The following is a 72089-nucleotide window of genomic DNA, read 5'->3' on the forward strand; positions in this document are numbered from 1 at the left end:
TGGTCACCACGGTTGTCTGCGGACATACTAGGACTGGGCGCACTACTGGATATTTTAGTTTAGTATGATGTTGGTTTTGAGTCATTAGAAGAGCATTGGGTGAAGAGGGTATGTATTGAAGAGTTTGTACGTTGGTTGTAATTATTTTTTAGAATGTTAATTAAAGTGCATAGTTTTGGTGGATGTATTATGTTTTTGGGTTGTGGTCATTTGGTAGGTGTTTGTTTCTATGGGCCTGTTATGCTGCAGTGGTTGTGGCCAGGGCCTAGAGTCTTGGGTGATGGCCGAAGGCCATAGGCCGTAGGCCAGGCACCCAAGACTCTAGGCCCTGGCCACAACCACCGCAGCATAACTCTACAATGCTATCAAACATTATGATTGTGGTATGTGGGCTGCTTAGGGGAAATGTGAGTACTGATTGGTAGTAGGTGTAATAGTGTTTATAGCATAGTGAGATGATGTGTGGATTGGTGACGGGAAGCACTTTCTTTTTTGGATGGAAAGAGTAGGTTTCTTCTGAGTTCTCGTTCGTACTTCAGACGCTGTTAATGTAGACATGGATTTCTTTATTTTTGCAGTAGTAGTGCTTTCTGATAACTGTGCATAGCATGTACATGCACTTTCCTTTGCCTACATGCATTCTGTATATTATTTTTAGAATCTGTTAGTTGAATGTGCTTTAGAAATTAGAAATGAGTACAATAGTAAGCGCAAAGAGCACACTTGGCTTTGTAAGGCGGTGTTATTGGATGTTAGTAGATAGAAGAAATAATCTTATGCTTTGTTTGCTATTTTTACAGGGTAAATGGCAAGAACTGTATGGACAAGTATGCAATGTATGTATTTGTGAAGGTGTGGGAAATAAATCAGAAGGATTTGATAGGGTCAGCAGCTTATTACTCAGTAGGTGATTACTAAAGCACTGGGTGATTCTGTGGTGCTTGGAGATGGGAGAGTCTGAAATAAAGTAAGGGTTGCAAGGAAGGAACTGGTGCTTGTTTTGGAAACTGAAGGGAAGGGGGGGGTGTTGTATGTCTTGCTTTACAACACTGTACATATTTGTAGATGATGTGATAGATATGACTGCACCTGTGCATAGTTGAATGCTGTTGTGAAATCCAGCACGGAATGGGCAACCAGCCGGAATGAGAGAGCTGTCTAGATTGGGAGAACAGGAGTAGAGGCAGTGGTGGTGTTTCAGCTGGGAACCTTTCAAATGATATTGGCTATCTGTGTGCATAAATAAAGATGCATGTACTCATCCTGGCTGTGTGTCATTTTATAACACACTAGAAAGCCTTTTTCCCTAATTATACTGTTATTTCTCCCATCTTTTAACATGAAATGGCACTTTGTTAGATAGCTTTGTGTGTTGTGTCTAATTACTAATATAGTCATTTGTAAAGGAAGATGAAATGATTGAATGTATGTGAAATATGCAGAATGTATAGAAAGGAAATTGTATATACATCTTATGTACAATAATGCATTAAATGCTATCATGGTTGAAATATGGTTAAATATGTGGCAGTGGTTACAGAAATGATAGAATGAATGAGCATGAAATGGGAGTTTATTGTGAGGATTAGCCAATCAGGTGTTCAGGTTCTGCTTTGTATTGAGAGAGGCTGTGTGTAGTGAAGATGGCAGAGGTGGAGAAAGTCAGGATGGTGGTGCTTGGAGATATGTTTGTGAATGGTTTGGACCAGTATACAAAATGTGGGAATGTGGGAAAGAATTTTGATGTAAAAGGAGGGGGGTGGTGTGGAGCACTGTGCCTGGTTTTAATTTGCAGGCAATGGTAGAAGTTTGCCAAGATGTGGCTAGGGTTAACAGTCCACATGTGTTTGTCCTGCACTGTGGTGCTTTGCATTTGGGTTATGCCAGTGCCCCTACTTTGTTAAAACAGCTAGAAAACATGGTTCAGGCAGTAATGAAACTACTTCCAAATGCCAAGGTAATGTTTTCTGGTTACCTAGGGCAATATGGGACAATAGTTCTGTTTTTTGTCCTCAGCAAAATATTGCTAGGTGTTTCATCAACCGAGGCATGTTTGCTTTTATGCTTATAGCTGGCATGTTCTTTTGCAACAATGACAACATTGACACTGGTAATGTTGATTATTTTAAAGAAGATGGCATGTCTTTATCTTTTGTGGGAAATGCCATGCTGTTTTGGAACATAAGGGTTGCTTTGGAGAAGCTAATGTGAATATTTTTGGAGGAAAAAAGGAAAAAAACACAAACAAATACAAAATAAAAGGTGTTTCTGAAGCATCTGCAAAAAAACCAACCTCAAAGGGGAAATGGAGCACAGTATTTACATTTTAATTCCCCACACTCAGATTGAACGATTTGTCCACGCACATTGCGGTTGTGCGCGGACAGCGCTTATTACATACAGGATGTTTGAGGTTGAGGGGGATGCAAATGAGACGTACCACAGCAAGGGATTGGTCAATAGGGTTTACTGGGTGTGATGTGTGAGCAGAGAGTTTGTCAGAAAGTCTTTTTCCTGAGAGGAGATAGCTATGGCTGTGTGTTTCAGAAAGCAGGTTGTCTAGATTTTGGGAGATTCATGGATAAATTGGTTGGAGGTGCATGCAGATCTCTGCGGAGTGGCTGTACATCTTGGATTCCCTCATGTGGAAGTGCACTGGCATGGAGTGCGTGGAATGAAGTGGCTGGATTTGGTACCTCTTTGTGCTACTTTGGTGACAGTGTCATCCAGACATTATCATTATTCATTGTGGAGGGAGCAGTTTAGGATATGTTTCTGGAATCTCTTTGCAATTTGCAATGAAAGAAGGACTTGAGAAAGTCATGGACATGTATCCAAAATCCTGAGTAATTTTTTCCCGTATTGTGCAGAGACAAATGTGGCTGTGTTTTTCTTCATTTGGTCCACAAATGGAGAAATCAAGGCGCAATGTTAACAAGGCTGTCTGTGCCTTTTTGAGAGATGTTGGTATGTCCTCCTTTCACAATGAAAACATTAGGTTTCGTAGTACACACATTTTTCGCGGAGATGGAGTACATCTTACTTATGCCGGCAATCAGATTTTTATGCGAAATATACAAAATGCATTGCAACCTTTTTTGGAATTACAGCTATCCATTTTGCAGTAGGTGTTGACCATTTGAAGTTTTTGAAACACAAAAAAACCCATAAAAAGGCTCTTTTCAGAGCCACCACTTCCTCCCAGAGAAAAGTGCAATGGTCATGACAGGGCAACACTGCAAAGATTTTAGAGGTCCGCAGACATTCTGCGGACTTGTAAAGATGCACAGGGCCTTTTGCATTTCATTGACACTTCTCTTTTTGAACTGTGAAAGGCGGCTCTGAAAAGAGCCCTTTTTTTGTTGTTGTTTTTTTATATTATTTTTGGTTTTTTACACACAACACACAAGGAAAGGAAGGGAAAGGAGGGCAAGGAAGGGACACCAACCACGGGGATAGGAAAGGGCAGGTGGAGAGAGGAATGTGTAGGGTGGGCCTTATTCAGGTAGGTAGCAGTTCTTCTCATGCTCCACAGTCTCGAAAGCACTTATATATTTCAGTGAAAAAAAATTCTTAAAGGGACGTTATGGTTAAGCTACACTAATAAAAACCTAGGAAATTCAGTGAAAAAACATTGTTAAAGGGACGTTATGGTTACAAGTAAAACAAAAAAAAATAGAAATTCGCCAGTTATGGTAAGCTAAACAACCATAACTGGCATCACCACTGTGCACTGCTAAGACTAACACCCAGGACATCAAAGAATGATTACATCACTGATGACATCACATATCTGTGCCACTTGTTTTTGTTCACTCACATATCTAAGCCAGGCAGTTTTGCTCACTGACAGTCACAAGATGAAAATTGAAAATGTGCTAAATATCTTGAGTTAACCTGCTTGTATGTTCTTAAAGTACTTTCCTTAGGGTTTGGTCTCAGCTCATGGTGGACATATATGGGGCAATAAGCAGGCCTCAAGCAGACAATTAATTTGTATACATGATGATGAACCTTAATGTACTTGACATTTTCTGGTGATATTTTTCTTTCTTTCTTACTTTAGTTTCCCTGCATGGGCCTCTGATTTGTATGCATTGTGGGTCTTCATATGTATTGTTTGTACTAACACAAGTATGTAGTAAGTCTTGAATTATTAGCTATTTATTCCATGTTCAACATTTCTCAAAATTCTGATAAGGTAGCATTAATTATTTTACTATCCAAAATTACCAGATTACAAATATTGTACTTCTATGGAGCATGCTGCAGCCATTGCCTATGAGTATGCATGATTAGGTTCCTTTATTAACAACACTGCAATACAATGTTTTGTTTAGATGAGTACAACTTTAATACATTAAGTAGTTCATGATAGGTCTTCTGATCTCCCCTGACATATTGTTACCAACATTATAAACACAACCCCTTGTAGGGACTTCTAATCAAAATGAATGTCATATGTGATGTCATCAATGACATTTGTGATGTCATCTTTGATGTCCTGGGTCTTAGCCTTAGCAGTGCCGGATGGTGGCGTGAGTTATGGTTGCTTAGCTTAGTCAAAACTTGCAAATTTCTGTTTTTGTTTAGTTTTACTTGTAACTATAACGTCCCTTTAACAATGTTTTTCACTGAATTTCATAGGTTTTTATGAGTGAAAATGTTTCATGATATTACATCACTGTATATAAGTTCTTAATAATTCCTCTTTTAACAAATATAAAAGAACTGTAAACCTCCCTTAAAAACTTTTTTTTGCAATGCATACTGATGTGTGTCGTTATCAGCACTGCATGCTGGGGATGCAAGTTATGTTTGAATTGTCTTGAGCATGTGGCACGACCATGACCCCAGCCCCACCAAACCACCCCCGTTATCCACTGCACCTACCCTGCATCCTAGTTCAGTGTTCACTATACCCTCATAATGTTATCAGTGGCCAGTACTCATGGCTTGCAGCCATGACCAGTTTCCACAATCCATTTCCCAATCGGCAAATCAGAGTAGACATTTGTCCTTGTCGAGGCCCAGACCCACTGCCCAGGCAGCAAAGTTATATCACTATTTTTTGTACTTACTTTTTGACACTTTCAAAAAAGTAAAACACAGGACAGATGTTCCTCGTGCAAGTTGCTGCAATCTCGTCCAGCACTTCGGGCTGCAGCCGCAAGCAGACATTGTTTGCCCATTGAAACCTAGGGCTTCGGCCATGCTGCATGCCCCAATAAGCAAATCAGAGTTCACATTTGTCCTTGCTCAGGGCCAGTCCCATTGCCCAGGCACCAAAGTCATATCACAATTGTTTGTACTTACATTTTGACCCTTTAGAAAAAATAAAACACAGGACAGATTTGCAAAACCATGCCTTGAGGTCCTTGCTGATGATCATCACGAACGTTTGCCGCAATTCTGTCAAGCACTTCGGGCTGTAACGACGAGCAGAATATTTTTTCCCATTCAAAACTATACCGATTTAAAAAAAAGCTTTACCACATAGATGGTCCCTGCTGGCCATGCCCACTTTAACCCCATTGCCGGTCCTGTGTGGTCCCTTGTGGGCATGGCCATTAGCCAGATTGTCCGGGTCATGGCCTTTGGCCACTGCCCATGGCCACAGTCTATACCTCAGTCACCAAAGGAATATCATTATTTTTTTGTACCTACATTATGCCACTTTTCAAAAAATAAAATACAGACACTTTTGCAAAACCATGCTTTCAGGTCCTTGCCAATGCTCCTTACACGAGTTTGCTGCAAATCCGTCCATGTTATATTTTTTGAAAATTGTCAAAATGTACATGCATAAAATAGTCATATAACTTAGCCCCCACTTCACAAAATACATTCAAGGTTCGGTCTATAATCTTTCTGCAAACTTGTGTGCACATTCATCAAATGGCAACAAAGATATAAGCCATCAAAAATTGTTGAGAACCCTCCTCTAATTTTGCCCCTCTTTACAAAATCCCACCAACCTTTACAACTCCATTCAATAATAATAAGCCTTTCAAATATTTTGGGAACCCCCCTCTTCTTTTGCTCCCTCTTGACAAATCAGCACCTACGTTGCATAACCATTCAGGGTCCGGTCTGGAATGATATTTCAAAATTTCATGCAGTTTCATTGAGTGGCGCCAAAGTTATAAGCCATCCAAACACTGCTTTTCACCAACCCTGTAATTCCGAAATAGGCATGGATTTTCCTGAACATCTGAGATGTTCCTGAACATCATAGGACTGCACCCGAACATCCAGACTGTTCACAGACTCCGAGGATGAAAAAACATCCTTTTTTTTGGCCATATCCCATCCCATCCTCATCAACCCTCACCTCCCCAGAAATTGTTTCATTAGTTTGACAAGTGCAATGTTGTGTTTTTTAATATTTTTTTACTGCAGTGTTCGCAGACAATGGACGATCTCCTCGAATCCAGCATGGCAAGCGTTTCTAAAAAATATGACGCACATCAAGCTTTTCACCATCCAATCAGCGGATGTGTCCAATCGGAGGCCCGTCCGCAGACAGAATAGGGAAGTGAGTCCGCGGACCGGACCGAGATATCACAAATAGTTTTTTACCTATTTTTTGGGCCGCTTTATAAATAAACTACTGGACGGATTTACACCAAATTTACAAAAGCATGCTTCCGGGACCAAGCCACATCTCCTGTCGCAAATTTGGTGAAAATCCGTCCAGCTGTTTGGGCTGTAGGCGTGAAAAAAATTTGTTTTCCATTTTGTCTGTGGGAAAAACCACAACTTTTGGGACCCCGCCTATAACTTTGCCCAACCCCCAGACGAAACCTCACCAAACTTCACAGAATCAATCTGACGGGGCCACATACTTTTTTTGCAAAGTTTCGTGAGGATTCGTCCAATAGAGGGGGGGGCAAGTAATAACCCGCCCAAAAAGTGCTCTACCTATGGGTTGAGCAACTTAACCATAACTACACGGCCGCTATCGCAGGCCATGTGTGTATATATACAAACAAGTACGCCACAAGAAAGCAGGCGGTAGCGCCCCTGCGACTGAAAAAAATGTGCGCCAAAATGTGCGCTAACAAAAAGCACCCATATACAGCCATGATGAATGGGCCATACAGTGGCCCACTAGGACAAATGAGGTGTAAAGGGGCACCGACAAACACGGACACCTGCTGTGTGAAAAATAGCATGTGCGTGTGTTCCTGGGTGCGCGGGAAGTTCCCACACGCGATTGGCCTGGGTACGTGTACTTCGGGGTGCGCGGGAAGTTCCACACGCGATTGGCCTGGGTACGTGTATTCCGAGGTGCGCGGGAAGATTCACACGCAATTTCAGCAGGGTACGTGTATTTCGGTGGTGCCGGGGAATGCTACACGTGATTTGGCAATGTGGGTCCTCCCAGGTGTTCCCTCTACACCCTCCATGGCCCCTGCAGGCAGCCCACACCACAGGGTACTACCCTGCACCCCTGCTCATGTCCCACAGGCAACCCATCCACCATGGCCATGCCCACCAGCCAAACCACATGTCACCTTGCACTACTGATCACCAACACATGTCTCCCATCACCCCCACCCCCCAGCCACAAGGGGCAGCCTCCAACAGGCCCCCACTCATGTCTCCCACCACCCCAGCCCCCCAGAAGTGCAGGGGCAGCCTCCACCAGGCTCCCACACATGTCCCCCTGCACCCCCACTCCCCAGCCACCAGGGGCAGCCTCCACCAGGCCCCCACTCATGTCTCCCATCACCCCCACCCCCCAGCAGTGCAGGGGCAGCCTCCACCAGGCCCCCACTCATGTCTCCCATCACCCCCAACCCCCCAGCAGTGTAGGGGCAGCCTCCACCAGGCTCCCACACATGTCCCCCTGCACCCCACCCCCCAGCCACCAGGGGCAGCCTCCACCAGGCCCCCACCCATGTCTACCACCACCCCCACCACCCCCACCCCCCAGCAGTGCAGGGGCAGCCTCCACCAGGCCCCCACTCATGTCTCCCACCACCCCCAGCCACCAAGGGCAGCCTCCACCAGGCCCCCACTCATGTCCAACTCATGTCTCCCTGCACCCCCACCCCCCAGCCACCAGGGGCAGCCTCCACCAGGCCCACACCCATGTCTACAACCACTCCCACACCCCAGCAGTGCAGGGGCAGCCTCCACCAGGCCCCCACTCATGTCTCCCACCATCCCCACCCCCCAGCAGTGCAGGGGCAGCCTCCACCAGGCCCCCACTCATGTCTCCCATCACCCCCACCCCCCAGCCACCAGGAGCAGCCTCAACCAGGCTCCCACACATGTCCCCCTGCACCCCCACCCCCCAGCAGTGCAGGGGCAGCCTCCACCAGGCCCCCACTCATGACTCCCCCCCCACCCCCCAGCAGTGCAGGGGCAGTCTCCACCAGGCTCCCACACATGTCCCCCTGCACCCCCACCCCCCAGCCACCAGGGGCAGCCTCCACCAGGCCCCCACCCATGTCTACCACCACCCCCACCCCCCAGCAGTGCAGGGGCAGCCTCCACCAGGCCCCCACCCATGTCTCCCACCCCCCAGCAGTGCAGGGGCAGCCTCCACCAGGCCCCCACTCATGTCTCCCACCACCCCCACCCTCCAGCAGTGCAGGGGCAGCCTCCACCAGGCCCCCACTCATGTCTCCCTGCACCCCCACCCCCCAGCCACCAGGGGCAGCCTCCACCAGGCCCCCACCCATGTCTCCCACCACCCCACCCCCCAGCAGTGCAGGGGCAGCCTCCACCAGGCCCCCACCCATGTCTACCACCACCCCCACCCCCCAGCCACCAGGGGCAGCCTCCACCAGGCCCCCACTCATGTCTCCCATCACCCCCAGCCACCAGGGGCAGCCTCCACCAGGCTCCCACACATGTCCCCCTAGACCCCCACCCCTCAGCAGTGCAGGGGTAGCCTCCACCAGGCCCCCACCCATGTCTACCACCACCCCCACCCCCCAGCCACCAGGGGCAGCCTCCACCAGGCCCCCACCCATGTCTACCACCACCCCCAGCAGTGCAGGGGCAGCCTCCACCAGGCCCCCACTCATGTCCCCCTGCACCCACACCCCCCAGCCACCAGGGACAGCTTCCACCAGGCCCCCACCCATGTCTACCACCACCCCCACCCACCAGCAGTGCAGGGGCAGCCTCCACCAGGCCCCCACTCATGTCTCCCACCACCCCCACCCACCAGCAGTGCAGGGGCAGCCTCCACCAGGCCCCCACTCATGTCCAACTCATGTCTCCCTGCACCCCCACCCCCCAGCCACCAGGGGCAGCCTCCACCAGGCCCCCACCCATGTCTACCACCACCCCCACCCCCAGCAGTGCAGGGGCAGCCTCCACCAGGCCCCCACTCATGTCTCCCACCACCCCCACCCCCCAGCAGTGCAGGGGCAGCCTCCACCAGGCTCCCACACATGTCCCCCTGCACCCCCACCCCCCAGCAGTGCAGGGGCAGCCTCCACCAGGCCCCCACTCATGTCTCCCACCACCCCACCCCCCAGCAGTGCAGGGGCAGCCTCCACCAGGCCCCCACTCATGTCTCCCACCACACCCACCCCCCAGCCACCAGGGGCAGCCCCCACCAGACCCCCACTCATGTCCAACTCATGTCTCCCTGCACCCGCATCCCCCAGCCACCAGGGGCAGCCTCCACCAGGCCCCCACCACCCCCACCCCCCAGCAGTGCAGGGGCAGCCTCCACCAGGCCCCCACCCATGTCTACCACCACCCCCACCCCCCAGCCACCAGGGGCAGCCTCCACCAGGCCCCCACTCATGTCTCCCATCACCCCCACCCCCCAGCCACCAGGGGCAGCCTCCACCAGGCTCCCACACATGTCCCCCTACACCCCCACCCCCCAGCAGTGCAGGGGCAGCCTCCACCAGGCCCCCACCCATGTCTACCACCACCCCCACCCCCCAGCCACCAGGGGCAGCCTCCACCAGGCCCCCACCCATGTCTACCACCACCCCCAGCAGTGCAGGGGCAGCCTCCACCAGGCCCCCACCCATGTCTACCACCACCCCCACCTACCAGCAGTGCAGGGGCAGCCTCCACCAGGCCCCCACTCATGTCTCCCACCACCCCCACCCACCAGCAGTGCAGGGGCAGCCTCCACCAGGCCCCCACTCATGTCCAACTCATGTCTCCCTGCACCCCCACCCCCCAGCCACCAGGGGCAGCCTCCACCAGGCCCCCACCCATGTCTACCACCACCCCCACCCCCCAGCAGTGCAGGGGCAGCCTCCACCAGGCCCCCACTCGTCTCCCACCACCCCCACCCCCCAGCAGTGCAGGGGCAGCCTCCGCCAGGCTCCCACACATGTCCCCCTGCACCCCCACCCCCCAGCAGTGCAGGGGCAGCCTCCACCAGGCCCCCACTCATGTCTCCCACCACCCCCACCCCCCAGCAGTGCAGGGGCAGCCTCCACCAGGCCCCCACTCATGTCTCCCTGCACCCCCACCCCCCAGCCACCAGGGGCAGCCTCCACCAGGCCCCCACCCATGTCTACCACCACCCCCACACCCCAGCAGTGCAGGGGCAGCCTCCACCAGGCCCCCACTCATGTCTTCCACCACCCCCACCCCCACCCACCAGGGGCAGCCTCCACCAGGCCCCCACTCATGTCCAACTCATGTCTCCCTGCACCCCCACCCCCCAGGGGCAGCCTCCACCAGGCCCCCACCCATGTCTACACCACCCCCACCCCCAGCAGTGCAGGGGCAGCCTCCACCAGGCCCCCACTCATGTCTCCCACCACCCCCACCCCCCAGCAGTGCAGGGGCAGCCTCCACCAGGCCCCCACTCATGTCTCCCATCACCCCCACCCCCCAGCCACCAGGGGCAGCCTCCACCAGGCTCCCACACATGTCCCCCTGCACCCCCACCCCCCAGCAGTGCAGGGGCAGCCTCCACCAGGCCCCCACCCATGTCTACCACCACCCCCCAGCCACCAGGGGCAGCCTCCACCAGGCCCCCAATCATGTGCCCCTGCACCCCCACCCCCCAGCCACCAGGGGCAGCCTCCACCAGGCCCCCACCCATGTCTACCACCACCCCCACCCCCCAGCAGTGCAGGGGCAACCTCCACCAGGCCCCCACTCATGTCTCCCACCCCCCCACCCCCCAGCAGTGCAGGGGCAGCCTCCACCAGGCCCCCACTCATGTCCAACCCATGTCTCCCTGCACCCCCACCCCCCAGCCACCAGGGGCAGACTCCACCAGGCCCCCACCCATGTCTACCACCACCCCCACCCCCCAGCAATGCAGGGGCAGCCTCCACCAGGCCCCCACTCATGTCTCCCACCACCCCCACCCCCCAGCAGTGCAGGGGCAGCCTCCACCAGGCCCCCACCCATGTCTACCACCACCCCCACGCACCAGCCACCAGGGGCAGCCTCCACCAGGCCCCCACTCATGTCTCCCATCACCCCCACCCCCCAGCCACCAGGGGCAGCCTCCACCAGGCTCCCACACATGTCCCCCTGCACCCTCACCCCCCAGCAGTGCAGGGGCAGCCTCCACCAGGCCCCCAACCATGTCTACCACCACCCCCACCCACCAGCCACCAGGGGCAGCCTCCACCAGGCCCCCAATCATGTCCCCCTGCACCCCAACCCCCCAGCCACCAGGGGCAGGCTCCACCAGGCCCCCACCCATGTGTACCACCACCCCCCAGCAGTGCAGGGGCAACCTCCACCAGGCCCCCACTCATGTTTCCCACCCCCCTCTCACCCCCCAGCAGTGCAGGGGCAGCCTCCACCAGGCCCCCACTCATGTCCAACTATGTCCCCCTGCACCCCCACCCCCCAGCAGTGCAGGGGCAGCCTCCACCAGGCCCCACTCATGTCTCCCACCACCCCCACCCCTCAGCAGTGCAGGGGCAACCTCCACCAGGCTCCCACACATGCCCCCCTGCACCCCCACCCCCAGCAGTGCAGGGGCAGCCTCCACCAGGCCCCCACCCATGTCTACCACCACCCCCACCCCCAGCCACCAGGGGCAGCCTCCACCAGGCTCCCACACATGTCTCCCATCACCCCCATCCCTCAGCAGTGGAGGGGCAGCCTCCACCAGGCCCCCACTCATGTCTCCCATCACCCCCACCCCCCAGCAGTGCAGGGGCAGCCTCCACCAGGCTCCCACACATCTCCCCCTGCACCCCCACCCCCCAGCAGTGCAGGGGCAGCCTCCACCAGGCCCCCACCCATGTCTACCACCACCCCCACCCCCCAGCCACCAGGGGCAGCCTCCACCAGGCCCCCACTCATGTCTCCCACCACCCCCACCCCCAGCCACCAGGGGCAGCCTCCACCAGGCCCCCACCCATGTCTACCACCACCCCCACCCCCCAGCCACCAGGGGCAGCCTCCACCAGGCCCCCACTCATGTCTCCCATCACCCCCACCCCCCAGCAGTGCAGGGGCAGCCTCCACCAGGCCCCCACTCATGTCTCCCACCACCCCCACCCTCCAGCAGTGCAGGGGCAGCCTCCACCAGGCTCCCACACATGTCCCCCTGCACCCCCACCCCCAGCAGTGCAGGGGCATCCTCCACCAGGCCCCCACCCAAGTCTACCACAACCCCCACCCCCCAGCAGTGTAGGGGCAGCCTCCACCAGGCCCCCACCCATGTCTCCCACCACCCCCACCCCCTAGCAGTGCAGAGGCAGCCTCCACCAGGCCCCCACTCATGTCTCCCACCACTCCCACCCCCCAGCAGTGCAGGGGCAGCCTCCACCAGGCCCCCACTCATGTCCAACTCATGTCTCCCTGCACCCCCACCCCCCAGCCACCAGGGGCAGCCTCCACCAGGCCCCTACCCATGTCTACCACCACCCCCACCCCCCAGCAGTGCAGGGACAGCCTCCACCAGGCCCCCACTCATGTCTCCCACCACCCCCACCCCCAGCCACCAGGGGCAGCCTCCACCAGGCCCCCACTCATGTCTCCCATCACCCCCACCCCCCAGCAGTGCAGGGGCAGCCTCCACCAGGCCCCCACTCATGTCTCCCAACACCCCCACCCTCCAGCAGTGCAGGGGCAGCCTCCACCAGGCTCCCACACATGTCCCCCTGCACCCCCACCCCCAGCAGTGCAGGGGCATCCTCCACCAGGCCCCCACCCAAGTCTACCACAACCCCCACCCCCCAGCAGTGTAGGGGCAGCCTCCACCAGGCCCCCACCCATGTCTCCCACCACCCCCACCCCCCAGCAGTGCAGAGGCAGCCTCCACCAGGCCCCCACTCATGTCTCCCACCACTCCCACCCCCCAGCAGTGCAGGGGCAGCCTCCACCAGGCCCCCACTCATGTCTCCCTGCACCCCCACCCCCCAGCCACCAGGGGCAGCCTCCACCAGGCCCCCACCCATGTCTACCACCACCCCCACCCCCCAGCAGTGCCGGGGCAGCCTCCACCAGGCCCCCACTCATGTCTCCCACCACCCCCACCCCCCAGCCACCAGGGGCAGCCTCCACCAGGCCCCCACTCATGTCCAACTCATGTCTCCCTGCACCCCCACCCCCCAGCCACCAGGGGCAGCCTCCACCAGGCCCCCACCCATGTCTACCACCACCCCCACCCCCCAGCAGTGCAGGGACAGCCTCCACCAGGCCCCCACTCGTGTCTCCCACCACCCCCACCCCCCAGCAGTGCAGGGGCAGCCTCCACCAGGCCCACACCCATGTCCACCACCACCCCCACGGCCCAGCCACCAGAGGCAGCCTCCACCAGGCCCCCACTCATGTCTCCCATCATCCCCACCCCCCAGCCACCAGGGGCAGCCTCCACCAGGCTCCCACACATGCCCCCCTGACCCCCACCCCCCAGCAGTGCAGGGGCAGCCTCCACCAAGCCCCCACCCATGTCTACCACCACCCCCAGCCACCAGGGGCAGCCTCCACCAGGCCCCCAATCATGTCCCCCTGCACCCCCACCCCCCAGCCACCAGGGGCAGCCTCCACCAGGCCCCCACCCATGTCTACCACCACCCCCACCCCCCAGTAGTGCAGAGGCAGCCTCCACCAGGCCCCCACTCATGTCCAACTCATGTCTCCCTGCACCCCCACCCCCCAGCCACCAGGGGCAGACTCCACCAGGCCCCCACCCATGTCTACCACCACCCCCACCCCCCAGCCACCAGGGGCAGCCTCCACCAGGCCCCCACTCATGTCTCCCATCACCCCCACCCCCCAGCAGTGCAGGGGGGTGGGCCCCAGCAGTGCAGGGGGCAGCCTCCACCAGGTTCCCACACATGTCCCCCTGCACCCCCACCCCCCAGCAGTGCAGGGGCAGCCTCCACCAGGCCCCCACCCATGTCTACCACCACCCCCACCCCCAGCCACCAGGGGCAGCCTCCACCAGGCCCCCACTCATGTCTCCCATCACCCCCACCCCCCAGCCACCAGGGGCAGCCTCCACCAGGCTCCCACACATGTCTCCCATCACCCCCACCCCCCAGCAGTGCAGGGGCAGCCTCCACCAGGCCCCCACTCATGTCTCCCATCACCCCCACCCCCAGCAGTGCAGGGGCAGCTTCCACCAGGCTCCCACACATGTCCCCCTGCACCCCCACCCCCCAGCAGTGCAGGGGCAGCCTCCACCACCCCCACCCCCCAGCCACCAGGGACAGCCTCCACTAGGCCCCCACTCATGTCTCCCACCACCCCCAGCCCCCAGCCACCAGGGGCAGCCTCCACCAGGCCCCCACCCATGTCTCCCACCACCCCCACCCCCCAGCAGTGCAGGGGCAGCCTCCACCAGGCCCCCACTCATGTCTCCCATCACCCCCACCCCCCAGCCATGCGATTTGCCTGGGTACGTGTACTTCGGGGTGCGCGGGAAGTTCCACACGCGATTGGCCTGGGTATGTGTACTACGGGGTGCGCGGGAAGTTCCACACCCGATTGGCCTGGGTACGTGTACTTCGGGGTGCGCGGGAAGTTCCACACGCGATTGGCCTGGGTATGTGTACTACGGGGTGCGCGGGAAGTTCCACACGCGATTGGCCTGGGTACGTGTACTTCGGGGTGCGCTGGAAGTTCCACACGCGATTGGCCTGGGTACGTGTACTAGGGGGTGCGCGGGAGGTTCCACCGTGATTGGCCTGGGTACGTGTACTACGGGGTGCGTGGGAGGTTCCACACGCGATTGGCCTGGGTACGTGTACTTCGGGGTGCGCGGGAAGTACCACACGCGATTGGCCTGGGTACGTGTACTTCGGGGTGCGCAGGAAGTTCCACACGCGATTGGCCTGGGTACATGTACTTCGGGGTGCGCGTGAACTTCCACACACGACTTGGCCTGTGAGAGTGGGGTACGTGTATTCCAGGGGTGGGTGGGAATATTTACTCGCGACTGGGCCTGGGAGAGCGTACTACGTGTATTCCTGGGGTGGGCGGGAAGATTCACACGTTCGCCTACGACGTGCCAAAAAATAAATGGTCCAATCCTGAAACACGTACGCCAGCATGAAGCAGGCGTACGTCGACCCGCGCAGCATAAAAGTGCGCGCAAACAACAAACAAGCTCATACGCCAGGATGAATATACCGTTCCTAGCAGCAGTGGCCGTGGGTTACCAAAGGAGGAGGAGGAGGATGGCGAGAGCCAGAATTTTCATTCCCAGAACCAGCCTTTTTGGGATGCCTGATGACCAGGTGTATGGGAGGTACAGGTTTCCACCACACATAATACTGGACCTGGTCAGTGAGTGGGAGGATGACCTCACATCACCCACCCTGTGCTCCCAAGCACTCAGCCCCCTGGAGAAGGTCCTCAATGTACTGCACTTCTTGGCCACAGGATCATTTCAGCGGACAAGTGCCATAGTGGGTGGGGTGTCACAGGCCACGCAGTCACGCTGCCTACACCAGGTCTTGAACATCATCCCTGCACGCCCATCAGTCCGTAGGTACATATACCTGCCCAGGACACCTGCAGAAAGGCAGGCTGCCACCCTCGATTTCTACGGTGTGGCACAATTCCCAAAAGTGCTAGGTGCCATTGACTGCACCCATGTGGCACTACGTCCCCCCAGGGCATCTGAGCACATCTATAGGAACCGCAAGCACTGGCATTCCATCAACGTGCAGGTAGTATGTAATGCTAAGGGAATCATCACCTCAGTATATGCCAACTATCCAGGGTCCACCCACGACAGCTTCATTTACGGAATGTCTACCCTAAGCCGGGACCTAAAAGCTGGGTGGCATGGCAATGCATGGCTGCTTGGTGACTATGAATGCCACTGCACATGCATGCATGTCAGATGCAGAGTTATGTCACTACCCCACTAATGATACCCATCACCTCCTCACCAGGGGACAGTGCCTTCCCTCTGAGCACCCACATGATGACGCCAATTCGGAACCCCATCACGCCTCCAGAGGTAAGGTACAACACAGCCCATATTGCAACCCGGTGCATAGTGGAACGCACATTCGGAGTGCTCAAGTCACGCTTTCGCTTCGTTGACCGTTCTGGCGGGCAGCTGTTATATGCGCCCCCAGTAGTGTGCAGGATCATAGTGGCAGCATGTGTCCTGCACAATGTTGCAACACGCCGGGGCCTGGCTGTGGACATGGTGGTGCCCCCACATCCCCAACCACATGCACGCCCGCTGCGCATGGGAGGGGAGAGGGCACGGGGTGAGGCAGCCCGTACGCAGCTGGTGGCTAATTACTTCACATAGAAATCACACCCCAGTGGAGCGCACACAGGCCTGGCACATACCATCTGATAAGCAATGATGACTCGACCTGACAATTAAGACAAACAAAGGGACAGTCAACTGTCAGAACCATAGCAGCCTGAGATTGTTCATGTGGAAGTGTCACAATGTGTGCATCCCTATCTACACAAACACCACCAATGCAGTGTCATCAAAAGACACTTCCATGCTGCAGAAATGAATACCCACTCGCAAAATACTACATGAAAACGGTGCCAAGTCACCCAACCCCTCCCCGGCACGGCCACACAACACACCATGGCATGTCATGCAATGTGAGAGGAAAGAAATGAATCCCCACAACATGCCCCAAGTGTCACCAGCTACAGTGTCCCTAACGGAAACACGTCCATACATGAAATGCTCACAGTAATGCAGGACCTACAACACACATTACCAAATACTTACCAAGAATACCAATCACCTACACAACCTCCAACCTACCTTAAACATGACATTACAGATTTAAAAATTTGCCAGCCTCACTACCTGATGATGCCAGCCCTCCGAACACTTCCAAGTATACAGTGTTAGCGCCACGCAAGAGTGTAGGTGCACTGCTTACAACATGGACTCCAGCTCCAAGGTGGACCGCATTGTGAAGACATGAGGAATGGACCTGCAAATTAGGAGGATGAGATGGATGCAGAGGCACATATCAATACACCATGCAGTGTAAAATACAACAATATGCACTATGAATGTATACACAGTATTGACTACAGACTGCCCACACAGCTCATGGGAGTCCAATGTCACCATGTACGTCAATGTCACTTGGGCACACCCTTTGCAAGCCCATGGAAACGGGAAGCAGGAGGGGTGTGTGTCACAAAAACCCAAGCATCTGAACCAAATTCATGACAAGCCTACATATGCCCAGCCACAATGCAGCGTATGCCCACGGGAGCCACTCAAGGCAACACACTGTCCCAAAAAAAAAAAACAAAAAAAAAAATAAAAAAATAAGAAAATCAGAAATGGCCATTAATGGGCCTGGGGGTGTGGGGGAGGCCACCCAGGAGGTACGAGGACAGTTTGCATACCAAAACCCACCTGTGTGGATCTTGCGGAAAAAAAACACCTCCATGGGCTCATGGCCTACACGGTTACCCTATTGTGGGAGTATCACTGCTGTCGCTCTCCTCACCCTCTGCAGCTGCATCAGGAGGTGGTGGCACTATGGGAGGCAGCCCACGCAAAGCCCTAGTCTGTTCCTCCATGGCTGCAAGCATGCGGGTGTGGTAGGTCTCGTTCTGGAGGATAAGTGTGCGGAGGTCCCCATGCAACAACTCACGGGATGCCCGGACCTCCGCCCTAGTTGCCTGCATCTCAGCTGAGAGTGTACGTGTGAGACGCTCCAGCTGCTGTTCTGTCCTTCTGTTTGTTGAAGCCTCAAGCTCAACAAGAGTCGTCCTGAGGTGAAGGAGTTCCACCCTCAGGGCTTCCCTGTGGCCCTGGGACTCTATGGAAATGGCTTCCTGCAGAGTCGCCAGTGCCGCCTGCCTGTCCCTGTCGGACGCCAACATGTCCTCCCTGTGTGTCTGGCAGATGGAGTCGGTTGCCTGCTGTAGTCGCTCCATCAGCCTTTCGGGGGGGACAATGGAAGTGGCCACCCTATCCATGGCCTGAGCCATCATCTCTGATGATGCTGCCTGTTGGGTTGCCATACCGTATATGGATTGCTCCCATGCGGTATTGCCAGGTGGCTGACGGCCACCACGTCGGCGGGCACCACACCTGTCTGGGGCAAGGCGAACTGCACCTTGCTGTGCCGGCACTGCCTGAGGCTGCAGGACTGCATTCCCCCTCTGATCTGCTGGCCCAGGAACAGGATCAGATGTCGCGGAGTGTGACCCTGCATCCGTAACCACCAAAGGCGTACCTGCCAACACTGACATCCCCATTGAGGGTTCTAACCCTGGTGCAGGTGGGTCGGACAGAACAGAATCCCTCCCAGGAACACTCACCTGCGACGGCACATAGGTCTCATCATCTGAATCGACACCTGAATACAGCTCGGGGGAGGTGCAGCCAGAGACACCCCTTGAGAGCACGACCTGCAGCAGTTGTGGGTTCTCGCCCACCACCACACCATGTCCCTCACTGGTGGTCGGTCGGCCCTCAGACCCCTCCTGGGTCTGCACCATCTCCACAACCCCAGCAGTATCAAGTGCGTCATCCCCTGCAAAGACATAAAAGAAAACAAATGGAAATAGGCATTAGCACCATGGCACACAATTAGGGCTGAGAGGCTACAGAAACAGTACTTGATTGACACATGTCCCACATGACTAAAACCCTCCCATGCATGCACCGTCACTGCGTGCGATGGGGAGACAGATGGCACACATTGATGACACCAAGATGGAAGATGAACACATTTGCTGCATGCTGCCTAGCAGTGGCATCACACATTGGCCAGTGATTGGCAGGTCAAATACACATGCCATCACACAGATGGCATGTACCCTAGCCATGAAGTGAAGAGGGAGAGGAGGTCACCAATTGTTCATTCAGTCCAGTTTGCTCATATAATAAATTTATTCATTGAAATGGTTCAAATGTTTAACCTGCAGCTGCCAGTCCAAAATGGTCCTATAGCACAGGGACATGTCTAAACAAATCATGTCCAGGAAACTAAGCCAGTCCACTGTACCATAGCCATGTCAGACATGTGACAATAGGACTGAGAAATCCCGCAAACAGTGGTGGTATGCAAACAATCTGCCTGAATAAACAGAGGTAAATAACCAACAATGTTGTGGCAAGATGACACTCCAAGGGCAACTGGCGTGGTGTTGGACTGGATGTCTAATGTTGGCAGAAGGGATGCTGCTATACCCGAATGCTGGTGCCAAGAATGTATAGGAAGAGGCACATGGGTGACCCGAACCACTCAGGCACACACACCCTCACCTGACATCCAAACAGAAGCCCTCCTACACACACCATGCACATGGATGACACACACATGCATGTGCACTCACCAGACAATGCCTCGTAATCTGCCAGTTCTCCCACGCCTTGGATCTGTTCCTCCGTGACGTAGGTCTCAGCAACCTGCTCATGTGGAGTGAGTTCTATGTCGTCTGCTGGAGACCCACCTCCAGTCACTAGAGTTGCGGCATGACTTGAGGCCAGCTTATTCTTTGCCTTGCGCTTCAGGTCATTCCAGTGCTTGTAGCATTCATTAGCTGTGCGCCTCACGATTCCAAGGGCACTTATGATGTCCGCAATGGTCTGCCAGTGTGCCTGACGTTGTGCAGGTGTGGTCTTGGATCCTGCCACAATCACCATTTCGCGGTCATGTGCGGACACATACTCTACAAGTGCATTCAGTTCGGCCTCATTGAAGCTGGGCTTCCTTGACGGGCCGGACTGTGTAGCCGTGTCTGGGGCATCAGCCTCTACTGGACGATCACACTTCCTCTTCCGCTTGGAAGGTGGTGGGGATCCTGAGTGTCCTACGCTGCTCTGGACACTAGGGGCAGGAGCGTGGGATTGCACACTCAGCATGGGAGTTGGTGCAGGCATTAGCTCAAGTGTGATGGTGTCAGGGGGAATGTCAGCATGATGGACTTGGACCAACACTGTCCTGGCTGGGTGTGTGAGAGGTGGGGTGGATGGAGCTGCAGCTGCCCCTGCAGCCTCCCAAGCCTGCCTACGCAGGGCAGCAGATGACCTAGCTGCCCCTGATCCACGTGGCCTGATGACACCAACGTTAACCGGCGCACGTGGCCTTGACCTGCTGACCTGGAAGTCAGCCATGGAGTCACCCTCTACCAGGTCTGGTTCCACAGTGGGCTGGTCCAACAAGAGCTGAGCATGGATGGTGTCAGCCACGTTAACCTCAACCAGGGGGGGGGGGGCATGGGTGTCCCTGACTGCTCCTCCACACATGGGGGGCTAGGGGCACCCTGCAAGTCACGGCCACGTCCCCTACCGGATCCACCACGGCCACCACTTGGGGCTCGGCCACCTTTGCCACCCTTACGGCTTGGTCGCCTCCCAGCCATGGCACTGATGTTATTGTGCGTATGGGAGTCGATGTGAACTATTGTCCTGGGCAATTGGGGGTCAAAGGGGTTGGGTACCAGATGGTAATTGTACCCTAGTGCTCTAGCAAGGATGTATGTCACCCCTGGGGAAAGATGACGGGTCACGCAACGCACAGGCACCCCAAAAAAGGGAAGTAAGGTGCACGCAACCCCTCCTAGACCACGTGCGTGGAAAAATAAACCTGCACTAGGCTGTGGCACCCAGAAACACAAGAATGAACGTATGCGTGTCACACGCAGCCTAGAATGACCTCTGAAGGGGTACACGACACACGGGACAAGCACAGATGTTAAATACGTGCGCGACTCACCGTCTGCCAGGAACAAAAGCGTGAAAAATATGCGCGTGTGCGCGTTGGCAACACCCCCGCCAAAAGAAGAATTGTACGCTGTCTGAGGAGACAGGACAACAGTAGAATGGAACGCTGTTTGAGGAAACAGGCCCAGGAAAAAGAGGAAAAGAGAAAAAGCTGTCCGAGGTAACAGGGAGTACGAACTGGAAACGCTGTGAAGTAAATCGCGTGTGAACCGACAAGAAGTACAGATTTCACCCACTCGCTCTCCACGAAAAACACGTACAAGGAAATGGCGTTCTACACGTACCTTTTATACACACGTCACAGACGCGCATATGCGATGAGGCCATTTCCACCAATTACGCGCTTTGACACTCGGACGTGTATCTCTTTCTTTTTTTTTACACGCGCCATTCTCTACGGCCATGCGCGCGACGTCACAGCTGCGCATGGTGGCCTTTGGGCCAATGAAATTGCATATGCGAGCACACGTGGTAAAACTGCACGTCCGAGTGTCATCACGTGTAATCGGAGGGAAGTGAGCGTACACGCGATTGGCCTGGGTACGTGTATTTCTGGGGTGCGCAGGAAGTTTCACACGCGATTGGTGGAAATCCACGTGTGCTCTGTCATCACGTGTAATGAGGGAAACACCCGCGCGCGTCACGTTACAGACGCGCTTACGCGCTAAGGGCCTTTGGTCCTATAAAATCGCATATGCGTGCTGACGTGCATATGCGCTAAGGGCCTTTCCTCGATTTACACACAGACGTGCAGGATTTTCACGTGCCAAATCACTCCGTATCAAGCTGGCCACGCGTAAGCACACGGAAGACCACGCTCCTGCCCACAAGGCCGAATTACTGCCCCCCAGAGCCCCGAGCAGGCTCCCACCTGCCATCTGCTGCTGCCTGACTGCCTGCTGCCCACGTGCCCTGCCATTTGCTGCCTGCACATCAGCCAGGGGTGCTTTTGCTGTGACCACCCCTGCTGGAACCGAAGACTCCCGACTGGGATTCCATCGCTCCACAGCCCAGCCCCAGGACCCAGTTGCCCACCCACTCCTGCCTCTGGGGTTGTCATGTCGGGCACTGCAACATCTGGCACCACTGACAACCCCCGGCCAGAGAGGCAAAGAGGCACCAGCTTTAGTGCCAGGGAAGTTGGTGTCCTGGTGGAGCAAGTCCTGGGGCAGTATGATGCCCTCTACGGAAGTGTGCGCGCCGACAAGGAAGGACGGACTCAGATCTGGACGGACATTGTGACTGCCATCAACGCGGAGGGGGTGGCAGTCCGCGACTTCCAACATGTCAAGGAGCGCTGGGAGGACTTCAGGTCCAGGACCCTAAACAAGGCCCGGCGCCTCTTGAAGGCAGCGGATGCTAAGGGGCGCCGGGGCCACTTGTCGGAAGATCAGATGAGGGTCATGGAACGCATATCCCCAGCGCTCCACGTCCAGGTCCTTGAGAGGCAGACCCGTCTGGAGTCGAGCGGTAAGTGTACATGCATCATGATTGTAAGCTGTGCGTGTGGTGATGTGCCAGTAGTGTGCCGGTTGTACATCTGTTTGTATGGGGCCGAGTATGGGTGGGGGTGTACAGGACCGTGAGGCTAACACATACGAGGGCTGTCATGTGTGAGACATGGATGGTGCTTGTGTGTGTAGGCTTGCATGCCAAATGCAGTTGTGTGGGCACACATGTTTGGATGAATGTGTATGTAAGTGGGCATGTTCATGATGTCACACATGTATGTTATTTTCAGCTGCATGTATCAGCACTGTGTACATGTGCATGTGTGTGTATTTGACAAGGGTGCAACAGTGAGGCAACATGGATGCATGTGACAGCGGGATGTGGAAGCCTGATTGGCAGATGTGACATGGATGCCCATCGGAACACTGCGACAGTTGGCTGAGGTGTACACATGCATGCAAGTGTGGTGGTGTGCGTGCATGTGTAGTGCACTCCCTGTGTTGCATGTGATGTCTGGCTCACCTTTGCCTGCTCATGCTGTTGTATGTGTATGGATGGTGCTGGCAGTTGCGATGTGGCTGTGGTATGGCTCATGTGTGCAAGTTGAAATGACATGTGTGTTGCCGATTGTGATGCCATGTCTGAGGTTTGCCAATGCCACTCATGTGCAGCTGTCATGTGTGTATGTGTCCATTGTACAGTGCCCTGATGCCTGTGTTTTATTTCTCCCTGTCTGCAGCGTCAACTGATGAAGAGGGTGGAGAAGGTGCTGTGGAGCACAGCGGCGGGGATCGCACCACCAGCCGGAGACGCAAGGCCCGGCTCCCCTCCCAGGTTGTGATCTCGTCGGGGAGTGAGGAGTCCGGTGCCGCGTCCCAGTCCGCAGCTGCCGGGGGGAGGTCCAAGAGGCGGAGGTTGGAGTTGGACTCGGCAGCAGAAGGGGCAGCTGGGACCCCACAGGGCCCAACGGGGGAAGATGGCATGGAGTCATCCAGGCTGGTGGGGGGTTTGGTGGAGGAGGAGGCCGTGCAAGCAACGGAGACGGGGTCTGGAGGTGGGGATTCCACTGGTGCTAGTGGTGCAGTGCAGGACCAGGGACAGGAGGCAGCACAGGTCGCCACGGAGGTGCCTGTGTGCAATCCTGTCCCTGATCCTGTCACTGCATCATCTTGCACCAGAAGGGATGCCTACGTCCAGACCCGTTTTCAGGCAGGGGATGAGCTCACGACAACTGGCCTTCCTCTGCCTGCGGACGTGGCTATCCGGGTCCGGGTTGAGCCTTTCCTGACTGGTGTGGCGTTGCATCAACGGGCCATGCGAGGTGACCTGCAGTCTTTTCATGAGGAGACTGCACGTCATCTCGAATGGCTCGTTGACCGCGTTGGCGTACTGGGACAGGTCACCCAGGCCGTATTCCTCCGTTTGATGGGGCTTGCTACGACCCCCTCCTCAACTGAACCCCCTATGCGCCAGTCGTCCTCCGTGCCATCTTCCCACCCATCAGTCATCTGGGTGCCCTGTGGAGCTGCCTCTGACGGTGCGGCCAGGCTGGTGGAGGAGGCATCCCTGCCACAGTCGGGAGTCGGACGTCCAGCAGGGGTGGCCACATCAACGACTGCACCCCAGCCAGCGGAGGATGTGCAGGCAGCAGGAGGCAGTGCACGGGCAGAGGCGCAGCAGCAGCAACGTGGTGGGAGCCATGATGGATTGGGGCCTTCCACATCGGAGGGGCAGGCATCGGCCGGAGGGCAGGAGGACCCAGGACGGGAAGTGTCTTCCGTGTGGCAGCCTTTGGGCCACGCCATAGATGCGGAGTGGAAGCGGGCGGAAGAGGCACGGCTCACGATGGTCAGGGCGGAGAACTCCATGCGGAGGGCCCTGAGGCATGCCGAGTGCCTCGAGGCAATCCGCAGGGAGTTTGGGGGGAACATGTGGGCGGCCCTGCTGACCCTCGGGGCCATGGAGGAGGAGCGCCTCCGGGACATTGAGCAGGAGTTTGATGATGCCCTGGCCTAGAACATCCCGAAGTGAGCCGTCGGACTTTCCCGCTGCCCTTGTAAATAGTTATATAGTTAGTGTTAGGTTTCCTTTGGTTTAGCATTTTTTTGGACCTTTTGGACAATGGGCCACATTTTTGTATATTTTTTTTTTTTTAGGTAGTGTTATTAGATAGGTTTCATTTCTTCGGTTGGGATCATGGACCCTGGATTGTTTATCTGTACATAGTTGACTTTTGGATTTTCAATTTCTATTATGATTTCGCCATGGAGCAATGGTTTTCGATTTTAATTTTCCATTGGATTTACTTTTGTGGACTGTGACTTTGGACACCTTTCCTTTGCATTATGATTTGTGGTTTTGCATTATTTCACGGACCTGCTGTTTTTTTTTTTAATTGTTTGTTTATTTTTGATTCAATTTATGTTGCTTTTAATACATATTTTTTCTTCAAAGTTCAATGTGTAGTATCATCTCATTGGTTTCATGCATATCATGATATGGGGTTTGACATTCACTGAAACCCATTGGGTGTATGTGAGGGACATGTGTTCATTTCCAAACTTGCAATTGGGCTTCTCTCATGTTTTTGCCATTTCTAAGTGGGTGGATGCAATACTCGGGTGGGTGTTTGCCATTTCTAGGCGGACCTTAAGGGCCAGGGATCTACATTGTGGTGACATGTTGGCTGGGAGACATGAGTGGGGGCCTGGTGGAGGCTGCCCCTGCACTGCTGGGGGGTGGGGGTGGTGGGAGACATGAGCGGGGGCCTGGTGGAGGCTGCCCCTGGTGGCTGGGGGTGGGGGTGCAGGGAGACATGAGTGGGGGCCTGGTGGAGGCTGCCCCTGCACTGCTGGGAGGTGGGGGTGGTGGGAGACATGAGTGGGGGCCTGGTGGAGGCTGCCCCTGCACTGCTGGGGGGTGGGGGTGGTGGGAGACATGGGTGGGGGCCTAGTGGAGGCTGCCCCTGGTGGCTGGGGGGTGGGGGTGAAGGGAGACATGAGTGGGGGCCTGGTGGAGGCTGCCCCTGGTGGCTGGGGGGTGGGGGTGCAGGGAGACATGAGTGGGGGCCTGGTGGAGGCTGCCCCTGCACTGCTCGGGGGTCAGGGGGAGGGGTGGGAGACATGAGTGCAGGCCTGGTGGAGGCTGCCTCTGGTGGCTGGGGGGTGGGAGTGGGGGTGGTGGTAGACATGGGTGGGGGCCTGGTGGAGGCTGCTCCTGCACTGCTGGGGGTTGGGGGTGATAGGGGACATGAGTGGGGGCCTGGTGGAGGCTGCCCCTGCACTGCTGGGGGGTGGGGGTGGTGGTAGACATGAGTGGGGGCCTGGTGGAGGCTGCCCCTGCACTGCTGGGGGTGGGGGTGGTGGTAGACATGGGTGGGGGCCTGGCGGAGGCTGCCCATGGTGGCTTGGGCATGGGGGTTGTGGGAGACATGAGTGGGGGCCTGGTGGAGGCTGCCCCTGCACTGCTGGGGGGTGGGGTGGTGGTAGACATGGGTGGGGGCCTGGTGGAGGCTGCCCCTGGTGGCTGGGGGTGGGGGTGCAGGGAGACATGAGTGGGGGCCTGGTGGAGGCTGCCCCTGGTGGCTGGGGGGTGGGGGTGATAGGGGACATGAGTGGGGGCCTGGTGGAGGCTGCCCCTGCACTGCTGGGGGGTGGGGTGGTGGTAGACATGGGTGGGGTCCTGGTGGAGGCTGCCCATGCACTGCTGGGGGGTGGGGGTGGTGGTAGACATGGGTGGGGGCCTGGTGGAGGCTGCCCCTGGTGGCTGGGGGGTGGGGGTGATAGGGGACATGAGTGGGGGCCTGGTGGAGGGTGCCCCTGGTGGCTGGGGGTGGGGGTGCAGGGAGACATGAGTTGGACATGAGTGAGGGCCTGGTGGAGGCTGCCCCTGGTGGCTGGGGTGTGGGGGTGGTGGGAGACATGAGTGGGGGTCTGGTGGAGGCTGCCCCTGCACTGCTGGGGGGTGGGGGTGGTGGTAGACATGGGTGGGGTCCTGGTGGAGGCTGCCCCTGCACTGCTGGGGGGTGGGGTGATAGGGGACATGAATGGGGGACTGGTGGAGGCTGCCCCTGCACTGCTGGGGGGTGGGGTGGTGGTAGACATGAGTGGGGGTGTGGTGGAGGCTGTCCCTGCACTGCTGGGGGGTGGGGGTGGTGGTAGACATGGGTGGGGGCCTGGTGGAGGCTGCCCCTGATGGCTGGGGGGTGGGGGTGGTTGGAGACATGAGTGGGGGCCTGGTGGAGGCTGCCCCTGCACTGCTGGGGGGTGGGGGTGGTGGTAGACTTGGGTGGGGGCCTGGTGGAGGCTGCCCCTGGGGGCTGGGGCATGGGGGTGCAGGGAGACATGAGTTGGACATGAGTGGGGGCCTGGTGTAGGCTGCCCCTGGTGGCTGGGGGGTGGGGGTGGTGGGAGACATGCGTGGGGGCCTGGTGGAGGCTGCCCCTGCACTGCTGGTGGGTGGGGGTCGTGGTAGACATGGGTGGGGGCCTGGTGGAGGCTGCCCCTGGTGGCTGGGGGGCGGGGGTGCAGGGAGACATGAGTGGGGGCCTGGTGGAGGCTTTCCCTGGTGGCTGGGGGGTGGGGGTGATAGGGGACATGAGTGGGGGCCTGGTGGAGGCTGCCCCTACACTGCTGGGGGGTGGGGGTGGTGGTAGACATGGGTGGGGTGCTGGTGGAGGCTGCCCCTGCACTGCTGGGGGGTGGGGGTGGTGGTAGACATGGGTGGGGGCCTGGTGGAGGCTTCCCCTGCACTGCTGGCGGTGGGGTGGTGGTAGACAGGCTGCCCCTGCACTGCTGGGGGGTGGGGGTGATAGGGGACATGAGTGGGGGGCTGGTGGAGGCTGCCCCTGCACTGCTGGGGGGTGGGGGTGGTGGTAGACATGAGTGAGGGCCTGGTGGAGGCTGCCCCTGCACTGCTGGGGGGTAGGGGTGGTGGAAGACATGGGTGGGGGCCTGGTGGAGGCTGCCCCTGGTGGCTGGGGCGTGGGGGTGCAGGGAGACATGAGTTGGACATGAGTGGGGGCCTGGTGGAGGCTGCCCCTGGTGGCTGGGGGTGGGGGTGGTGGGAGACATGAGTGGGGGCCTGGTGGAGGCTGCCCCTGCACTGCTGGGGGGTGGGGGTGGTGGTAGACATGGGTGGGGGCCTGGTGGAGACTGCCCCTTGTGGCTGGGGGGTGGTGGTGGTGGTAGACATGGGTGGGGTCCTGGTGGAGGCTGCCCCTGCTCTGCTGGGGGGTGGGGGTGATAGGGGACATGAGTGGGGGTCTGGTGGAGGCTGCCCCTGCACTGCTGGGGGGTGGGGGTGGTGGGAGACATGAGTGGGGGCCTGGTGGAGGCTGCCCCTGCACTGCTGGGGGGTGGGGGTGGTGGGAGACATGGGTGGGGGCCTGGTGGAGGCTGCCCCTGGTGGCTGGGCGGTGGGGGTGCAGGGATACATGAGTTGGACATGAGTGGGGGCCTGGTGGAGGCTGCCCGTGGTGGCTGGGGGATGTGGGTGGTGGGAGACATGGGTGGGGGCCTGGTGGAGGCTGCCCCTGGTGGCTGGGTGGTGGGGTTGGTGGTAGACATGAGTGGGGGCCTGGTGGAGGCTGCCCCTGCACTGCTGGGGGGTGGGGGTGGTGGGAGACATGGGTGGGGGCCTGGTGGAGGCTGCCCCTGGTGGCTGGGCGGTGGGGGTGCAGGGATACATGAGTTGGACATGAGTGGGGGCCTGGTGGAGGCTGTCCCTGCACTGCTTGGGGGTGGGGGTGGTGGGAGACATGGGTGGGGGCCTGGTGGAGGCTGCCCCTGGTGGCTGGGGGGTAGGGGTGATGGGAGACATGGGTGGGGGCCTGGTGGAGGCTGGCCCTGGTCGCTGGGGGATGGGGGTGGTGGGAGACATGGGTGGGGGCCTGGTGGAGGCTGCCCCTGGTGGCTGGGGGGTGGGGTTGGTGGTAGACATGAGTGGGGGCCTGGTGGAGGCTGCCCCTGGTAGCTGGGGGGTGGGGGTGCAGGGAGACATGGGTGGGGGCCTGGTGGAAGCTGACCCTGGTGGCTGGGGGGTGGGGGTGATAGGGGACATGAGTGGGGGCCTGATGGAGGCTGCCCCTGCACTGCTGGGGGTGGGGTGGTGGTAGACATAGGTAGGGGCCTGGTGGAGGATGTCCCTGCACTGCTGGGGGGTGGGGGTGGTGGGAGACATGGGTGGGGGCCTGGTGGAGACTGCCCCTGCACTGCTGGGGGGTGGGGTTGGTGGTAGACATGAGTTGGACATGAGTGGGGGCCTGGTGGAGGCTGCCCCTGGTGGCTGGGGGGTGGGGGTGGAGGGAGACATGAGTGGGGGCCTGGTGGAGGCTGCCCCTGGTGGCTGGGGGGTGGGGGTGGTGGTAGGCATGGGTAGGGGCCTGGTGGAGGCTGCCCCTGGTGGCTGGGGGGTGGGGGTGGTGGGAGACATGGGTGGGGGCCTGGTGGAGGCTGCCCCTGCACTGCTGGGGGGTGGGGGTGGTGGTAGACATGAGTGGGGGCCTGGTGGAGGCTGCCCCTGGTGGCCGGGGGGTGGGGGTGATGGGAGACATGGGTGGGGGCCTGGTGGAGGCTGCCCCTGGTCGCTGGGGGATGGGGGTGGTGGGAGACATGGGTGGGGGCCTGGTGGAGGCTGCCCCTGGTGCTTGGGGGGTGGGGTTGGTGGTAGACATGAGTGGGGGCCTGGTGGGGGCTGCCCCTGGTAGCTGGGGGGTGGGGGTGCAGGGAGACATGGGTGGGGGCCTGGTAGAAGCTGACCCTGGTGGCTGGGGGGTGGGGGTGATAGGGGACATGAGTGGGGGCCTGGTGGAGGCTGCCCCTGCACTGCTGGGGGTGGGGTGGTGGTAGACATGGGTGGGGGCCTGGTGGAGGATGTCCCTGCACTGCTGGGGGGTGGGGGTGGTGGGAGACATGGGTGGGGGCCTGGTGGAGACTGCCCCTGCACTGCTGGGGGGTGGGGGTGGTGGTAGACATGAGTGGGGGCCTGATGGAGGCTGCCCCTTGTGGCTGGGGGGTGGGGTTGGTGGTAGACATGAGTGGGGGCCTGGTGGAGGCTGCCCCTGGTGGCTGGGGGGTGGGGGTGGTGGGAGACATGAGTGGGGGCCTGGTGGAGGCTGCCCCTGGTGGCTGGGGGGTGGGGGTGGTGGTAGGCATGGGTAGGGGCCTGGTGGAGGCTGCCCCTGGTGGCTGGGGGGTGGGGTGATAGGGGACATGAGTGGGGGCCTGGTGGAGGCTGCCCCTGCACTGCTGGGGGGTGGGGTGGTGGTAGACATGGGTGGGGCCTGGTGGAGGCTGCCCCTGATGACTCGGGGGTGGGGGTGGTTGGAGACATGAGTGGGGGCCTGGTGGAGGCTGCCCCTGCACTGCTGGGGGGTGGGGGTGGTGGTAGACTTGGGTGGGGGCCTGGTGGAGGCTGCCCCTGGGGGCTGGGGCATGGGGGTGCAGGGAGACATGAGTTGGACATGAGTTGGGGCCTGTTGGAGGCTGCCTCTGGTGGCTGCGGGGTGGGGTGGTGGGAGACATGTGTGGGGGCCTGGTGGAGGCTGCCCCTGCACTGCTGGGGGGTGGGGGTGGTGGTAGACATGGGTGGGGGCCTGGTGGAGGCTGCCCCTGGTGGCTGGGGGGCGGGGGTGCAGGGAGACATGAGTGGGGGCCTGATGGAGGCTTTCCCTGGTGGCTGGGGGGTGGGGGTGATAGGGGACATGAGTGGGGGCCTGGTGGAGGCTGCCCCTGCACTGCTGGGGGGTGGGGGTGGTGGTAGACATGGGTGGGGTCCTGGTGGAGGCTGCCCCTGCATTGCTGGGGGGTGGGGGTGGTGGTAGACATGGGTGGGGGCCTGGTGGAGGCTGCCCCTGCACTGCTGGGGGTGGGGGTGGTGGTAGACAGGCTGCCCCTGCACTGCTGGGGGGTGGGGGTGATAGGGGACATGAGTGGGGGCCTGGTGGAGGCTGCCCCTGCACTGCTGGGGGGTGGGGGTGGTGGAGGCTGCCCCTGCACTGCTGGGGGGTGGGGTGGTGGTAGACATGGGTGGGGGCCTGGTGGAGGCTGCCACTGGTGGCTGGGGCATGGGGGTGCAGGGAGACATGAGTTGGACATGAGTGGGGGCCTGGTGGAGGCTGTCCCTGGTGGCTGGGGGTGGGGGTGGTGGGAGACATGAGTGGGGGCCTGGTGGAGGCTGCCCCTGCACTGCTGGGGGGTGGGGGTGGTGGTAGACATGGGGGGGGGGCCTGGTGGAGGCTGCCCCTGGTGGCTGGGGGGTGGGGTGGTGGTAGACATGGGTGGGGTCCTGGTAGAGGCTGCCCCTGCACTGCTGGGGGTGGGGTGATAGGGGACATGAGTGGGGGCCTGGTGGAGGCTGCCCCTGCACTGCTGGGGGTGGGGGTGGTGGTAGACATGAGTGGGGGCCTGGTGGAGGCTGCCCCTGCACTGCTGGGGGGTGGGGGTGGTGGTAGACATGAGTGGGGGCCTAGTGGAGGCTGCCCCTGGTGGCTGGGGGTGGGGGTGGGGGTGGTGGGAGACATGAGTGGGGGCCTGGTGGAGGCTGCCCCTGCACTGCTGGGGGGTGGGGGTGGTGGTAGACATGGGTGGGGGCCTGGTGGAGGCTTCCCCTGGTGGCTGGGGGGTGGGGGTGCAGGGAGACATGAGTTGGACATGAGTGGGGGCCTGGTGGAGGCTGCCCCTTGTGGCTGGGGGGTGGGGGTGGTGGGAGACATGAGTCGGGGCCTGGTGGAGGCTGCCCCTGGTGGCTGGGGGGTGGGGGTGGTGGTAGGCATGGGTAGGGGCCTGGTGGAGGCTGCCCCTGGTGGCTGGGGGGTGGGGGTGCAGGGAGACATGAGTGGGGGCCTGGTGGAGGCTGCCCCTGGTGGCTGGGGGGTGGGGGTGATAGGGGACATGAGTGGGGGCCTGGTGGAGGCTGCCCTGCACTGCTGGGGGGTGGGGGTGGTGGTAGACATGGGTGGGGTCCTGGTGGAGGCTGCCCCTGCACTGCTGGGGGGTGGGGGTGGTGGTAGACATGGGTGGGGGCCTGGTGGAGGCTGCCCCTGCACTGCTGGGAGGTGCGGGTGGTGGTAGACATGGGTGGGGGCCTGGTGGAGGCTGTCCCTGCACTGCTGGGGGGTGGGGGTGGTGGTAGACATGGGTGGGGGCCTGGTGGAGGCTGCCCCTGCACTGCTGGGGGGTGGGGGTGATGGGAGACATGGGTGGGGGCCTGGTGGAGGCTGCCCCTGCACTGCTGGGGGGTGGGGTGGTGGTAGACATGGGTGGGGGCCTGGTGGAGGCTGCCCCTGGTGGCTAGGCGGTGGGGGTGCAGTGAGACATGAGTGGGGGCCTGGTGGAGGCTGCCCCTGCACCGCTGGGGGTGGGGGTGGTGGGAGACATGAGTGTGGGCCTGGTGGAGGCTGCCCCTGCACTGCTGGGGGGTGGGGGTGGTGGGAGACATGGGTGGGGGCCTGGTGGAGGCTGCCCCTGGTGGCTGGGCGGTGGGGGTGCAGGGAGACATGAGTTGGACATGAGTGGGGGCCTGGTGGAGGCTGCCCCTGGTGGCTGGGGGATGGGGGTGGTGGGAGACATGGGTGGGGGCCTGGTGGAGGCTGCCCCTGGTGGCTGGGCGGTGGGGGTGCAGGGATACATGAGTTGGACATGAGTGGGGGCCTGGTGGAGGCTGCCCTTGGTGGCTGGGGGATGGGGGTGGTGGGAGACATGGGTGGGGGCCTGGTGGAGGCTGCCCCTGGTGGCTGGGGGGTGGGGTTGGTGGTAGACATGAGTGGGGGCCTGGTGGAGGCTGTCCCTGCACTGCTGGGGGGTGGGGGTGGTGGGAGACATGGGTGGGGGCCTGATGGAGGCTGCCCCTGCACTGCTGGGGGGCGGGGGTGGTGGTAGACATGAGTGGGGGCCTGGTGGAGGCTGCCCCTGGTGGCTGGGGGGTAGGGGTGATGGGAGACATGGGTGGGGGCCTGGTGGAGACTGCCCCTGGTGGCTGGGGGGGGTGGTGGTAGACATGAGTGGGGGCCTGGTGGAGGCTGCCCCTGGTAGCTGGGGGGTGGGGGTGCAGGGAGACATGGGTGGGGGCCTGGTGGAGGCTGACCCTGGTGGCTGGAGGGTGGGGGTGATAGGGGACATGAGTGGGGGCCTGGTGGAGGCTGCCCCTGCACTGCTGGGGGGTGGGGTGGTGGTAGACATGGGTGGGGGCCTGGTGGAGGATGTCCCTGCACTGCTTGGGGGTGGGGGTGGTGGGAGACATGGGTGGGGGCCTGGTGGAGACTGCCCCTGCACTGCTGGGGGGTGGGGTGGTGGTAGACATGAGTGGGGGCCTGGTGGAGGCTGCCCCTGGTGGCTGGGGGGTGGGGTTGGTGGTAGACATGAGTGGGGGCCTGGTGGAGGCTGCCCCTGGTGGCTGGGGGGTGGGGGTGGTGGGAGACATGAGTGGGGGCCTGGTGGAGGCTGCCCCTGCACTGCTGGGGGGTGGGGGTGGTGGTAGGCATGGGTAGGGGCCTGGTGGAGGCTGCCCCTGGTGGCTGGGGGGTGGGGGTGGTGGTAGACATGGGTGGGGTCCTGGTGGAGGCTGCCCCTGCACTGCTGGGGGTGGGGTGATAGGGGACATGAGTGGGGGCCTGGTGGAGGCTGCCCCTGCACTGCTGGGGGGTGGGGTGGTGGTAGACATGGGTGGGGCCTGGTGGAGGCTGCCCCTGATGGCTGGGGGGTGGGGGTGGTTGGAGACATGAGTGGGGGCCTGGTGGAGGCTGCCCCTGCACTGCTGGGGGGTGGGGGTGGTGGTAGACTTGGGTGGGGCCTGGTGGAGGCTGCTCCTGGGGGCTGGGGCATGGGGGTGCAGGGAGACATGAGTTGGACATGAGTTGGGGCCCTGTGGAGGCTGCCCCTGGTGGCTGGGGGGTGGGGGTGCAGGGAGACATGAGTGGGGGCCTGGTGGAGGCTTTCCCTGGTGGCTGGGGGGTGGGGGTGATAGGGGACATGAGTGGGGGCCTGGTGGAGGCTGCCCCTGCACTGCTGGGGGGTGGGGGTGGTGGTAGACATGGGTGGGGTCCTGGTGGAGGCTGCCCCTGCACTGCTGGGGGTTGGGGGTGGTGGTAGACATGGGTGGGGGCCTGGTGGAGGCTGCCCCTGCACTGCTGGGGGTGGGGGTGGTGGTAGACAGGCTGCCCCTGCACTGCTGGGGGGTGGGGGTGATAGGGGACATGAGTGGGGGCCTGGTGGAGGCTGCCCCTGCACTGCTGGGGGGTGGGGCGGTGGCAGACATGAGTGGGGGCCTGGTGGAGGCTGCCCCTGCACTGCTGGGGGGTGGGGGTGGTGGTAGACATGGGTCGGGGCCTGGTGGAGGCTGCCACTGGTGGCTGGGGCGTGGGGGGGCAGGGAGACATGAGTTGGACATGAGTGGGGGCCTGGTGGAGGCTGTCCCTGGTGGCTGGGGGTGGGGGTTGTGGGAGACATGAGTGGGGGCCTGGTGGAGGCTGCCCCTGCACTGCTGGGGGGTGGTGGTGGTGGTAGACATGGGTGGGGGCCAGGTGGAGGCTGCCCCTGGTGGCTGGGGGGTGGGGTGGTGGTAGTCATGGGTGGGGTCCTGGTGGAGGCTGCCCCTGCACTGCTGGGGGGTGGGGTGATAGGGGACATGAGTGGGGGCCTGGTGGAGGCTGCCCCTGCACTGCTGGGAGTGGGGGTGGTGGTAGACATGAGTGGGGGCCTGGTGGAGGCTGCCCCTGCACTTTTGGGGGGTGGGGGTGGTGGTAGACATGGTTGGGGGCCTAGTGGAGGCTGCCCCTGGTGGCTGGGGGTCCAGGGCGACATGAGTTGGACATGAGTGGGGGCCTGGTGGAGGCTGCCCCTGGTGGCTGGGGGGTGGGGGTGGTGGGAGACATGAGTGGGGGCCTGGTGGAGGCTGCCCCTGCACTGCTGGGGGGTGGGGGTGGTGGTAGACATGGGTGGGGGCCTGGTGGAGGCTGCCCCTGCACTGCTGGGGGTGGGGGTGGTGGTAGACAGGCTGCCCCTGCACTGCTGGGGGGTGGGGGTGATAGGGGACATGAGTGGGGGCCTGGTGGAGGCTGCCCCTGCACTGCTGGGGGGTGGGGCGGTGGCAGACATGAGTGGGGGCCTGGTGGAGGCTGCCCCTGCACTGCTGGGGGGTGGGGGTGGTGGTAGACATGGGTTGGGGCCTGGTGGAGGCTGCCACTGGTGGCTGGGGCGTGGGGGGGCAGGGAGACATGAGTTGGACATGAGTGGGGGCCTGGTGGAGGCTGTCCCTGGTGGCTGGGGGTGGGGGTTGTGGGAGACATGAGTGGGGGCCTGGTGGAGGCTGCCCCTGCACTGCTGGGGGGTGGTGGTGGTGGTAGACATGGGTGGGGGCCAGGTGGAGGCTGCCCCTGGTGGCTGGGGGGTGGGGTGGTGGTAGTCATGGGTGGGGTCCTGGTGGAGGCTGCCCCTGCACTGCTGGGGGGTGGGGTGATAGGGGACATGAGTGGGGGCCTGGTGGAGGCTGCCCCTGCACTGCTGGGAGTGGGGGTGGTGGTAGACATGAGTGGGGGCCTGGTGGAGGCTGCCCCTGCACTTTTGGGGGGTGGGGGTGGTGGTAGACATGGTTGGGGGCCTAGTGGAGGCTGCCCCTGGTGGCTGGGGGTCCAGGGAGACATGAGTTGGACATGAGTGGGGGCCTGGTGGAGGCTGCCCCTGGTGGCTGGGGGGTGGGGGTGGTGGGAGACATGAGTGAGGGCCTGGTGGAGGCTGCCCCTGCACTGCTGGGGGGTGGGGGTGGTAGTAGACATGGGTGGGGGCCTGGTGGAGGCTGCCCCTGGTGGCTGGGGAGTGGGGGTGCAGGGAGACATGAGTGGGGGCCTGGTGGAGGCTGTCCCTGGTGGCTGGGGGGTGGGGGTGATAGGGGACATGGGTGGGGGCCTGGTGGAGGCTGTCCCTGCACTGCTGGGGGGTGGGGGTGGTGGTAGACATAAGTGGGGGCCTGGTGGAGGCTGCCCCTGCACTGCTGGGGGGTGGGGGTGGTAGGAGACATGGGTGGGGGCCTGGTGGAGGCTGCCCCTTGCACTGCTGGGGGGTGGGGGTGGTGGTAGACATGGGTGGGGGCCTGGTGGAGGCTGCCCCTGGTGGCTAGGGGGTGGGGGTGCAGGGAGACATGGGTGGGGGCCTGGTGGAGGCTGCCCCTGCACTACTGGGGGGTGGGGGTGGTGGGAGACATGGGTGGGGGCCTGGTGGTGACTGCCCCTGGTGGCTGGGCGGTGGGGGTGCAGGGAGACATAAGTTGGACATGAGTGGGGGCCTGGTGGATGCTGCCCCTGGTGGCTGGGGGATGGGGGTGGTGGGAGAAATGGGTGGGGGCCTGGTGGAGGCTGCCCCTGGTGGCTGGGGGGTGGGGTTGGTTGTAGACATGAGTGGGGGCCTGGTGGAGGCTGCCCCTGGTGGCTGGGGTGTGGGGGTGCAGGGAGACATGGGTGGGGGCCTGGTGGAGGCTGCCCCTGGTGGCTGGGGGGTGGGAGTGATAGGGGACATGAGTGGGGGCCTGGTGGAGGCTGCCCCTGCACTGCTGGGGGGTGCGGGTGGTGGTAGACATGGGTGGGGGCCTGGTGGAGGCTGTCCCTGCACTGCTGGGGGGTGGGGGTGGTGGGAGACATGGGTGGGGCCTGGTGGAGGCTGCCCCTGGTTGCTGGGGGATGGGGGTGGTGGGAGACAGGGGCGGGGGCCTGGTGGAGGCTGCCCCTGGTGGCTGGGGGGGTGGGGTTGGTGGTAGACATGAGTGCTGGCCTGGTGGAGGCTGCCCCTGGTGGCTGGGGGGTGGGGGTGCAGGGAGACATGGGTGGGAGCCTGGTGGAGGCTGCATCTGGTGGCTGGGGGGTGGGGGTGATAGGGGACATGAGTGGGGGCCTGGTGGAGGCTGCCCCTGCACTGCTGGGGGGTGGGGTGGTGGTAGACATGGGTGGGGGCCTGGTGGAGGCTGTCCCTGCACTGCTGGGGGGTGGGGGTGGTGGGAGACATGGGTGGGGGCCTGCTGGAGGCTGCCCCTGCACTGCTGGGGGGTGGGGGTGGTGGTAGACATGAGTGGGGGCCTGGTGGAGGCTGCCCCTGGTGGCTGGGGGGTGGGGTTGGTGGTAGACATGAGTGGGGGCCTGGTGGAGGCTGCCCCTGGTGGCTGGGGGGTGGGGGTGCAGGGAGACATGGGTGGGGGCCTGGTGGAGGCTGCCCCTGGTGGCTGGGGGGTGGGGGTGATAGGGGACATGAGTGGGGGCCTGGTGGAGGCTGCCCCCGCACTGCTGGGGGGTGGGGGCGGTAGTAGACATGGGTGGGGTCCTGGTGGAGGCTGCCCCTGCACTGCTGGGGGGTGGGGGAGGTGGTAGACATGGGTGGGGGCCTGGTGGAGGCTGCCCCTGGGGGGTGGGGGTGATAGGGGACATGAGTGGGGGCCTGGTGGAGGCTAGCCCTGCACTGCTGGGGGGTGGGGGTGGTGGTAGACATGGATGGGGGCCTGGTGGAGGCTGCCCCTGCACTGCTGGGGGGTGTGGGTGGTGGGAGACATGGGTGGGGGCCTGGTGGAGGCTACCCCTGCACTGCTGGGGGGTGGGGGTGGTGGTAGACATGGGTGGGGGCCTGGTGGAGGCTGCCCCTGGTGGCTAGGGGGTGGGGGTGCAGGGAGACATGAGTGGGGGCCTGGTGGAGGCTGCCCCTGCACTGCTGGGGGGTGGGGGTGGTGGGAGACATGAGTGGGGGCCTGGTGGAGGCTGCCCCTGCACTGCTGGGGGGTGGGGGTGGTGGTAGACATGGGTGGGGGCCTGGTGGAGGCTGCCCCTGGTGGCTGGGTAGTGGGGGTGCAGGGAGACATGAGTGGGGGCCTGGTGGAGGCTGCCCCTGGTGGCTGGGGGGTGGGGGTGATAGGGGACATGAGTGGGGGCCTGGTGGAGGCTGCCCCTGCACTGCTGGGGGGTGTGGGTGGTGGGAGACATGGGTGGGGGCCTGGTAGAGGCTACCCCTGCACTGCTGGGGGGTGGGGGTGGTGGTAGACATGGGTGGGGGCCTGGTGGAGGCTGCCCCTGGTGGCTAGGGGGTGGGGGTGCAGGGAGACATGAGTGGGGGCCTGGTGGAGGCTGCCCCTGCACTGCTGGGGGGTGGGGGTGGTGGGAGACATGAGTGGGGGCCTGGTGGAGGCTGCCCCTGCACTGCTGGGGGGTGGGGGTGGTGGTAGACATGGGTGGGGGCCTGGTGGAGGCTGCCCCTGGTGGCTGGGGGGTGGGGGTGCAGGGAGACATGGGTTGGGCATGAGTGGGGGCCTGGTGGAGGCTGCCCCTGGTGGCTGGGGGCTAGGGTGTTGGGAGACATGAGTGGGGGCCTGGTGGAGGCTGCCCCTGCACTGCTGGGGGGTGGGGGTGGTGGTAGACATGGGTGGGGGCCTGGTGGAGGCTGCCCCTGGTGGCTGGGTAGTGGGGGTGCAGGGAGACATGAGTGGGGGCCTGGTGGAGGCTGCCCCTGGTGGCTGGGGGGTGGGGGTGATAGGGGACATGAGTGGGGGCCTGGTGGAGGCTGCCCCTGCACTGCTGGGGGGTGGGGTGGTGGTAGACATGGGTGGGGTCCTGGTGGAGGCTGCCCCTGCACTGCTGGGGGGTGGGGGTGGTGGTAGACATGGGTGGGGGCCTGGTGGAGGCTGCCCCTGGGGGGTGGGGGTGATAGGGGACATGAGTGGGGGCCTGGTGGAGGCTAGCCCTGCACTGCTGGGGGGTGGGGGTGGTGGTAGACATGGATGGGGGCCTGGTGGAGGCTGCCCCTGCACTGCTGGGGGGTGTGGGTGGTGGGAGACATGGGTGGGGGCCTGGTGGAGGCTACCCCTGCACTGCTGGGGGGTGGGGGTGGTGGTAGACATGGGTGGGGGCCTGGTGGAGGCTGCCCCTGGTGGCTAGGGGGTGGGGGTGCAGGGAGACATGAGTGGGGGCCTGGTGGAGGCTGCCCCTGCACTGCTGGGGGGTGGGGGTGGTGGGAGACATGAGTGGGGGCCTGGTGGAGGCTGCCCCTGCACTGCTGGGGGGTGGGGGTGGTGGTAGACATGGGTGGGGGCCTGGTGGAGGCTGCCCCTGGTGGCTGGGTAGTGGGGGTGCAGGGAGTCATGAGTGGGGGCCTGGTGGAGGCTGCCCCTGGTGGCTGGGGGGTGGGGGTGATAGGGGACATGAGTGGGGGCCTGGTGGAGGCTGCCCCTGCACTGCTGGGGGGTGTGGGTGGTGGGAGACATGGGTGGGGGCCTGGTAGAGGCTACCCCTGCACTGCTGGGGGGTGGGGGTGGTGGTAGACATGGGTGGGGGCCTGGTGGAGGCTGCCCCTGGTGGCTAGGGGGTGGGGGTGCAGGGAGACATGAGTGGGGGCCTGGTGGAGGCTGCCCCTGCACTGCTGGGGGGTGGGGGTGGTGGGAGACATGAGTGGGGGCCTGGTGGAGGCTGCCCCTGCACTGCTGGGGGGTGGGGGTGGTGGTAGACATGGGTGGGGGCCTGGTGGAGGCTGCCCCTGGTGGCTGGGGGGTGGGGGTGCAGGGAGACATGGGTTGGGCATGAGTGGGGGCCTGGTGGAGGCTGCCCCTGGTGGCTGGGGGCTAGGGTGTTGGGAGACATGAGTGGGGGCCTGGTGGAGGCTGCCCCTGCACTGCTGGGGGGTGGGGGTGGTGGTAGACATGGGTGGGGGCCTGGTGGAGGCTGCCCCTGGTGGCTGGGTAGTGGGGGTGCAGGGAGACATGAGTGGGGGCCTGGTGGAGGCTGCCCCTGGTGGCTGGGGGGTGGGGGTGATAGGGGACATGAGTGGGGGCCTGGTGGAGGCTGCCCCTGCACTGCTGGGGGGTGGGGTGGTGGTAGACATGGGTGGGGTCCTGGTGGAGGCTGCCCCTGCACTGCTGGGGGGTGGGGGTGGTGGTAGACATGGGTGGGGGCCTGGTGGAGGCTGCCCCTGGTGGCTGGGGGGTGGGGGTGATAGGGGACATGAGTGGGGGCCTGGTGGAGGCTGCCCCTGCACTGCTGGGGGGTGGGGTGGTGGTAGACATGGGTGGGGGCCTGGTGGAGGCTGCCCCTGCACTGCTGGGGGGTGGGGGTGGTGGGAGACATGGGTGGGGGCCTGGTGGAGGCTGCCCCTGCACTGCTGGGGGGTGGGGGTGGTGGTAGACATGGGTGGGGGCCTGGTGGAGGCTGCCCCTGGTGGCTAGGGGGTGGGGGTGCAGGGAGACATGAGTGGGGGCCTGGTGGAGGCTGCCCCTGCACTGCTGGGGGGTGGTGGGAGACATGAGTGGGGGCCTGGTGGAGGCTGCCCCTGCACTGCTGGGGGGTGGGGGTGGTGTTAGAAATGGGTGGGGGCCTGGTGGAAGCTGCCCCTGGTGGATGGGCGGTGGGGGTGCAGGGAGACATGAGTTGGACATGAGTGGGGGCCTGGTGTAGGCTCCCCCTGGTGGCTGGGGGATGGGGGTGGTGGGAGACATGGGTGGGGGCCTGGTGGAGGCTGCCCCTGGTGGCTGGGGGGTGGGGTTAGTGGTAGACATGAGTGGGGGCCTGGTGGAGGCTGCCCCTGGTGGCTGGGGGGTGGGGTGCAGGGAGACATGGGTGGGGGCCTGGTGGAGGCTGCCCCTGGTGGCTGGGGGGTGGGGGTGATAGGGGACATGAGTGGGGGCCTGGTGGAGGCTGCCCCTGCACTGCTGGGGGGTGCGGGTGGTGGTAGACATGGGTGGGGGCCTGGTGGAGGCTGTCCCTGCACTGCTGGGGGGTGGGGGTGGTGGGAGACATGGGTGGGGGCCTGGTTGAGGCTGCCCCTGCACTGCTGGGGGGTGGGGGTGGTGGTAGACATGGGTGGGGGCCTGGTGGAGGCTGCCCCTGGTGGCTGGGGGATAGGGGTGATGGGAGACATGGGTGGGGGCCTGGTGGAGGCTGCCCCTGGTCGCTGGGGGATGGGGGTGGTGGGAGACATGGGTGGGGGCCTGTTGGAGGCTGCCCCTGGTGGCTGGGTGATGGGGTTGGTGGTAGACATGAGTGGGGGCCTGGTGGAGGCTGCCCCTGGTGGCTGGGGGGTGGGGGTGCAGGGAGACATGGGTGGGGGCCTGGTGGAGGCTGCCCCTGGTGGCTGGGGGGTGGGGGTGATAGGGGACATGAGTGGGGGCCTGGTGGAGGCTGCCCCTGCACTGCTGGGGGGTGGGGTGGTGGTAGACATGGGTGGGGGCCTGGTGGAGGCTGTCCCTGCACTGCTGGGGGGTGGGGGTGGTGGGAGACATGGGTGGGGGCCTGGTGGAGGCTGCCCCTGCACTGCTGGGGGTGGGGTGGTGGTAGACATGAGTGGGGGCCTGGTGGAGGCTGCCCCTGGTGGCTGGGGGGTGGGGTTGGTGGTAGACATGAGTGGGGGCCCGGTGGAGGCTGCCCCTGGTGGCTGGGGGGTGGGGGTGCAGGGAGACATGGGTGGGGGCCTGGTGGAGGCTGCCCCTGGTGGCTGGGGGTGATAGGGGACATGAGTGGGGGCCTGGTGGAGGCTGCCCCTGCACTGCTGGGGGGTGGGGGTGGTGGTAGACATGGGTGGGGGCCTGGTGGAGGCTGTCCCTGCACTGCTGGGGGGTGGTGGGAGACATGGGTGGGGCCTGGTGGAGGCTGCCCCTGCACTGCTGGGGGGTGGTGGTGGTGGGAGACATGGGTGGGGCCTGGTGGAGGCTGCCCCTGGTCGCTGGGGGTGCAGGGGGACATGCGTTGGTGGTCAGTAGTGCAAGGTGACATGTGGGTTGGCTGGGGGGCATGGCCATGGTGGATGGGGTGCCTGCAGGACATGTGCAGGGTAGGCCCCTATGGTGTGGGCCATCTGCAGGGGCCGTGGAGGGTGTAGAGGGAACACCTGGGAGGACCCACACGTGCAATTCACGTGTGGTGCTGCCCGCGCACCCCTGTAATACTCGTACCCTGATGGAATTGCGTGTGGTACTTCCCGCGCACCCCTGAAATACACGTACCCTGCTGCTTTTGCGTGTGATACTTCCTGTGCACCCCTGGAATACACGTACCCTGCTGTTTTTGCGTGTGATACTTCCCGCGCACCCCTGGAATACACGTACCCTGATGGAATCGCGTGTGATACTTCCCGCGCACCCCTAAGATACACGTACCCTGCTGTTTTTGCGTGTGATACTTCCCGCGCACCACTGAAATACAAGTACCCTGCTGTTTTTGCGTGTGATACTTCCCGCGCACCCCTGGAATACACGTACCCTGATGGAATCGCGTGTGATACTTCCAGCGCACCCCTGAGATACACGTACCCTGCTGCTTTTGCATGTGATACTTCCCGCGCACCCCTCAAATACACGTATCCTGCTGCTTTTGCGTGTGATAGTTCCCGCACACCCCTGAAATACACGTACCCTGCTGCTTTTGCGTGTGTTACTTCCCACGCAGCCCTGATGCACACGTACACAGGACAATCGCGTGTGGAACTTTCCGCGAACCACTGAAATACATGTTCCCCGCTTGGCGTTTGCTGTTTGCCAGCCCTGTGAACTGGTCCAGGGTTAGCGCAGCCCTTTGCGATTATTTGGGGATTTTGAAGGCTTTTCCTTGCGCGAGGGCGTTCTTGGGGGCGTAACTGGCACTGCTGCAGGGTCGCTGCGCCATGCTGCGCCACGGCTGGTTTTGGATGCGAAAATCCATGAATACGCTGTGCGCTGAAATTGATTTTAGCGCACGCGGCTGGCGCAGACATTCGCACGGGCACGCTGTGCGCCAGCCGCGTGCGCCACTTTTGTGCGAATTTCTATGAATTACCCTGATCTTTTCATTGTGGAAAGAGGACATGCCAACATCTCTCAAAAAAGCACAAACAGCCTTGTTGACATTGCGCCTCGCTTTCTCCATTTGCGGAGCAAATGAAGAAGAACACAGCCACATTTGTATCTGCGCAATACGAGAAAAAAGTACTCTGGAGTTTGGAAACATGTCCCTGACTTTCCCAAGTCCCTCTTTCATTGCAAACTGCAAGGAGATTCCAGTAAAATGTCCTAAACTGTTCCCTCCACTAAGAATAATAATAATGTCTGGATGACGGTGTGTCATCAAAGTGGCACAAAGAGGAACCAAATCCGGCCACTTCATTCCACGCACTTCATACCAGTGCACATCCACATGATGGAATCTAAGATGTGCAGCCACTCCACAGCGCTCTGCATGTACCTCCAACCAATTTATCCACGAGTCTCCCAAAATCCAAACACTCTGCCTCCTGAAAGACACAGCCATAGCCATCTGCTCTCCTCTCAGCAAACAGACCTTCTGTCAAAGTTTATCCTTACACGTCACAACCAGTAAACCTTTTTGACCAATCCCCTGGCCTGCACAGTCCCATTTCCATATCTGCCAGCCTCAAAATTCCTGGATGTGACACGTGCGATCCGCGGACTACCGCGGTGTCCGCGGACATATGATGCAATGTGTGAGGTTGAGGACAGAAATTGCAACCAGAGTAGCACATTTCCTCTTTGGTGATGGTCCTGAAAAGAACCTTTTTTTAAAAGTTTCTTTTGTGACTTTTTCAGATTTGTTCTGCTATGACTACTAAATGCAATCTACATAACTTCACAACAACCTTCTGATTGAGTTTTCAATATTACTAGCAAATATTTTATTACCACAATCCGTCAAAGTAATGCCATCACAAAAAAAGAACTTGGACCATCCTCCAAAAGGTTCTCATTTTGGAATGACATCCCAACAGCTGTTATGCTCACCTGGACCCCACAGGGGTGTCGATCGGACCCGGACAGCTGCGGTCTCCTTCAACGTGATGCGTAGTGCAGAGATGACTGACTGGACTGGCCCGCCTAGTCCTGTCTGCTGGACCCGAAGAAGTATTTTCCTGCAAGTGGAGATAGGGATTAACCACATGTGGGTTTTAGTGATGGCCTCCCAACTGTTCTCGCTCTCCCCCACTAATCACCTCTGATATCCCCTTAGTAACCTCGCCTTATATTCGTAAAAGATGAGCTCTCCATCCTGCGTGTCTTGCAGGGGCGCATAGATACCAGTAACTTCACTGGTTTGAAGGCGTTGGGAGAGTTCCGGTAAGTATTGACTCTGAAGTCCCTGGCGGGATTGGTAAGTATCAAGTTCAAAGAGTTCAATGTGCCCGATGTTCACTCTTGCCCCCTTCCTTCCTTAAGTTGCAACTGAGTTTGTGAGAAGAAGGTCTCGTAGCTGCTGCTGGCGTTCAGGTAAGAGCCTGTGTTACCCAACGCTGTCCGGTAGCTATTGCATGCGTTAACGTGTTGTTTTTCTCCCTCTTTATAGTTGTGGAATATGAAAATGTGGAGAGTTATGGAATAATACCGCCGGTGGTAAGTCTATGGTGGTAAGAGGTTGTATTTGTTGATTCCCTTGGCTCACCTTGCTTTTTCTTGTGTCCCCTAGGTGCCGGATTACGGCGAAGGAATAATAGAGACAGTGCCACATCGAAAGATGCTGTGAGAACTGGTGAGTATGGCATCGTGCTGGAGCTGGCGAAGCGACGCGTGCAGGACTGATGTACTTTCCAGGTGCAGAGATGAAATGGTTCCGGAATTAGGTGAGAAATTTGAAATAAGTTAGTTTCCTAACCTTGTCCTTTTCTTCTTCTTTATTCTAGGAGCTCCGGATTCAAGGCGGGCGTGGCAGAAGACTGGATGCTGGCTGCAGGCACGCGGGCGTGGCAGAAGACTGGATGCTGGCTGCAGGCACGGTGAGCGTCACGCTGCTGGATGCAGAATAACGCGAAGCATGTGCTGCTGTTCGGGTGTGGTTTAAATAGCCTCCAAATTAGTTCCAGGTAAGAAATTCCCTAGAGCCACGCCCGAGTAAAAAATAGTCCCTGTAACAAAATAGTCCCATCCAGGCCTCATGTAGGCTTGGACTCTTTTGCAGCATGGTCTGCATCAGTTAAGTAAAGTCTATGAGCCTGACGCCTGTGGCGCCAGGACTGATTTCTATGATGAGCCTGGCACCTAAGGCGCCAGGACTGAACCCAGACAGCCCCTAGCTGGGACTGCTGAGGTTTAAACAAATGTCTGGATGCCTGCTCCCAGAGCTGAGGGCCTTGGTCCTGATGCCCGGGGGTAGGCCTCATGACAACAGCACACATAAAAGAAGATATCCCTTGGTTAAGAAGACGCCTTCCTATGTCTTGTTGAGGATTGAAGATACTGCGACACATCCATGCAGCCCTAGGTGGTATTTGGGAAAAGATCATCTTTGCACATGGAAAGAGTTGCATTAATGTCTTCAGGTACTGCTTCAGATCACCCTGAAAACGTATTGCTCTTACATATCCCAAAAACATTCCTCCACAAATAACCACCAAGACATCTGGACTGTTGAAAACAGCCATATGTTTACAAAGTGTAAGTACACCTTGCAGATTTCTCCTTGGCACATCACACCACATAGTCTCCACTCCCTCCAATCGAAAATTGGCAGAAATGCCACATATCTCTGCATACATCTGCAGATTTCTCATAAAACAATCTCCCACCATCCACACACTCACTCTCTCCATCTCTCCAACCACAGCCATCTTCACTACACACATCAATGAAAAAAAGTAGTACCCTCTCTTCCTGCAAAGCACAACCTGAACACCCAATTAGCTAATCCCCAGGGTCCCATTTCCATGCCAGGAATGCTGAGAAGTCCCCGATGTGGCACACCCTGTGCGCGGACTATCGCAGTGTCCGCGGACCCCGTAACATGGCAGCCCTTCTTCTCTTTCCATTTCACTCTCTGCACCACTCACTCATTGGCTACTGTTAAGCAGCCACACAATCATCCACCAATCACAACCAAGAACTCTACATCTAACTCTGTCATCACAGTTCAGCGCTTTAGATGTACTGTTCATCACTCTGAGTACAAGTCTCCTGTGATTGCAAAACACCTACATCAAAAACTACTGTAAAACTCTCCAAGTCCTTCCTTTCATCTATCTTCCTCTCTACCTGTGGTGTTCCCCAGGGGTCTAACCTCTCGCCCTGGCTTTTCAACCAATACCTGGCAACTCTCGCCCACTGCATTGCCACTTTCTGCTCGATTTTCCAGTGCTATGCTGATGACACTCAACTCATTTTCAGGCTGCCCTCTGTCACCTCCTCTCCCTCTCTCATCTCAGATTGCCATTCAAGATTGGTGTTCCGCCAATGATCTTTGTCTTAATGCCAGCAGGACGGAGATCCTCCTCATCGGCACACCTTCATCATCCTTTCCCCTCACTCTCTGCCCGGCCTCCCTTGGCCCTCCTCCTACCTCCACCTGCGAGGCTAAGTACCTCAGGGTCATCTTTGACTCCACCCTTTCCTTCTCTGCCCACATCGCTGAGGTCTCTAAAAGGTCAGATTTCAGACTGCACCTCCTCAGAGGTACTCTGCCTTTCCTCTCCTTCCCCCAAAAGCTCATGGTATCCCAAGCTCTGGTTGTCTCTAGCTTGACTATTGTAACAGCATCTTTCTAAATCTACCTGCCTCTACTCTCTGCCCTCTGCAACTAATCCAGAACAGGACTGCAAGACTTGTCCTTGGCCTCAAGCCCTGGGATCATATCTCTCCAGCTCTGAAATCTCTCCACTGGCTCCCAGTGGATGCAAGGATTAAATTCAAAACCCTCTGCATTGTCCACAAGGCTTTCTGGGGCCTGGGTCCAAAATACCTTCAGCTATCCCTCCGCAAATACCTCCCCTCTCGAGCTCTTCGATCCTCTACCTCCAACTCACTCAAGGTCAGTCGTTTTTCAAAGAAACAAGCTGGGGGTAGATCTCTGTCTTCGGCTGGGGCCTCCCTCTGGAACAGCCTCCCTGCCACTCTAAAACTTGAGGAGAACCATCTCCGGTTCCGGAAGCACCTCAAGACCCTCCTCTTTTCTTCTACCTTCGCTCCCCCTCTCCCCTGCTGATCTCTTCTCTCTTGGCACTGTGCACCTGGCCACCCTCTGTCCTTCGGGCCCAGGTACCTGCTTACCCTGCCACCCTCCCACACTTCCTCCGGGCCACCCCTTGCACTGGGGTCTGTATCTGTACCCATACAGCCCCCCCTTTTCCTCCTGCACTTATCAGACCTACCCTGTCTTGCCTTAAACCTAGCACTTGCAAATTGCTGGCTGCACTACCACGGTTTTTTGCCTTTATTATTTATTTATTGTTATTTATCTGTTTCTCCTCTGCTTCGCACTTTCCACTTCTCCCTCCTTCCATGCACTTTCCCCTCCCCCTCTCCCATGCACTTGCGCATTCTCAATGTCACTGGGCCTAGTAAGATCGCTGTTTTGTTCTCCCCTGTTCCCCTCCCTTGCCTTGTCACGCTCTGAAACACTTGTGTACGAGCGCGATAGAAATAAAATATCAATCAAATTTCTGCTTCCAGATTCATCCACATCTACATGCATCAACACAAACTACAGGTATGAATATCGTGTGTACAGTACATTTGCAACTCTATTATAAATGCATATGAACAGGGTACCAACCACTTACCCTGCATACCCCGCAAAAAAAAGCATACTGTTGTTTCTCCCATCTCCTATCATGAAGTTCACTTGCAAATCTGTCTGCTTTCCAACTTTTCATTTACACATATCACTCATTGTAATGTGCAAACTGTTATTCTCTTATTTCCTTCTGTCATTTTCACAACCACTTCCCCCTTAACACACTATTACTAGGAAACAGCTTGTACCTTACCAAAGCACTGCAAGTACATACATGACATGCATTTCAACCGGTGCCTGCCACTTACCATTCTTGGAAAACCAAACAAATACATGTGGTAACAGCTAATAAAATCACGGAAAAAATGTCGCTGGTAATAAAAATTGCGGCAAAAATGCCATGGTTTGACCTGGTAAAGGTGTACCCCATTATACCATTTAAGCGTAGCGGGGGTTGCGGGGTTGTCATGATTGTGGCACAAAAAAAATGGCATTTTTGCCGCAATATTTTGTAATCACGGCCATTTTTGCCGCGATTTGAAGACATGGAACCATACATGTGTACATTCGGAATAATGCCATTTGAAATGTGGATAAATAAATCAAAGAACTGAAAGGTTTTCTCCACTCATGTAGCTAGCATCTCCGGTCAGATAGCACAGCGAGTAGAGCGCTCGCTTTGACATCCGTGCAGATCCTGCTGACGCAGGTTTGAATCCCAGCAGGGCCAAACTCAGCCTTTCATCCTTTCGAGGTCGATAAATGAGCACCACACACCGTGGGAAATAATAAGCAGCACTCCGATGCCTGAGTGTTCATAGCGCTATATAAATACCAAAAAAGAAACAAACAAAGAAATCTGCACGCAGACACATTTATGGAATTGCACACACAAAAACATTCTCCTTTTCAATCTGTACATCTTTCCAAGCTTTTTTCTCACCCTACTACAACCTCTACTAATCCATTTCCACACTAAATAGTGCAACAGAACACATACACTTTCAAAAGTGCACCTGATAGGACACACTTATAAATACTCCACTAACCCCCTTCGCAATGATGCTCCAAAATCCCCATTCATACACAAAGCTGTGCAATTTAACACATACAGTACCAGTTCCTGGAAAGAAATCCTGCACATGTAACTAATCTATTCTTCAAGTTAAATTCCTGTGCCATTAACACACATATGTACTTCCTTCTTTCGCAATTGCAGTGAAGCCCACACTCCTCAAAACCAGTGGCATCGCAAGTACAAAACAAAAACCAGAAGAAACCCACTCTTTGCATCCAACAAAGTAAGGGCAATACTGTTGTAGTGTTCTGACTGTTACTCAGACAGTGTAGTGTTCCTGTATTGTAGAGCAAACAATTGTATCAACCCTACAGCATTTGATTCAGTATTACTGATTGCACCTCAGCAGGTGCACACTTTGTATTGTCATCTGAACACCAGTATAGTAACACAAAGATACGAGTACAACCTTCCCAACCTGAAGTAACAGCCCATTCCACAATCACACACCTCTACATGTATGCCTACCCTCATACTCAGACACTAATGCACAGTGCACACATACATTGCACAACCTCCCAACCCTCACTTTCTTTTTTCTCCAAAAGACACCAAAGAATGCCTACCAAAAAGCTACTCTGTAGAAAGCAACCCGGAAATAGAGCACATCAAACTAAAAGCGTACAAAATAGGCATCCGCCTCTAGCAGAATTTTTACAAGAAGTTCAAACAAAACGGCTAATACAGTCACTAAGCCAAACTAAAGCAGCTTGCATGAAAGAAACATTGACTCCTCTTTCAAAATGTAAAACTAAACAGAAAGGTATTAAAAAGACTGCAACTACCACAAGTGCTAACAGTGCACCTATACATCTTGATAAAGCCAGAGGTAAGCATACCAAATAAATTATTTTACAAAAAAAATTCCACCACAGACTCCTTCCGAACCTTATAAAAACAGGGGACAAATCATGCTCAACCCTTAAAACCTACCGCAGAAAACAAATCCTGGGAGCTCTCATAGTGCAATCCTTTGCAAAAGGAAATTATTTATATTGTTTTAAACAGAATGAAACCACTAACAAAACAAATTACTAAACTTCAAAAAGGACTTTGCAACAGACGGAATATCAACAAAGATAGCTTTGCAATCATCTGTGCAGGTGAGTGGAGTCATACCACCAGCACAGAGCCATATTTCAAGGAAGAAGCATACAAACAAAAGCAAACAAACCCAATTGCCATACATAGCAGTGGACGAGGGTATGAAAAGGTTAACAATACCATCATGGAACAAGAAACACTGCTCACAAAAATATCCCCAGTAAACTTAGCATCAACTCTCCATTCTACCAAACCAATACGTCCAGTCTACAAATGGCTGTGCACATCAATGTGTAACGTGCGCAAAAAATCTTTCACATCTTTACGCCAGTTCCTCAATCAGTATGTGAAAGGCAAAGAGAAATTAAAAATTAAACTATTACAAACTATAGATTCCTGTCCAGTGCGCAAATACACAGGACCACGAGGACATTCATTAGCCTGCAGTTCTGGACCTACTTGCAAAAGCACCTTCCACCATATCAAAATGTTAGCAACACACCATTCAATAGTAAGAAATCTCATTCACAAACTGTACTGTGCAAAAAATCCTGCTTTAGCACTAAATAACATTCTTCTATATGGTACAGCCAAAAAACTACTCGAAGAAATAGAGCTCATCCAAAGCAAATATTTTGGAAGTGAAACCCACTTACAAAATTCAATATCTTTAGAACATAGCAGCAACAACCTTGCAGATGTCAACCTTCTATTACACACACATACAAAAAAGAAATACTAAAGTTTAAAAGCACATCTGGTGAAGTACCAAACTATGTGTGTGTGTGTTGCCGCAGAACTTTTTATAAAAAGAGCATCAAAACTGTACATATAATGTACAAAATAGAAGACAATGAGGAATCCAAGTGGTTGCAATTAGCTCTCTATCTTACAGCAGAAAACAAATACGAAATTACTAACCCCTCAATACTTTGCAGATACTGCACTGCAAAACTTGACAACAACCAAATACATTCACGTGCTATAATGAATAACTTGGAAATATTCCCACTGCCAAAACCACTCCAACAGCTTAACTTGTATGAGAGCTTTATAATTCAAACAGTGAACCCATGTCAAGCAATAATATGCCTTCAACCAAAAAACAGCAAAACTACCTCCCTCTGAATTACTGAAAGGCATTCGTGGCAAAGTAGTTTATTTGCCATTAGATCTCAGAGAAAATGTAGACACTCTGGGAGTGCAACGGCCAATAGATCAATCTTTGATTATCCTAGTGAATGGCGTACCTACAAAACACAAACAAAATTGGCAGAAACTAGTGGATTTACATAAAGTTAGAGAAGCCCTGCAATATCTAAAATACATCAATACTACAAAGAAATAAACATTGAAGAAAACCTGAGGGAAACCACCGAAAAAATTCAAGACTCGTCAGGAACTGGCCAATTTCAACTTCTATATCCTACTACAGAATCCAATATTTTAGACCATTATACAATTCACCCATTGCACTCCAAAGACACCATAGATGATGCACTGGAATCTTACCAAATGTAGCAAGCCAAAGGGTCTCCAATCAGCATGTAGGAAAAAAGTGTAGAAGCACAAGCCTTTCCTCTACTCTTTCCTACTGGAAAAGTGTGAAGGTACGATGAAAGACCCACACAAATAACAGCATCAGAATACCGCTCTTTACGAATGTATTCTGAAGACCCCAGGTTCAGACAAAATATTGAAAACCTATTCCACCTTCTCCTTGAAAGTGAACTAGCAACTCTATGTTACGGAGTCGGAGTTATACACACATTGAGAACAGGTACCAATTTTCAATTTTTTTTTGCTACGCAGTTACTTCAAAAGTTGGAAGAAAAAGATGAGGTTTTACAGTCAAGTATTACAAATCCTTTAGCAAACTGTAACGCTCACCTGATTCCCGTAGAGGCGCCGGTCTTGACTGGGCGTATACCGTATCTTCAAAGGTGATGTGTAACACACAGCTGGCTCTTTGGGCTGGACCTCTGTGCACTGTATGTCTGACTTGAAGGGTAAGATGTCTGCAGATAGAAAATATGGGATTAAGGAACTGGGTTATTGAATGTCTCTCTCTTCTTCCCTTTCTCTTCTCCTGTAGAACCCCAAAGGTTAACGCTCTCACCTTAGGTAAGTGAACGCCGTCCTCTCCATCTGCCTCGGGGCAGGGTGCTGTAACCAGTTTCTTCACTGGATAAGGGGAGCAGGCCTCTTGACTTCAGAGGACTGCTGTCCGTCGTTTACTGCACGAACGGTAAGTTTCGAGTAATTCTAATGTCTTTAAAATCTTTAGTAATGATGTTTCTTGTTTTGAAGGGTTCCAGCGATGGCGGATGACTGGCTGAAGTGAGTTGAAGATGGAGCCCGTGTGATGAATAGAAGCGCCTGGAAGCACGTAAGTAAGCGCTTGTTGCCTGCTTCACGATGCGCTCTAATTGTCTTTTTATTTTGCAGGTACAAGTTCGGAGCGGCTGCAGGGTGCCGGAATACCCACTGGGTTAGATGCGGAAAGGAGTAATGGCACGTGAGTATTAAAGTTCCCCAATGTCTTTAAACGCACCTTGTTTTGTCTTTCAGATGCGGGATGCAGCGCCGAAGGCCTCCGGAGCGTGCGAAGAGTTGGTAAGCTTTTGTCTTTCAGATGCCGGAATGCAGTGTGAAGACCTCCGGAGCGCACGAAGAGTAGGTAAGCCTTTGTCTTTCAGATGCCGGAATGCAGCGCGAGGCATTGGTGACAGCCGATGGACCAGGTAAGTGAAGAGCTGACACTGAAGACCGTAATGCTAACCTGTTCTTTCTTGTCTTTATAGGTGTTGCTGAAGACTGGATTCAGGATGGTAAGCCTTTTTTCCTTAGGCCCAGGATCAGATGCAGAAGACACGATGAGCGTTCTGCTGCAGAGGATGCAGAATAACGCAAAGCAAGATTCATCCATCGGGTGTGGTTTAAATAGCCTCCTGTAGTGCTTAGGTGTCTCCTTCCACAGCCACGCCTAGGTAAGAAAAGAGTTCCTGCTTTCCAGAAGAGTTCCAGTGTTCTGAATCTAGGGAGTGGCTCCTGCCCCACCCAACAGGAAAAGTAGTTCCAAACAGAAGAGGATCAGAGGCTCAACTGGAAGGCAAGTAAGCAGCATGGTCTGCTGCAGGTAAGTCCACCCAAGCATTATGAGCCCGGCGCTTCCAGCGCTGGGACTGGGCATATTTATGAGCCTGGTGCCACTGGCGCCAGGACTGGGTCCAAAAGGTCCCAATTGGGACTGGTTGGCACTCGGAACCTGGGTTATGGATCTGCTTCCAAGGGAGTTGGGAAAACCCTGACCTTTTGGAAGCAGAGATCATGACAGTACCCCCCCTCAAGGCCCCTCCCAAACCGGCCTTCTCCGGGGGTTTTGGCTTGTCAGGAAATGTTCGGTGAAATCTTTTGATTAGGCGAGGAGCATGGACATATTCAGCAGGTTCCCAGGATCTCTCTTGGGGGCCGTAGCCTTTCCAGTCAACTAGGTAAAATAGTTTAGATTTGGAGATCTTGGAGTCCAGAATACTTTTGACTTCAAACTTGAGTTCTCCATCAACTAGGATAGGTTTTGGAGATTTAGTTAGTCGGGTTTGAGGTTGCACGGGTTTTAATAGAGAGACGTGGAAGACCGGATGTATCTTCATGTGCGGGGGCAAGTCCAACTTGACCGCTACTGGGTTTACTATGGTAGTGATGGAATAGGGACCAAGGTATCTTGGGTTGAATGTGCGTGGCCCTTTTAGAGGTAGATATTTGGTGGATAACCAGACTTGATCCCCTACTTGATATTGAGGGGCTTCCTTCCGATGTTGATCTGCTCCTTTCTTGTATTGTTCTTTAGCCCTTTGAAGGTGAGAAACAGCTTCTTTAAAGGCTTGGGTGATTGTAGAATGCAGGTAGTCTACTGCTGGTGTTTCAAGATCTTGGAGGGGATCCAACTCCGAGGTTCGAGGGTGACTGCCGTACAAAAGAAAAAACGGGGTTTTCCCAGTTCCCGAATGGACAGAGTTATTGTAGGCATATTCGGCTATCCAAAGGATGTCTTTCCAAGTTTTTTCAGTTTGTTGCAGCATGCAGCGTAAATACTGTTCCAGAGTTTGATTGGTCCTCTCGGTTTGTCCGTCGGTCTGAGGGTGGTGACTGGTCGATAGTCTCACATCAATTTGAGCCGACCGACAGCAACTTCGCCAAAAATGAGAAATAAATTGACTACCTCGATCCGAAATTAGAACCGAAGGAAAACCGTGCAGTTGGACGATGTTTTCGAGAAATTCTCGGGCCAAAGTTGCTGCTGTTGGCAAGCCTTTGAGCGGAATGAAATGCGCCATCTTGGAGAATAAGTCCACGATTTCTAGAATCGTATTGTATCCGGAGCATGGAGGTAGATCGGTGATGAAGTCCATAGAAAGCGTATGCCAAGGGCGAGGTGGGATGTCAATAGGGCGTAAGAGGCCTGCTGGTCTTTCCTTTTGACTCTTGTTTTGGGCGCATACTCCACAGGACATTATAAAGTCTCTGATATCTTTTTTCCAAGACGGCCACCAGAAGTAGCGCTTGATCTTTTCTGAGATCTTGGCCATACCGGGATGTCCTTCCATTAAAGAATCGTGATAACAAGAGATTACTTTTTTCTGTAAATCTGTGCTGGGTAGGTATAATCGTTCTTGGAAATACAATAAGTTGTCCTTTACTGCAAAGTCCTTTCCCTGCAGATGCCAATTCTGTATGTCTGCTGGAGTTACAAGTTGCCTGGCTTTATCCTTAACTTCCTCTATGGATTCTGTGGCGATTACACCCAGAATTCTTTGTTCGGGAATGATTGGTACAGGTTTAGGGTTGATCAAGTGTTCTTCCACTCCCATCCGAGAAAGGGCATCAGCTTTACCGTTCTTTGTACCAGGTCGATAGGTAATTATGAAGTCAAACTCGGCAAAGAATAATGCCCAACGGAGTTGTCTAGAGGATTGGGCTTTTGCGGTTTTCAAATATTGCAGGTTTCGGTGATCCGTAATCACAGTAACGGTGTGTCGGGCCCCCAGCAGATAATGCCGCCAAGCCTTAAAGGCAGACTTGATAGCCAGAAGTTCCTTGTCAGTAATCGTGTAATTGATTTCAGGAGGCGAGAATTTGCGGGACCACAATGCCACGGGATGCAACTGATTGGTTACCTGGTCCTTTTGTGATAGAACTGCCCCCATGGCAAGGCTTGAAGCATCAGTTTCCACAATGTAGGGGAGTTCGGGGCAAGGGTGTTTTAAGATTGGTGCAGAGATAAATTTAGTCTTCAAATCCTGGAAAGCTTGTTCCGCCTCGGTAGACCATTCAAAACGTTTGTTTTTCTTTAACAAGGCAGTGATGGGCTGGACTATTCGAGAGAATTCGGGGATAAACCTGCGGTAAAAGTTAGCGAAGCCTAACATGCTTTGCACACCTTTTACGGAGGATGGTGATGGCCATTTGAGAACTGCATCGACCTTCTTTGAATCCATACGCACTCCGCCAGGTGATAATATGAATCCCAGGAATTCAACTTCAGTCACGTTGAAAACACATTTTTCCAACTTAGCTAAAAGTTTGTGTTGACGCAATCTTTCGAGGACCATTTTCACGTGTTTCCGATGTTCAGATTCCGATGAAGAATAAACGAGGATGTCGTCAATGTAAACAACAACACACACATCTATGAGCTCTCTGAGGACATCGTTCATAAAATATTGAAAGGCGGCCGGGGCATTGCAAAGTCCGAAGGGCATGACCTGATATTCAAATAGCCCATACTTGGTGCGGAAGGCCGTCTTCCATTCATCGCCCTCTTTTACTCGTACCAAGTGGTAAGCTCCTCTAAGATCCAGCTTTGTATATATGCATGCTTTTCTGACTTGGTCCAGGAGTTCAGGGATCAAAGGTAACGGATATCTATTCTTAACGGTGATCTGGTTCAGGGAGTGATAATCTATACAAGTTCTAAGGTCTCCTTCCTTTTTTGGAACGAAGAACAAAGCTGAAGAAGCAGGGGACTTGGAAGGACGAATAAACCCATTTGCCAGGTATTGATCCAGGTATTGTCGAAGGTGAAGGTTCTCAGGCTCGGTGAGGGCATAAATTCTACTACAAGGAGGAGTAGATCCAGGTATCAGGTCTATCTGGCAGTCATAAGACCTATGAGGAGGTAGAGAGTCAGCCTGATCCTTCCGGAAAACATCTTGGTATTCTAGGTATTCGGGAGGTAACTGGGGAGTCTCTGAAGAAATTGCTGCCAGTGCAACACCAGGTGGAGGGTGACAAGTAGAGACACATTCTGGAAACTGGACCGTTCTTGCTCGCCAATCGATCAGAGGATTGTGTTTCTCTAACCAAGGTATTCCTAGAATAATCTGAAACTGAGGGGCCTTGATCACATCGAACACGATCTTCTCATGGTGTCCATCTTGACTTACTAGCGTCACCTCTTCAGTGGTATGCGTTACTGGCCCGGAGGCTATCTCCGTACCATCCACCGTAGTAATGACGTCCTTTACAGCCTTGGGACAAAGAGTTAGATTCATCCTCAAAACCATTTCATGATCCACATAATTGCCGATGGCACCGCTGTCGACGTAAGCTTCAATTGCATGTAATCGATCCGGATTATCAGGGCTAATGAGGACCATAGGTATCACGAAATGCGAGGTCACGGAACTGGTTTTCACGCTCGGCAAGAGGACCTCTATTCTTGTCGGGCGAGGTCGTTTCCCTGCTCAGAGTTTGTAACTTTGGTAACTGCAGCTCCTACTGCCTTCTTGGCAGGTTTCACCGGACAGTCTCGAAGAAAGTGCCCTGAGTTTCCGCAATAGAGGCATAATTGTAACTGTTTTCTCCTTTCCCGCTCCTTTTGTGTTAGAGGACCTTTCAGACCCCCTATTTGCATGGGTTCCCCGGAGTCTACTCCTTTGGAAGGAGTTGGCGGTTTGGAAAATACTCGAGCATCAAACTTGGAACGATCGGCCTTCCTGTTCTGCAGTCTGTGATCTATTTGAACGACTAAGTCTATATAGTCCGAACAATCTTGTGGGTGATTCACTACTTGGGCTAACACATCTTTGAGCTCTCCACGTAGACCTCTATAAAACAGCGTAATCCTTTTGTCCTCAGGCCATTGAGTTTCCACTATCAGTCTGTTGAAAGACGCAATATAAGCCAAAAGGTCTTGATTACCTTGTCGCAACGAAAGAAGCTCATTGTCCAAGGCCTGCCCCTGTGAATGTCTTGCGAACAGTTTTTCCATACTGAGCTGAAAAGCTTGAAAATCATGGAGGACCGGATCATCTTGATTTACTAGAGGGATCGACCAGTCTGCCGCATTGCCACTAAGGTACGAAAGCACGAAAGCTACTTTAGCTTGATCAGTTGGAAAGGCTGCTGGCCGGCATAAGAAATGCAACCGGCACTGATTGATAAATACTGCAAACCTCTTTGGGTCACCAGAAAATCGTTCGGGCGGAGCCAGAGGTACATTCCCAGGTAGGTTGATCTGCACTGGATTCATAGAGGATGTAGAAGGAAGATTTCCCCCAGATGCGGGTAACGGGGTCTGTCCGGCTTGTGACTGTAGCAATTTTCTAGCGAGATCATCTGTTCGCTCCTTGGAAATAATCAGTTCCCTTCTTAGAGCGTTCGTTTCCTGGTGGGCTGCATGCACTTCTGCCCTTAGTTCCCCAAGTAACTGGGATAGCTGGTCGGTATCCGAGGTTTCCATAGCGCCTGGACGGGAGTTTTGTGGTAGGCTTTGCGTTCTGTAACGCTCACCTGATTCCCGTAGAGGCGCCGGTCTTGACTGGGCGTATACCGTATCTTCAAAGGTGATGTGTAACACACGGCTGGCTCTTTGGGCTGGACCTCTGTGCACTGTATGTCTGACTTGAAGGGTAAGATGTCTGCAGATAGAAAATATGGGATTAAGGAACTGGGTTATTGAATGTCTCTCTCTTCTTCCCTTTCTCTTCTCCTGTAGAACCCCAAAGGTTAACGCTCTCACCTTAGGTAAGTGAACGCCGTGCTCTCCATCTGCCTCGGGGCAGGGTGCTGTAACCGTTTCTTCACTGGATAAGGGGAGCAGGCCTCTTGACTTCAGAGGACTGCTGTCTGTCGTTTACTGCACGAACGGTAAGTTTCGAGTAATTCTAATGTCTTTAAAATCTTTAGTAATGATGTTTCTTGTTTTGTAGGGTTCCGGCGATGGCGGATGACGGGCTGAAGTGAGTTGAAGATGGAGCCCGTGTGATGAATAGAAGCGCCTGGAAGCACGTAAGTAAGCGCTTGTTGCCTGCTTCACGATGCGCTCTAACTGTCTTTTTATTTTGCAGGTACAAGTTCGGAGCGGCTGCAGGGTGCCGGAATACCCACTGGGTTAGATGTGGAAAGGAGTAATGGCACGTGAGTATTAAAGTTCCCCAATGTCTTTAAACGCACCTTGTTTTGTCTTTCAGATGCGGGATGCAGCGCCGAAGGCCTCCAGAGCATGCAAAGAGTTGGTAAGCTTTTGTCTTTCAGATGCCGGAATGCAGTGTGAAGACCTCCGGAGCGCACGAAGAGTAGGTAAGCCTTTGTCTTTCAGATGCCGGAATGCAGCGCGAGGCGTTGGTGACAGCCGATGGACCAGGTAAGTGAAGAGCTGACACTGAAGATCGTAATGCTAACCTGTTCTTTCTTGTCTTTATAGGTGTTGCTGAAGACTGGATTCAGGATGGTAAGCCTTTTTCCTTGGGCCCAGGATCAGATGCAGAAGACACGATGAGCGTTCTGCTGCAGAGGATGCAGAATAACGCAAAGCAAGATTCATCCATCGGGTGTGGTTTAAATAGCCTCCTGTAGTGCTTAGGTGTCTCCTTCCACAGCCACGCCTAGGTAAGAAAAGAGTTCCTGCTTTCCAGAAGAGTTCCAGTGTTCTGAATCTAGGGAGTGGCTCCTGCCCCACCCAACAGGAAAAGTAGTTCCAAACAGAAGAGGATCAGAGGCTCAACTGGCAGGCAAGTAAGCAGCATGGTCTGCTGCAGGTAAGTCCACCCAAGCATTATGAGCCCGGCGCTTCCAGCGCTGGGACTGTGCATATTTATGAGCCTGGTGCCACTGGCGCCAGGACTGGGTCCAAAAGGTCCCAATTGGGACTGGTTGGCAGTCGGAACCTGGGTTATGGATCTGCTTCCAAGGGAGTTGGGAAAACCCTGACCTTTTGGAAGCAGAGATCATGACACAAACATGCATGGTACGAAAGAATACTGGTTCCGACGACACACAGATGTACGCTGTATGATAGGAAACCTTGGCCCACTCACACGGTTTGTGACGTTAAGTTGTGCAGAGTATGCATGGGAAGACTTGCACGATTTCCGACGCATAGCAAACAAAAATAAAACAAATATAGACAAATATAGACTCTGCTCTCTTGATCCTGTAAATGTATCAAGGTGCTTCCATAATTGGTTTATTGCCATGCTGCACTTCATTTGTAATAAAACAAGTTCCTCCCCTCTGAGAAGTGCAATACTTCTTTTGGAGAAAAGAATACCAAGCCAGAGGAGCATCACACACCCACATGCGTTTGTGGATTAAAGATGCTCCTAAATTGGGTCAGGACAGTGATGCCACTGTTTTGCAGTTCATTCACAAATATGTCACTTGTGAAATCCCTTCACAAACTACACATAGCAACCTACATGCACACATTTTACAATTTCAAAGACACAAGTCTGGCAAGTATTGTCGGTGCAAATATAAAAACGAAGGGAAATACTACACCAAATGCTGCTTGGTTTCCCTAGACCAGATTCAGCAACAGGACAGGTGAACAACTTCACGTCTTCAGTTAGACACAGTGTCAAAGGCAAATCACCTAAGAACACATACTGCATAAAAAGAACAGAAGGATCAAAGTACATCAATGATTACAATACAATCATTGCTCTTCTTTGGAATGCAAATACAGATGTGCAGTACATTGCAGACAATTCCACTGCCCACCTGTCTTTTTCAGCAGATCATGCTGGATGCAGGGAATATGTGGTTTGGTGGCCGAGGGAGCTCTCCTTCTGTGTCCCCTTCTATTCACTGGCTTACTCTTCTCTGCCGGTGGCTTATTCCTACCTATCTGCCACTCCTCCTTTGCATCTCCTTGGGAGGAGGGCCTTTGTCACTCTACACCTCTGTCTGTGGCTTTGCGTTGGCTGGGGGGTGGGGGCACCAAACCCCCACCTCCATTTTTGCGGCTGAGTTGTCTTTCTGCTGCCCCCCACGGGCTGCCTGCTAGATGGGGCCTCTACTGCCAGTGCATCCGCCTGGCTTTATCTCACTCCTCCGCTGGTGTGTGGGATAAGCTGTGGTGGCCCCTCACAGTCTGGTGGCACCTCATCTTTCTGCCTGCGTCCCACAGTAGCCTCTTCCTTCGGCACTTCTCCTGCCGTCCCTGGTGGGGGAGGGGCCGCCTCGCGCTCCCCACTGTATGTGTATGAGCCTGGATCCGTCTGCCTCTTTCACCGGGCTCGCCGACCCCCTGTGTCCTTCCTTCCGCCTTCGTTGCGGGCCGCTTCTCGCGGTGTCCCCTGTCTCCGCCTGCCGGTGGTCGTTGTTTCTCTTCCCGCTGGGGGAGGGGCTGTCTCGCGCCCCAGTGTTTCTCTGTGGCCCCGTCTGCGGGTCAAAAATCCTAATTCTGCCATGCCGGGGGTCGCAGGGGTGTTGAGGCTGCTCTGACCTTCTGGCATCTAGTTTTGCTGCATTTTATGTGCTTCTGCAGGTGGCCCGGGCGGAGAGCGTTTCATACGCGTCTCATCGCCTCAGTGGCCATCTTGGAATCCATATTACAGACTTTTAAAGGGAGGCTTGAGCCACAGGTTGTGGTGCTCCCGTGCTGCAGAGCTTTCCCGTAGATTGGCACCTGACGATGCTTCACTGAATCGTTGGTGTGGGTATTTTTCAGGTTTGACTAGAACACATTAACTTTTTATTCTGAGCTTCTGCTGCAAAGGGTAGCGGGGCGCTAGTGTCAAAGCCCTGCTCTGTGGCGCAGAAAGAGTACATTCTGGTGAATGCGCTGTTATAGTGTCAGCATTTTGGAAGAAGGAACTGTGTACGTTGGTGAGAGAGTTTCAAATGTTACTTTGAAGAGTTTCTCTTGGCTTCCACAATGCTTGATGCGTTGATGTGCGTTCCATTTTGTTTTACTGCTCTAAGGTGTGGTTAAAGAGTATACAAATACAAAATGTATCTAATCATTCAGGCATGGATGGCCATCCATGGCCTCTGCCTGAATGATGATAAAACTGAACTCTTGTTTGTAGTCTCATCAGCCAACATCAACAAGATCAGCCCAAACTATGGCTTTTTCAACATAGATGGGAACCAAATCCCAGTAGCCAAACAAGTAAAACTATTGGGTTTTTACCTTGACACTACTTCCAACTTACATAAACAAGTTAACATTACCGCCTCAGCCACCGCCTATACAGGAAAACTAATAAGGCCCTACAGACCACTACTTTCTACAGAAAGTAGTCTCACCATAGCCAGAGCACTTATACTGTCCAAACTGGACTATTGTAACAACTCTATTTAGGTGCTAGTAAGTTTGTGCTCAATAAACTGCAAATAATGCAGAATAATGCACTCAGATTCACCTTAAACATCCCTAGGAATGAGCTCATCTCTGCAATAAGAAGAAAACACAAATGGCTGTCAAGGAAAAGATCAAGTTGAAAACGTTGTGTTTTAATTCAAATCCTTGAGCCACACAGCCCCACCCTACATAACTGAAAAATTCACTATCAGATCCTCAACACAGGTCACTAGGTCAGCTAACACCTCCTGTCTAGTGGTCCAGAGGTATAAACTAAAAGAAACAGGAGGGGGTAGTTTCCCTGTCTTGGCAGCCCAATTATGGAATACTCTCCCACCTTCCATCAAGACAACCCAGCTCTTAACCAATTTCAGGAGAAAGATCATCTCCTGGCTAGTCAGTAAGAAATAATTGACTAATCCAATTGTATCTCTTCTCCAATGCCTATGTCTGTAACAACTGCATTACTCCCATGTCTATTTCTACAACTGTAACTGTAATTTTTACTACTTGCCTATGTCTGTAACATTTTTGCTGTGTGGAGATGTGCCCAGATACCTAAGGGTCAGGTGCGCTATAGAAATAAATAAAACAAACAAACAAAACAAACGAGGGTCCCAATCCATAACTATTAGCTACTCTATGAGGAACAGGGTGCCTTTCATGGCATACCTCTCAGCTCACACACTTTTGGCAGGTGACATCAGCCTTGGAGTCAGGTCACTCACCCGCCAAGCCCTTTGCCAGTCCATAGACATCAATGAGCTCTCACCCATCAAAAACAAACCTTTCTATTTTCACCCGCCCTGATGACGGAAAAGTTTGAGAGGTATGTTGTGGTTCTTTTGCATCTTAACTAAAACAGTATTTTCACAGGTGCCATCTTGGAATGGCAGGACACACCAGAAAACGTTCTTGTCCTTGTGTGTGTCATCTCAGTGATCATTTTTCTTTTCAGTGTGTGCTTCCCCTGTGTGTGACTATTCATTGTAGCAAATTACTTTATACTTAATATTATTGATATTTTTGGAGATCATTTTTGCTGACAGATTAGCGTTTTTGCAGCAGGATATTGTTATTTGCGTGACGTTTTCCAAAGGTGGAAGATGAGAAGAGGTTGTGGAGAGCATTGTTTTTGTTAGACCCGTTTTATGATATTTCTTGCCAGTGTGTTGTGAGGAACACGCCTTTTCTAAAGTAGAACGACTTGACATATATTTCACCATTTTGTCTATTTCATTATTTCTGAAATGTGTTTAAAAGTTAGTGTGACCACCTTTCTTCTCTCACCACTGTTCCTCCACTCACCACTCAATTATTTGTACTCAATCCAGTGTGAAAATAATATGCTACAAGAAGAAAGCAGCCGTGTCTAATCCAAACAACAGGCATGTATGGATATGCAAATGAGACCTGGCTGATTTATGCAACATGCATGATTGGTGATGGTTAAAGAAATGTAAACATAAATAAGGTTGCAAAGCATACCTGAATTTTTCCATCTGGTAGACATTATTATTATTATAATTATGTTTTTTTCACTGTGCCAGCTCACCACCTCAGTTGTCTCAAAGCGCATAAACCTTGTCCAAGTTAAGGTGCATTGAGTCCTGCCTGGGGACAGCAGGACCTCGGTTTGCTTAGCATGAAATGTCAGGAAAATAGTGAAAAGAAATGTTTTAAAGTCAAATTTGGTGAAGAGCATGAGGAAGTTTGCCCGTGGAATTTGCTTTATTGCATTATACAGTAGAAACATTCAGACTTATTACATCGTTTTAACTTTACCAGTGTAGAGAGTACGCTCTTCTATGCCATGTGAGAGGGTAGCAATGACAATATTGCCCTCTAAATGCACAGACATATTTATTGGCTTTTCCTTTGCTTGTTTTCTTTTGGGGCTACGTTGAAATCTGCTTAGGGAGGATTTGATACAGATAAGATTACAGGAACTTTGTTATTGGGTAGACTAATTTAGGGTTGGCTGTGGGGCATTTACAAACTGGTGATAGGTTTATTGCAATTAGGAGTAACACACACCCTGAAAGATGTACAGGCACTCTTCTTTGTGGTTAGCAGGATTTGAAATGGTAATCATTTTATTTCATCTTTCAGAGACTGTCTTAGATCTCATCTGTGCACCAAACCCTCCAGGGTTACCCCACTGCTACCCAATAGCTTCAATCTACTCGCAGGCTTCTATCAAGGTGGTTGGGAGGCTCATCAGCTTCATGTGTTGGAGCACTGGCAATGAGGGAAGAAACGGTCTGTAATTGCTTCTACCTGTAAAATGCAATCCATTGTATGGTGAACAAATCAGAGAAGTGGTTGGAGATGGCACATATGAACAAGGTGAATCCCCAAAGTTGGTTTCTCCCAAAAGTGTCTAGGGAGCAAGGAGGGGAGAGGGAGTGACTGTGCGTGAAGCTGCATGGTTGAGTGACTTCTGAGTGAATGGGTATGACTGTGTGCATGTAAAGCTGGGGCCCAGGGGACGTTGGAGCATTGATGTTGTCTTACAGTGACATGGCATGTTCTATTGTAATTTTTGGACAAAGCCAACTTGAATGTTATTATGTGGAGGAGGGGCAGGCAAGTTTCATTGGGGCAGACATCCTGGACATTCTGTTACTGTGGTACGGCATTTTACACTCATTAAGGTCAAGGCCTGGCTGACATGATGTATGTTCTTACATTGTGGGCCTGGGGGGAATTTGTGGAGCCAGCCAGGAAATGTTTTCTTATGGTGGCATTGAATTTTTTGCTGGCATTTAGGACAAAGTCAACATGATGATTGTTATTTCGTAGTTAGGGCCGGGGGTGAGTATTTGTGTAGCCAGCAAGGTGATGATGTTTTCTCATAGAGGTAGCACATTATTTTTACTGGTGTTAAGGGCAAAGGCAATATGATAATTGTTCTTACATGGTGGGGGGATGGATGAGTATCTGAGGAGTGAGCAAGGAGATGATGTTGTCGTACTGAGGCATTGCTTTTTACTGGCTTTAAGGGCAAAGTTAGCTTGAGTTGTATTAGGTTGGGGAGGGGCATTTGTGCAGGCAGCAAGAGGACATTTCCTTATTGTGGCATGGTCTTTTTTATTGGCGTTATGGGGAAAGTCAACATGAAGAGTGTTCTTAGACAGTGGGTTGGGAAGCAATTGTGCAGCCAGCAATAATCTGTTTCTTCCTGTGGCATGAGAGTCTTACTGGCAATAAGGGCAGTGCCAACAGGAGCATTTTGCTATGTGGGAATACAGCATATATTTGCAGAGCAGGCATGAACATGTTTTCTTATAGTATCCTTACTGCGCTACTACCATGCAGTTAGGTGGCTGGCATATTTGGGTGCCAAGTGCCAGGCAGCGTCCCTTTGTTTTTACGCTATATGAAAGTTTGAAGGTTCAATTAAAAAATATACTTACATCTTTCACCTAGTCCAGTGCGCGGCGTGTCCCTGAAGCAGCATGTCCATGATGGGCATTATGCACGGGTGGTGCTCCGGGCCAGCCTGTATTGTGGCGTGGCCCGTACTTTGTTCAGGATCTTGGGGCAGGCTCTCTTAGCATGGCCAGCAAGGGGGGGGCACATTTTGTGTTACATCACTGATTAAATGTTACATTGGCCACATGCTAGGCGGAAATTCCTGTTCGTAAGTGTCCAGTAGAGTTATTTCCTATATAAGGTCTGCGCCTGGCATCTGCTCAGGCAGCATAGCATTGTCATGGCTGTCTCATGTTTTTGCACATCTTACAACTTAGGAACGTGCCCACAGATTGGGCAAGTCAATATTTAGATCATCGCTTATTAGCTGAAACCTAATTCCAACAGGAAGGCATTTCTATTTAACTAATGGTTGTGTTTTAAAGATGACATGAACTCGGACTTATGTAAATACTTATTTGTTTTGAGATTAAATGTCTTGCTGCAGCCTTGTATCAGCAACTCTGCTCCTCCTTTTACAGGCGTCTCAAGTTTCCTGCGACCATGCGCAAGAAGGCCATCCAGTCCTGATTTTGCTTGGAATTGTGGGGATTGTAGTTTTCCTATATTTCAAATAGGAAACTTAAAACTATAAATCGAAGAATTCAAAGGCAAAAACAGGACATGGTGGCCTTCTCACACGTGGCCACAGGAAACGGTATCAGGTAATAATGTCCCCATACATAATGTTGCCGGGAAAAGCCATGGTGACATTAGCAGGAGACGGGTTGCAAGGATGTCCCCTGCTCCCATTTAAAAAATAAAAAAAACAGGGGTTGCGGGGGTGTCCCCTGCATGTTAAATGTAATAATGTCTCTGCAAAAAACAGCAACTTTTTTGGCAGGCGACATATTTGCGGGGACCTTATTACATGGAACCCAGGAAACTCGGCTCTTTCTGCACCCCACTCATTAGCATAACAACCGCAGGGGAGAAAACCGGGACATGTCAAAGTAGTCCAAGGCTTTTCCCCCAACTGCTGCCTCTTCAGGCAGCTCATTCTCTGGCATCCTAGGTGACAAGGTTATCACACTTGGCTTTGATTCTAGCAATGCCCTGTTAATGGGCAGCAGTTTAATTTAATGGCTGGCACCATCCACTTCTTCGGGCCATCTTTGAAGGAACATTCTCACCTTTAGAGCTCTCATGAGCAGGAACCAAATGCAGATGACAAAAGGCACTTTACAATTATTTTTGTAAAACATTTCTTTTGTTAGCAGCCATTCTTAGGTGTGAATGTCCAGCCCATTGGCATGGCGATGAGGCATTTCCAAGACCCATCCACACCGTTTTCAGTTACCTACCACATCTGTGTTCCCTACCATGACAACACAATAAAGCTCATTTTAAAGATTCATTCATATCCATGAAGTCTACTATCTTGATATGCAAGAGATGTTTTTTTTTATTTCATGTGCATAGTATACATAACAGCAAGCTGGAAGTTTGTGACAAACAATCTCTACACCCAGATGAACTTACTACACAAATGGGCAGATTCTCAAAACTTTTTGGGGGGAAAGTGAGGGGATGTGCTCGTGCATTTTCTCACTTGTGCCAAAATAGATGCACCCCAATCCACAAAGGGCATCTGAATGTGTGTGGAGTGGGACAGAGTGTGTCTTGTGCCCGTGGAGACACTTGGAACTCAATAGTGCTGCATTCACGCTCTGTTGCTTCTGGGCTTGTGGAGTTGGGTCTTACTGGTTCAGTCTGTCGGCGCTCTCAACCCTCCTAAGGGTTGGAAATATAAACTACCTTCTAGCACGTCAGCGCGCGCTTTGTGGAACCCGAGTGGGACAGAGTGTGTCTAATGGGCGTGCGAGATAGAGCGCTCTCTTTAACGGGGATGCTCAAGTAAGACTCAAATTGCCACTCTTTGCTCTGAAATGCTGCGCTGCTGTACTTAAATATGGACTTCGTGGCGCTGCGGTTAGTGCAAACAAAATGCGTAGGAATCCAGAAAAAAGCGATACTTCAGAAGACCTAATGCAAACTTCTAAGAAGGCTAGAATAAGGATATTAAGCAAAACTGCAGGCAGGCACACAATCAGTAATTACTGGGGTTTTTTATACTATTACCCCAGCGAATGCAAACATTGAGCAACAGGACCTTACCACTGAAAATTCTGCTCTGGCACTCTCGCCAAAATAGACAACAACCAATCGCTAGTCAAAAATGTGTTTAGGTCTACAGCGTGCCTCTTTGGGTGGGGAAAAGTCTCTCCCTGCCATTGCTGGAACTGAAAACATAATTGGATCCAACCAATCAATTGCACTTGATCTAATGACACTAATTTCATCTTCTAACATTTCGGACAATTCAATTGTTATCTCGGATGCTACAGACAGTGACAGCAAAGATGAATTGGTGCTCAGTGGAGACTTAATTCCATCAACAGTGGAGACTGTGTCAGCTAAGGCAGTTACCATTTATTTTAACAGCCAAAATAGATGCCTTATCTGCCGTAATGGGTAATATCCTGAAGGAGCAAACCAACTTTAAATATGTACCAGTGAAAGTTGTGGATTTAATACTGATCAACTCTACAACGATGGATGCACATGAAAAAGATGAAGGCATGCCCGTAAACGCTCACACCAGAATAAATACACCAGCTAGGGAAGAAAAGATCAAGAGATTCTTGCAAGGATAACAAGTTTTAATTATACAAAAAATAGGTGTGCCAGCAAAGAACTCTGCTGCTCAGGAATGTTCTGAGCAAATAAGGTGCAAGCAAGAGCTTAACAAAACGGGCAAAGCATCATCAGTATACAGTAAAAGCCTGCAGGGCTGGTTGATGCAGCGCTATGCATGGTCAGCCTACTCCATAGGGGATGCCAGGCCATTGGCCCCGGCCCTATCCGTCCATCTTGCAACACGTGGGGTCAGCTGGGCCTATCATCTCCAGGGAACCAAGGTCAAAAATAGAATTTAAATGTGTTATTCTAACAGTGCTACTCTTTGTTACACATGGCACTGGTATGATCATGGATTGGTAAAGGGGGAGGCTAGAGGTCACTGTGACCCACACACATTTCACTCATCCATGTTGTGTCGTCTGTCATCCAAGGCTTCCACCCTCACCTTTAGACTATCATTTATCCCTCCATACACCTCACATTACAAATCATGCCATTGTAAAGTAATGGAGAAAAAGACACACGTGTGGCGATAAGACGGTCGGCAGGTGCCTCTTTGATGAAATTCCTGTCTGGTCCCTTTAGGCACCCAGGGGACAGATGGCAAAGTCTCGATTGGGGAAGAGTCGATACTGAGGGTCTTGAGATGAGCAATGGATGTAAGTAGAGCATCAAAAGGTATGTTATGTTAAAGGATATTTATACCACACACTGTCACTGCCGAAGTGGTCCCCTGGTGCTCTAGCAGATCTGAAAAAACAAGAGGGGTAGTAGGACTGAGGGGGAGAAAGAGCAAGAGAGCTGTGATGTGCTCTTGGCAGCGTCAGCACAGTTTACACCATTTGCTGATCTGTGTTTTTCGGTTGGTACCCAGCATGTGCTGTTGTGCGAGGCTATATGTGGTTTGTTTTGTTGTTGCGGTGTAGTGAAGTGTGTGTGGTTTGTTTTGTCTTAGAGGTGTGGTTGTGTTTAGTTCACAGTTTGACAAATAAAGGGGAGGGATTGTATTGTAAGTGTGTGTGTGTGTGTATATATTAGCCATTGCCATCGACATAGTTGAGGGACCATTATTGATGATGTATTTACACTGTCCAACCTTCTCCCCCTTACGTGATCAAGCGCTCAGTATAGCGCGAAACGCGTTGTTTGCAGGCTGCTGCCCCTAGGCGTCCTGTTGTTGTTCTGTCTTCTATGTGCTGCTATGTATCGTGTATTTGTTTTTTGCACGATGCGTTTGGTTTTTAACTTATCAAAACATTAAAGACATCAGTAATTCCTATACTGTGTCTGTTTGTTTTTTCCGAACCTTTTTGAACCTGGCATTCATGTTTGTGCCTGCGGGAGTGCGATTCGCTCTTTCCTCCCTTTTTTCCATTTTGTCCAACACGGAGCGTTCCGTGTTTGAATCTGCACCAGGGCCGTTATATTGTGCGTGTCCTGCTTTCATGCTTCGTGTTCTGAAGAGGATTGCTGCCACTGGAGGCAGATGATACTGCCGATAAGACTGGGAGCCAATACACAAACGGGAATATTACAACTGAGACCACCTTGCCGGCTGGCGCTTTCACGTGTGCCGGAGGACGCACAGGAGTTCGCTGCAAGGTAAGCGTGTGCTTTCAGTTTGTTTTCATTTCCCCGTTGCTTTATACACATTGATACAATTTGGCTCCTTGCTCAGTCCAGTTATTAGGTCTCTTTGGTTACCGTTTTTTATCACTAATAGACGGTACTCCGCTTTTTGGGTTCGTGTTTGGATACAAGTTATTTTTGAATATATTCATGATTTTTGCAGCCATATTATGACGAGCATACAGGACGCCTGGGTAGCAGCCCGGCTACTCCAAGCCAAGGATTTATTCTGTGAAGAGCAGGAATCTATCCCCACACCACCTGCTAGTGGGAAAAATAAAAAAGCCAGCAGTAATGTGAGCAAGGAAGTGCTCCTGCTGAGGGAATACGAGAGACTCCGACGAAGAGAAATTTCTAAATGGTGGGAGGAGCACTCTCTTCAAAATTATTTAGACGTTGAGAGAATACCACGAGGCCTACGCATTATGACTACTCCGTCCTTTGAGGACCAAAATCCACTAATGCTTGAGGAATGGGGAGAAGCAAGCAAAGGTTGTTCTGGCAAGTTTTTGACAATCTTAGTAAAGTATGCCAAATTGGATCGTGAACAAGCACTGAAAGAATTAGGTATTGTAGAGCTTGATCTTACTAAAGTCCCCACAACAGAGGAAGGCAAATCTTTACGCAAAAAAATTGATGAAGGTTTAATTGTATATGAAGATGAAATCAAACAGCGTAAACACAGGACATTTTTACGAGATAAAACAGACTATGAGATGGGTCGTGTTTTTACTTTAGCTAAACGTTTTGATTCTCTCCGCAAAACCAATGCTATACAGTCTATGTCTGTCCCATCGGTTGACCTGGCCGCGACCACCTCCGAATCAGATATCTCTGCATCTGAGACTGACGAACCCATTCCCAAAATGAATTTTCTAGATGAAATGAGACTTTTATGTCAAGATGGGAAAAATCAAAAAAGAGGTAGAGGTCGTGGCAAGTCTAAAGGACGAGGAAGAAGACAAAAATTGCAGGCAAAAAAGTCATTCGCCGTGGCCGACGTGGGAACCGGTCAAAAGGCGCAGCAACAGGGCAGAGCAACACGCTCTGGGGCCAGAAACCAACCATAGATAATATGAAGATTCACCAAATTATCAACCTGTCGTCTCATGTCCTCACAAAATCTCAGACCTCGTTATTATCATTGGGTCTTAATTTCTGTCCCACTGTGAACTATGATTACGCCCAAGTACGTATAGACTTTGACAAGTTTTTGCGCAAAATCAAGCTAAAAAAATTCTTTGCCAACATTGATGCCCCCATGAAACGTCCAATACCTCGTATGGGTGGCACTGATCTTTTAATTTCAGACATTCCTTCACTCATGGATTTGGCATGTCTTGAAGATGATCAATATGATCCATCTAATATTGATTTTTCTGATTTTGACATCAATCCCAATTGGGATATACGTACCAAGCTAAAAAGTAAATCGAGATTCAATCCTCAATTTCCTGTGGGCGGCTGTATTGAGGCTTTCCATGACTTATGCATCGAGGATTTCAGAAAACTTCGTCATAAGGCTGGTACCAGCAAACAGAATCTCACTATTGCCCAACGCCAGGCCTTGAATGAACTCCAGCTGCTATCTAATATTGTCATCAAGCCAGCCGACAAGGGCTCAAATGTGGTCATCCAGGACAGAACTAAATATGTCATTGAAGCCAACCGACAATTACATGACCGCCAATGCTATATTAAAATGTTGAAAGACCCATCAGAAGAAATCAGGACAGATTTGATTGCTCTGTGTACCAGGTGGATGAATGAAGGTCTACTGGAGGATGATTTGGTTAAATTTCTCACTCCTACATGCTACACTATTCCTACCATTTATTTCCTCCCTAAAACGCACAAATGCCTCATTAATCCCCCAGGTAGGCCTATTGTTACTCTCTGTGGCTCATTATTGGAACATCTAGCCCAATTCATTGATGAAACATTGATCAAATTTGTCACGGGATTACCTTCCTACCTGAGGGATACTAAGGATTTTCTACAACACGTTACTAATATACCTTGGGAGGAAGGTTTACTTTTGGCCACTTTAGATGTAGTTTCGTTGTACACATCTATCAGCCACACTGTTGGTATATCTGCATGTAAATACTTTTTGGACACTCGTTCTTTAAATTACCTTGGACACAGCACTATGATCTTGGATATGCTTTCATTCTGTCTACACAACAATGTTTTTCTTTTTGAAGGCCATTTCTATCGGCAAGTAAGGGGGACTGCGATGGGTAGTACCTTTGCACCATCCTATGCTAATCTCACAATGGGGTGGTGGGAGGCTACTTTCCTTTCTGACCTATTACTATCTTTCTTTCCGACACAGATTATTTGTTGGTGGCGGTTTATTGACGATGTTTTTATCATTTGGAAGGGCACCGAAACTGATTGGCTCTCATTTGTTAAAAGTATCAATAATAACCAGGTCAATCTCAGCTTTACTGAATGCCACAGCCATACTAAAATTGTTTATCTGGATGTAACCGTCATGATGGATGACTCAGGTATCAGTATGGCATTACATAAGAAATCTACCAATACTGGCTTGCCACTCCATGCCAATAGCTGTCATCCTACACCTTGCAAAAAATCAATCCCTTATGGGGAATTTATTCGATATCGTCGCAATTGCTCCAACATTGCATGTTTTGATTATTATTGTGCACAAGCAGCTATGGATTTTCTGAAGCAAGGTTACCAAAAAAGAACAATTGAAATGGCATATCTCCGAGCTTGTGGCATGTCTAGAGATACCTTGATTTATGATACTGGTTCCAAAACTGTTTCAAATGATGATCCTAGACTCATCATTACATTTGATACTTCGTCCAATGACATTCGTAAAATCGTAGCAAGACATTGGCATGTTCTTACCCTTGATGCTGACTTGAAGCCCATTTTGGGCAAGTGTCCGACTGTGACTTACAAACGTGCTCCTTCTCTAAGGGACAAACTTGTGTCTAGTTTTCTACCTCCTATGGGCAAGATCCAGCGTTTCAATACATGGCTTCCAGCCTCTCATACAGGATTCACTAAATGTATGAAATGTAAAGCATGTGCCCATGCTATTGTCAAGAAATTCTTCCTGCATCCTATCACACAAGTCCAGCAGATGATATGTCATTCTATTAATTGTGACACAAATTTTGTTGTTTATGTGCTTTCGTGCCCTTGTGGATGTTGGTATGTGGGCAGTACTACCTGTAAACTAAAACTCAGAATTCTTCAACATCTGAGAGCCATCAAGAATTCTGATCCGACATATCCTATGGCCAAGCATTTTAAATCTGTACACAACAATGATGCTAATTTATTAACATTTTTCGCTGTGGCACATGTACCCCCTCATCCGAGGGGCGGTGATCGTACTTTGAGGCTGAGACAACTCGAAACCAGATTCATCTTGGATCTTGACACTAAATTTCCCAGAGGTCACAATGTAGATGAGGAATTGTATACCTTTCTGGGAACCTAATTTTGTTCCTATGCGTAATTTTCATTTTCATTATTGCTTTTTCCTTGTCATTTATGCTATGTTTTCCATGGTTGGGGTTATTTTGTCTCTCTGGTTTATCACTTCTGTATTTTTGTATTCCTGCTCTATTTCTGATGGTTT

Source organism: Ambystoma mexicanum, chromosome 5q (genome assembly GCF_040938575.1).
Source record: "Ambystoma mexicanum isolate Mex_15411 chromosome 5q, UKY_AmexF1_1, whole genome shotgun sequence".
In the NCBI taxonomy this organism is placed as follows: domain Eukaryota; kingdom Metazoa; phylum Chordata; class Amphibia; order Caudata; family Ambystomatidae; genus Ambystoma; species Ambystoma mexicanum.